The 72,089-nt window shown below is 39.2% G+C and overlaps 3 protein-coding genes across 5 annotated transcripts in view; all 3 read left to right on the forward strand.

Moving 5' to 3' along the window:
- Window positions 1-4,900: 4,900 nt before the first annotated feature.
- Window positions 4,901-31,590, forward strand: eloa (elongin A). Its single transcript, XM_039739469.1, has 12 exons — window positions 4,901-5,005; window positions 11,428-11,484; window positions 11,621-11,733; window positions 15,548-16,359; window positions 16,439-16,692; window positions 17,150-17,267; window positions 17,352-17,507; window positions 17,632-17,729; window positions 27,252-27,432; window positions 27,529-27,658; window positions 29,789-29,970; window positions 30,066-31,590. Exons 1-12 carry the CDS (start codon window positions 4,934-4,936, stop codon window positions 30,125-30,127), a joined length of 2,235 nt encoding a protein of 744 aa, XP_039595403.1. The 5' UTR covers window positions 4,901-4,933; the 3' UTR covers window positions 30,128-31,590.
- Window positions 31,591-34,959: 3,369 nt separating this feature from the next.
- On the forward strand, window positions 34,960-38,783 carry pithd1 (PITH (C-terminal proteasome-interacting domain of thioredoxin-like) domain containing 1). The gene is made up of 6 exons (XM_039740285.1): window positions 34,960-35,258; window positions 35,616-35,659; window positions 35,831-35,908; window positions 37,774-37,878; window positions 37,989-38,097; window positions 38,583-38,783. Exons 1-6 carry the CDS (start codon window positions 35,067-35,069, stop codon window positions 38,682-38,684), a joined length of 630 nt encoding a protein of 209 aa, XP_039596219.1. The 5' UTR covers window positions 34,960-35,066; the 3' UTR covers window positions 38,685-38,783.
- A 9,979-nt stretch (window positions 38,784-48,762) lies between these two features.
- Window positions 48,763-72,089, forward strand: part of lypla2 (lysophospholipase 2) — a 28,828-nt gene continuing 5,501 nt past the window's right edge. Inside the window, exons 1-8 of one of the 3 annotated variants that reach the window (XM_039739256.1) lie at window positions 48,763-48,878; window positions 52,496-52,595; window positions 64,230-64,261; window positions 64,374-64,439; window positions 69,089-69,136; window positions 70,151-70,221; window positions 70,439-70,512; window positions 70,921-71,022. In XM_039739256.1, the coding sequence (XP_039595190.1) occupies window positions 52,518-52,595; window positions 64,230-64,261; window positions 64,374-64,439; window positions 69,089-69,136; window positions 70,151-70,221; window positions 70,439-70,512; window positions 70,921-71,022 (471 nt within the window). In that variant the 5' untranslated portion in view covers window positions 48,763-48,878; window positions 52,496-52,517. Of the gene's footprint in view, window positions 48,879-49,184; window positions 49,347-49,722; window positions 49,869-52,495; window positions 52,596-64,229; window positions 64,262-64,373; window positions 64,440-69,088; window positions 69,137-70,150; window positions 70,222-70,438; window positions 70,513-70,920; window positions 71,023-72,089 lie in introns of those variants that run through there. The other 2 variants (XM_039739257.1, XM_039739258.1) reach the window with 2 other exon arrangements.

Genomic DNA, 72,089 nt, shown 5'->3' on the forward strand with positions numbered 1-72,089 from the left:
CTTAACAACAGAGTGACGCTCTGTCTAATTAACTTACCATATATTCATTTGACTCCTGGAATGGAAAACTCTCTTCTTGCATGTGTGTGCGTTGTCAGTGGCAGTGACAGGTGTGGCTGGGGGCTGGGTGGGCATTTCAGGGGCAGATATAGAAAAACTGTGTTTAGAAACTGTACTATGTCATAATGCATGTTACCCAAGGCAGGTGGCGTGGCAGGCAGATGCATTGCCATATACACTCTTAATCTAGAATTGATTGGGGAGAAGCACCCAGTCCTTAGAAGGGCACTGCTGCCTCTGAATGAGATGATTTCAGAATTAAAGAAGCAAATGTACAGACACTTCCATATTAGAATAGCAAAGCAGTAAGTTCCTGGCCTAACTTCGAAGCCATTTCTTTTCTATCTATCTAATATATAGTGCCTTTCATATATCTATCTGTCTACCGAACTATTATATAGTGTTTTTTCATGTATATCTATCTATCTATCTGGATTAACCATTATGCAAAATAAGCTTATACTTAGGACATCAAGGGAAGGGAAGCACCACAGAACTTTTCCATTGTCGGATTACCCATGGACCATGTGGTGCAAAACTGCAATATAAACATTATTTTTTATCTTATTGTAAGTTTTGTTTCATTTTGAACAATGAAATTTTATGTTACAGTTTATTGTTTTTTTGTTATTTTGAATTAGATATATATGGGGGCACCAAAATCTTTTAAGTACTTACAGTAGGGCCTCTAAAGGTCTTAATCCGACCCTCTATCTATCTATCTACTTATCTTTCTATGTATAATATAGTGCCTTTCCTATATATCGATTATATAGTGCTTTTGGAAAATAGTAAGCACACTAGTAAGCACACCCTATGGAAATTCTTGAATTGTTCAACATATTTGGACAGGTAAACAGTAGACCTTCATGAAAACAGTGCTTACAGACAGACCGACAGACAGATATATATTGTTACTCATATGCGTCAGAGGGTCACCTTCCAAGTTCTTCATAGGTAGATGATACCACCCCAAACCGAGAGGGGGCGCTGTCATCGCTAACTACCTTGTCTTCCTTTATTCTGCAGCAAGGAAAGACCGCCCAGTGAGGCGAAGCGACCAAGTGGAGAGTAAGCGACTAAGGAGAGGAGCTCCACCACCTGACAGACAAGAGCCTTATAAGAAGCCTTAATTACCTGATCATTTCGGGGCAGCCTTATTTTCTTTATACAAGTGTCCATTCTCGATAAAATCCCACACTCTTTGACCGATCTGGACCAAATTTTGCATAGTTGATTTCTAGGGCCATATGGACAAGATATGTTACTTGGGAATCCAAAATTTTGACTCTGAGGGGTCCCAATAGATTTTTTTTTCCTGTGTGCTACAGTTTACACACCAGTGTCACCTGCTGGCTCAGAGCAAGTGAAACATCCAAACAGACTGAAGCCAGACTTGCAGAGAAAATTACCACAGGTTATCATTACATACCTGGGCAATACTTTGTTCTGCTTCTTTTTTGTGAGTTTTGTGATCTTTTGGATGGGGTCATTGGGTGTATCTTCACTGAGAGTGGAAATGCAGCATAACACAAAGGAGAGTTAAAGGCTGGTTGCTTAACTAGTGCTTTAATGGCTTTTCTTCATAATTACTAAGAACTGTCCACCTTGAACTAAGAGGACAAATCTGACATGATGGCATTTATGGCAGCAACCCAGCAAGGAGTTACCGCAGTTCTGGAACCAAAAAAGAACATATTCTCAACTCATAAGAGCAGATACATTGATAGAAAGGCCGTGTGGATGATGGGTGGAACGGTAAGCAATGACAACAGGGTCACCATTTAAAAAACACACAAATCTTTGCTTTCTTACCTTAATCTTACCTTAATCCATCTGCATTTTTGTTCATTTAGATCAGGGGCCCCCAACTTTGGTCCTGGAGGGCCCAAGTGGCTTCAGGTTTTCATTTGAAGACTCAGACCCTTTAATTGTTTCTTTCTCCTTAATCAGCTGCAAAACAATAATGAGATACACAATGAGCCAAAACATGACTATAAATTGTGTCCATCATACAGTATCTGAAAATAAAGAAAGGTGAAGGTCTCAGGACTGCTGATCTGCTCAGGTTCCCAAAACATTTTAACAGTGCTCTTCGAAAAGAGAAAATTAACAATTTTGAAAACGTATTCTATTGCACAATAAGAGGCGCAACAAGCCATGGAATGAAAGAACGGGTTTCATTAACAATAAGAATCAGAGCCTAATTAAGCAACTGGTTAGAGTGAAATTAGTTGGAGGTTGAGGCCCTGACTTAGTTGGTCTTCTGTTGATTCACTCATTTTACATTTCATTTCTGTTTGGGTGCCATTTAAGTAAAGGTATTAACCAAATGAAAGGAACAATGCAGAAATTCAGGGGAACGAATCTTAAAAAAGCAATTCAATTAAAATTAAAACAAGTCACTAATTAGGAAAAGGGTTGGAATGAAAACCTGCATCCACTGGGGCCCAACAGGATCGGAGTTGGGGATCCCTGATTTAGATTATAAGAATGAATACACCATGTCAATGTGATATGTCATTTGTTCAAGTATATCACCTTCATCTGTAGGCACTGTTAGCATGAAGATTTGCCTGTTCAGATATGTTGAAAAAGTTTACAGTTTCCATGGGGCATACTTACCTTTACTTTTTCACTTGATTCTATCTATCTATCTATCTATCTATCTATCTATCTATCTATCTATCTATCTATCTATCTATCTATCTATCTATCTATCTATCTATCTATCTATCATCTGTGTATAAACACACAGTGGATTCATATAGTATACAGACCCCTTCATATGCTACACACTTTATAGTAGATTTCCTTTCAAATAGAAAATTTGCATTTTTTCCCATCAACCTACACTCAAGAACACATAATGACAAAGTGAAAACATGTTTTCAGAAAGATTAGCAAATTTGTTAGAACTCAAAAACTGAAAATTCTCCTTCATTGAAATATTAAGGATCCTCAATTCAATATTTTTTAGGAGCCCCTGTGGCAACAATTACAGCTTCAGTTTGTCTCAGGCAAGTCTCTATAAGCATTCCATACCTGGATTTGGGAAGTTTATCACGTTCTTCTTGGCAGATCCTCGCATGCTCCATTAGATTGAATGGGAAGCATCTGTAAACTGCCATCTTTAGGTCTCACCACAGATGTTCTGGGCTTTGGCTGGACCACTCCATCTTGGCTGTATGCTTTGAGTAATTATTGTGTTGAAAGGTGGACCATCACCATCACTGAGGTGGTGTATACTCTGGAGAAGATTTTACTCAAGGATATCCATTTCTGTTTTTGGCAGGTATTCATCATTCCCTCAATTCTGAGCAGTCTTCCTGTCTCAGCCGCTGAGAAGAACCCTATAGCAAAATGCTGTCATCACTATGCTTCACCACAGGGATGGTATTAGGCAGATGATGAGCAGTGCTTGATCTCCACAAGTATTTAGAATTCTACCCAAAGAGTTTCATTTTTGTCTCATCAGCCCAGAGAATCTTTTCCCACATTCTCTTGAAGTACTCTTACTCATGATAAGATTCTGTCTAACCACTCTTATCATAAACACCCGATTTAATGGAGTGCTGCTGAGATGGTTGTCTTCCAACTGGTTCTCCCATATCAGCAAAAGACTTTTGAAACTCTGTCATTGTCCATTGAGTTCTTGGTGAACTCCCTGACCAAAGCCCTTCTTGCCCGGTTACACAGTTTGACCGGATAGCAAACTCTAGGAAGAGTCCTGGTGGTTCTAAACTTCTTCCTTGAGGTCCTGGGAGCACACAAATCTTTAGAAATGGTTTTATCCCCTTTGCCCTGATCTATGCCTTGACACAATTTGATTGTAGCCGTCCACCTTGGACTTCATGGTTTGGTTTTTGTCTTGACATGCAGTGTGAATTGTGGGACCTTACATATGCAGGTATACATCTGTCTTTCTAGATGATATCCAGTCAGTTCAGTGTGCCACAGGTAGACTCCAATCCATTTCTCTACACATCTCAAGGAGAATGAAAGCAAACAGGAGGCACCTAAGCACAATTTACAGTGCCACAGCCAAGGGTGTCAATGCTTCCAGGAATGAGAGATTTCAGGTTTTGATTTCTGAAGAATTTGCAAAGCTTTCTGAAAATGTATTTTTATTTTGCCATTATGGTTATTGAGTGTAGTCTGATGGGCAGAAATTGCACATTTATCCATTAAAATTTAAATTGACAACACAATAAAGTAAAGCAGAAAGTGAAGGGGTCTGAATACTTTCTGAATCCACTGTATGTTTACACACACACACACACAAATAAATATAATAATTGATATGTGCATATGTGTGCATGTTGACATCTGAAAACATACACCTTTTGTCGAAAGTTTTTTTATTCCTTGGAAGAACAGGATAACAAAAAATTTGATCAAAATATTTTTAAATAATATTTTATTAAGAGTTCAGTAATACATACAAAGGAGAATAAACAGAATGTTTCAAACTAAAAGATGATTACATATTAAATATGCGCTTTGCGTACTGGGAAAAGCGCTATACAAATGTAACGAATTATTAATCCCTGGGATATTTACAAATCAGAGATTGTCAAATGGACTCAATTTACAAATATCAATTGTTCTTAATGCTTTTCTGTTTTTAACCTAAGGGATCCGAATGAAACTGGAATTACTATTTTAAAAACTCAGAAATAAGTAATATTATTGGGTCATTTACCATTATGAATATGATCTCAAATGCGTTCTAAATATAACGGCACCCGCCAGGTCAAATCGGAGTCAAAGTTTAAGTTCAACGTCATATCCTCTTTAAGCGGAAAAGGACTACACTTCCGGTAGGGGCAAGCGACAGGTGAAGCGACTTCCGACTGTGCCAGCAGCAAAGATGGCGGAGGAGCTGCTGGAGGTGGTGGAAAAGCTGCAGTCTCGACTTTCCGAAAATCAGGAACCACGAAAGGTAAATACTGTTTTAAATGACACCAGCGGACAATTTATAAGGGCCAGTAGAAAAAACTGCCGTTTTGTTCTTGCAGATCCTCCGTTCAAATATTGCATGCGTGTTAGCCACGTCTTAAGTATTAAGCAGCTGCTGTGATTTTAGTAAACACGTATAAAGATCGCAGGTCTGAGAAAAACACACTGAGACAATGGGTTTGCAGAAAGTGATACGATTGGCACATTCGTCTGCCTTTTCTGAATTGTTGGCGCAGGCTGTTGACGCCTTGGTAAGGCTGGCTAGCCCCAAGTTTCTCTACTTGGAAGTTGCCTACGGGCGATCTGCCAATCCACGCACAGAACGAATCACATTCTTTACCATTTGAGCTACTGTTGACCTCTTTGGGTTAGTACAGTAATCGGAGTGCGTACCCTGAATTCGCCTCTCTGACTTGAGTCGCATAAGCGTGTGTCAGTCTGATTGTCGAATATCCCTTAAAGGGGCAGTAGGTTTACACTAGATAACTGGCAGAAAGTTTTTTAATAGTCCCAAAATGCATCTGTTGTTCTGAACTGATTATGTGTGTCCCCTTTTTACTCCCTTTAGCATGTATCCATTTATAGGTCAATGTCGCGTTACCTACACGTAGCTCATTCATCACATAACATTAAGGGGAGAAAAATCATAAGCTGGTAAAATAATAAAACTAAATAAATGGACAACCCCTAACAGTAGTGCGTAAAAAAAAAATATATATATATATAGGCATATTTAAATGGAATGTGCAAGACATAATCATATTTATTAAAGAGCAAGGCTGTGAATTGTAGTTAAAATATTTAGATAATAAAGATGGCATTAGATAGGCTGAAGATCAGTGCATAACGTCTTTTGATTTATATTTAACAGCTTTTACAACATAAATTAACATTTTGTTTGCCTTTGTAATTGCTTCTGCACATTGCTTAGATGAGGAAAATGTTTGTCAACATAAACTATAAAGTCCTTTTCAGAGGTTGCTTCCTTTAAAGCAGTGTCTCCCATCTTGAATATCTAATTGACCAGATTGAAGAAATGTGTTGGAAGTCTTGGAGAAGTTCATCAATAAAAAATGGAAATGGAGAGATGTAAAAATTAAATTGACAAATTGATTAATATGGTGGCAAAAAGCATGAAAGAGATATGAGCGTCAATGCTTAATTTTATTGCTAGCATCCTGCCTTCACAGACTTGTCTGCTGCCTTTGCTTAGTCTAGAAAGAAGGGAATTTGTCCAGAGAATCAAGGCAAAAGTGACATAGCAGTGCTAGAAAAAGTCCAGAGAAGAATGACTAGGCTGATTCCAAGCTACAGTGGATGAGTTATGAGGAAAAATTAAAACGGCTGAACCTTTTCAGTTTAAGCAAAAAAAGATTAAGAGGAGACTTGATTGAAGTGTTTAAAATTATGCAGGGAATTAGTCCAATGGATCAAGACTGTGAAGAACACTGGGACACAGTTGGAAACTTGTTAATGGTAAACTTCACACAAACATTACAATGTTTTTCTTTACACAAAGAACCACAGACACTTGCAATAAGTGACCAGGTAGTGTGGTAGACAGTAGGACATTAGGGACTTGCAAAACTAGACTTGATGTTATTTTAGAAAAATTAAGTGGATAGGACTGTTGAGCTTTGTTGGACTGATTGACCTGCCCTTTCTAGATTGTTCTAATATGCTCAGTCGTTTATCTTCAGAAATTTGAAGCAGTCAACAGTGTAATATTAAGAAGCATTTTCAGAAATGTATGGGGAACTAGTATAGTGGAGCTATACATGCATGCCTGTGTTTTCTGTGTAAATGGAGGCACAGTGTACCATGGCAGCAAGGTAGGAGCCAATTGCTTCAGAACTGGGCAAACACTTGGAAAATGCAGTTTAACACAGAAGTGTGAAGTGCTACATGTGGGCAAAAAGAACATCAAATATAAATACAAGATGGGAGACGCTGTTCTAAAGGAAGCAGCCTTTTGAAAAGGATTAGGGCTTGGGTGGGGGTTGAATTTTGGTGTGTAAATTGTGACTAGATTGTATGGAATGTTATCTGCTTTTAATTAAATAAAAATACATTGAAAAAGGAAAAGGGTTAGGGGTTATGTTTTGTACATTTTTTCCATCATCTAAGTCAGGGGTGCCCACACTTTTTTGGCTTGCGAGCTACTTTTAAAATGACCAGGTCCAAATGATCTACCTGCATTAATAAATATATACATAAAATATATGTTGTCGTGCCTTGCATAACTGAATAACCTTTATGGCACAGTAACAATTCAATACATTTATGGTCACTACAGTATTTGGATTTAATAATCTTCATGTGGGAAAAGGCTGATTCGCATAAATAAGTAGAGCCGAATAATGGAGTCAAGGAGGTAGCTCTTGGAAGGACACCTTATGCGTAATGATCAAGTGACTCGCCCGGAACGATGCTTTGGTTTGTCTGCCTTTGCTTTTGAATTCAGCCGAGTGAAAAATGACGGCTGTCCCATTAACTGCGATTTTAGTTCCCTCTCCTTTCTCTTTCTCAGATAGCTTTTCAGAAGTCAGTTTCGTAGTTTTTATAAACAGTTCAAAAGTACTTTTCCACATTTTCCTTCTTTGGAATAGCAATGATAGATTGACAAATCATACAAACGCACTTCGATTGTGAGAGAAAAAATCCTCTTCCAATTCCACATCCATACCCTTCCGAAACAATTTTTTTTTTTTTTTAAACCCTTCTTTAGTTGATATAAATTGGAAGGCTAACTAGATCACAGCCGGAGTTTTGCAGTAGCTAGCGCGTTTGATCCTGCGTGCGGGATGACCAGTGTATTAGAAGAAAAGAGATCTCAGACTGGCCGTCCTGTATGTCAATCAAGTGGCAAACACCATAGGAAGGATATATGATAGACTAACATTTAAAAAATTTTTTTTGAAAGCAACGAAATCTACTTGTGCTACTTTTGCGATCGACGTCTTGGGCACCCCTGATCTAAGTACTGCACAGGAGATGTTAAAAAGGAAATTAAAATGTTAGGTTATATAGTGAAAACTGTTTAATATAAACCAGGGGACATTATGCGCAGACTGTATAATGCACTAGTGATACCACATCTGGAGTGTTGTGTGCCGTTCTGGTCACCACACTACAAGAAAGACACAGCAGCACTTGAAGATGTTCAGAAGAGAGCAACCAAGTACATCTCAGGACTTAATGACATGTCCTACTATAACAGGCTCAGAGAGTTAAACCTGTTTAGTGTCAAGCAGAGGAGACTGCATGGGGACCTAATCCAGGACTTCAGAATTCCCAGTTGAATTAATTCAACTTAACAGTGAATCTCATACTCAAGACTTGAGAACACCAGTGGAATTTAGAGAAAGTGCATTTAGAACAGAAATCAGGAAGCACTTCTTTATACAAAGAGTTGTGGGAAAGTGCAACAAACCTTTAAACCAAGGAGTTAAAACAGAAACCCTGACAACCTTTTAAGAAGTATCGAGATGAAAGATCAGGACTGCTTAGCTATTAGTTAAGCAAACAAGCTTGATGGACTCAATGGTCTTCTGTTGTTTGTCAAGTTTCTTTTGTTCTAAAGTTGAATGGAATGCCAGTCTGTCACAGGGCACACTTATGTATATACACACACACACACACACACACACACAAACCGGCACTGAAAAAGTACAAGTTCAAAGTTGCCAGTCATTCTGATATGAATGGCTTTGAGATGTTGGAGAAAAACCAAACCAAATCTAAAAAGCCTTCACTGACTTAGAATGCCTATCAGAATTACACATGCAATACGAGTGATCATGGATTCTAATGCAGTCTTGCCACTGTGCTGCTCCAAATGTTAGTTTTGAAAATATTTTTTATTTTTAAATATAAAATGAATTGTGTTTTATATTAAACAAGTGGCACTTTAGTGACATTACGTGCTGTGAGGCACATATCACTCAAGCTGGTGACCCTCGGAAATGTGCCTTCAGATTGGCTTCTCCCAGATCTCTTCCTATCAGAGTTTTTTCCAGTTTCCAATTACCTTTGGATTGTGTAGGGCACCATTATACCCACTGACACTTTGATTTTTTTTATTGCAAATTCTCTAAATGAAAGGCCTACACCTCTGAGGGCAATAATGCTGTCTCATTTCATTTATTAATTGCAGTTTCTTGCCTTTATTGCTGGAATTTACAACTTTCTACAGTGTAATATTTTCCAAGTAGTACTTCAGAGGATGTAGTAACACAGTCGGTTCCAACTGTGCTTTAAGACAGACAGAGGATTTTTAAGTATTCAACCGAAGTTGGGACATCTGTGCAAGTCATTTGCTTCAACTTGCAAGGCTTCATTTACTTTATTTGCTGCAGACCATCTGTAGGTTATAAGCTATTAGTTGTTCCCTGAATAAGGCCCATTTGTATTATTCTGAAATGTCCTTTTTTCAGTTTTTGTTAACTGAAGCTTTAAATTTCAACCTCTGTCAGGTAAATGCGTACCTTTTCACCATTTTAGGTCATTCATTGCATCTCATCTTATTAAATTTGAAGAAAAACTGGATAAACGGAGGTGATCTAAAACTTCTGTCTGGTAGTTTAGGTGGGAATAAATGTGATTTTGAGCTTAGTGCTACAAAATGGGAATGTTGGCATCATGGTGTGGTATCTAGTTGAGGTTGTAATCCATTTTGTGCAAGTTATTTGATAGCTATAAGTTGTCCCTTAATGAATGAGTATGAGGTAGCACAGTGGTTAGCACTGCTCTTTCACAGCTTGTGGACCCTGGGTTTCGTCTCGTCGCTGGTACTGCCTATGTGAAGTTTGCATATTCTCCTTGTGTCTGTTTGAAGGATTCCTCCAGTTCTCTGGCTTTTTCCACACATCTTAAAAATGTGCATTTTAAGTTACATGGCAATATAAATTGGAGAAGCTCCTCATCTGGTGTTGGTTACTACCTTGTACATATTACTGCTCAAACCCTGCCCTGAACTGAATTTAGCAGGGTCAATAATGCATTGATGTGCGGGTGGATGAATGAATGTGCCCAGCAGTGGACTGGATGGACATCCACAGCTGGTTCCTGACTTGTGCTCAGTGCTGTCAAGATAGATTGAAAACCGTTAAATCAATCCAAATGGATTGACGTGAATAGTAACAACATTTTAAAGAGGAGGCAAACATATTTTGTGCATTGATGACTTGTAGATTGATTTGTTCTTCATGGATACATGCTTAGTTTTGTTGATTTACTGTACGATGGGTTATAAAATGCAGTCTCTTCCACAGTAGCAGGTGGACCAACACCTCCAGTTCTCCCAGTAACTCAGGGTTTATAAGAAGAATACATCAGACTCGACAGCCCCTTAGAACGGCTGTAGCTATGTGTAGGGCCATAAGCCTACAATTCAACAAACTGGGATTCAGCTGTACCCTCAGTGTTCACTGCAAGTGTACTGTATCTATGTTTGGTGGGGTGATATTAAAGAATGATGTGGAGTTAATATTATATTATAAAATGAGACCCTGCAGTCAGGTTTGATATTGTGCCAGGACAACTTAGGTAGCACGGTTAGCGTATCACTGTGGGTAAATGGCTAATCAGAAATAGTATTTATTAAATATTATAATATCCATCAATATTATCATGCTATTCACAGGGTACATCAGAAAAAAAAAAAATATGCCGGTCCTTCTCCACAGCACTGTTAGGAATTAGTAAAACTGTACATTATTTGTTCAATCAGTGAATGTACCATTTTAAAGTTTGCGGCTGCCATGTGGACAAGTTCAACTTAGTTTGACTTTATCAGTTTCTGCTGTTAGTGCAGTAATTGATTCACTTAAGAAAACTGCACCAGTACTGTATTATTTTTTTTTCGGTTAGACCCATGAGCATTTTTTTTTTTTACTGAACGAGATAAATCAAAGAATATCTGATGGCATTTGCACAGCTTTGATCAGTTCATCAGTCATCACATTTTTTCTTGTATTCTCAGTTTTCAGACTTTTTAGATGAAGAACATCCTAAAACTGATATGTGTATTTACAATCAAAGGGAACTGGAATGTACTTAATAAAAAAAGAAGCTTATGTTGTTTTTGTTTTTTATGGTATTAGAAAAAGAAAAAAATGTGATCTTATCTGGTGCACTTCCTTGCACAGTGCACTCAGTAAAGGTATGATGGCACTTGAATCTTTACACTTTTGTTTTATTTTACAAATTATGTGTTTATGTAGTTTTTCATTTCATGAACATTAATGAAAAATGATATACTCAAGGCAACATTAACATTTTGTTTTACTTAAGGCTTTGTGAAATTAATGAGATTTGAAGATTAGGAAATTAAGAGGTATGTAACCACGTTTACTAACCTGTGTTGCATTTCATCATCCCTAACGTCTGCTTCGGTCTCCACAGCTTCTGAAGACTTTGAAGAGGCTGAACGAGTTGCCAGTCACTGTGGACATTTTGGTGGTGAGTTGCTAGAGTTCATATAGTGCCAAGCACCTAGGTGGATAAAATGGTTAAGTACCATTCTAGTAATCATGAACGCGGCCTGTTTATTCTTTTGGATCTTTTTATCTGCCTAACAACAGGCTGTCTTTTGCAGGAAACTGGAGTCGGCAAAACTGTGAACAGCCTGCGCAAGCATGGTGTGGTTGGAGAGCAAGCAAGGAACCTTGTAGCTAAATGGAAGAAGTTAGTCCCACAGGAAGGAGTCAGGTGAGATTTAATGTCCTCGGGGAGTTGCTGGAGTGTCCACAAATTATAAGACCATTTTGCAATAATGAAAATTAAAAACTCTTGTTCAGACATTTTGAGACTTTAATTATTATCCTGCAGACTTGCAGAGTGTATGAATGTGCTTCTGTTTTAATTAAACAAACATCCACTCCTTATTGAATTAACCTCAGTTGAAGACTGAGGGGGCTTGAGCCCACAGTGGCATTCTTCGGTACAAGGTAGGAATTAGCAGTGGATGGAATGCCAGTCCATAACAGGGCACACTCACTCGCACTGTACCAGTTTAACTCTGCCAGTTCAGCTAACACACGTCTTTCTGATGTAAAAGGAAAACCCACACAGACTTTGTAGAAAATGCCAAACCAGTACAGGCAGTGACCTACTTCATGTTATTGGCTGAATGAAGACTGGATGACTGATTATCTGCATAATTTACTAATACTTTACAAGGATAAGAGGAAGCATTTGTTATATATACATTTTTAAGAAGTGTCTTGCTCTAAATATTGTCCTAGTTACTTAGAAAGATTTAAACTTTCACGCTTACCCTAGAAGGACAGTGCCTGCTGTTTTTTTCTTTTTTTTGTTTTGTTCCAGGATATTTTAATTAGGTATTGATTTCAACTTGCTGGCAGACCATCTTAACTGAACATATCAATTCCTTCTTTCTCAATTAGATTTTTTTAAAACTGGGAGAGTCAGTTATAAATTGTTTTACTTTCCTGAGATAAATAGTAATGATTTGGTATACTTCCATGAACTGATTTGTCTTTCCTGGCATCGTTTATTAAATTCTGTTTTATTTATATAAATTATTAAAGCAAACACCCTATAAAAGGCACACCAGTGCAATTATAAAAGGAATTAGCAGATCCTGCATAGTGTTGTTTGATTATTCTTGGCTTTTATAAATTACTTGGAAGCAAATTATGGAATGATCTGTTAACAAAACTGTTAAACTATTAAAACGATTATTCAGTTTTCTTCAGTTTATAGCACTCCTTACAAAAACAGGATTTGTGCACTTACAGTAATTTACAAATACAAAAGAGCAATAAAAAATGTATATAAATAGCAACATTTGCATGCCTGAGTTCACATCCATTTAAATGAACAATAAGGGGCTTTACAGCCTGAAGGAGACAGTTCAGTCTATCGAACTTGGTGGGTTTGTTAATAGCTAAGTTGCCCAAGTATCTCATCCAGATGTTATTTCAGAAACAGATACATAAACTTCAGCTGTATTGTTATATAAACCATGCTGACAGATGATCTGTTCAGTTGGCCAGAGTATAATGAGTCATGCATGCTAAAGGCTGTGATAGTATATTAAACCTTCTGATTTCTGTGCCAGTTTACTGTAGTCACAGCAATAGGCCAACAGCTCTCTGTGCATTCGGTTTGTTACATATGTAAGTCATGTAATAGAGCCAGCTTGACAAAAGCAGATGCAAGAAAGTTTTTTTTTGCTTTTCTTCTTCTTCTTCTTTAATTAAAAATAACTGGTCACTGTTAGGTTTATATTGAATGGAAAAAATCAGTAACAACACAGTTGGGCAAGCAGTGCTCTACATTAAGGGTCTGCAGAATCAATCCTTTAAGGCTATAGTGTGTCCAGGTTTTTGTTTCAGCCTGATTGCTTAATTAGAAATCAGTCCTTGCCTATAACAGATCTTATTTAATTTTACAGCTTGTTAGTGTTTTTATTCTACCATGTCAGGTCATTCTTATATTGTAGATGTTTTTCTATCTAAGCATATCATCCAAATGCTTTGTAGCCTGAAGTGAATAAGTTATTCTTAGTCTTTTGCATTCTTCTTTTCAGTTTCCTTTCAAATATTTTATTAAACCAAATAATTCAGAATGAATACACACAGGTTTAACTGGGAACAAGTTAGATGGGGAGCTGCTATATATTTTGTCATTTGCATCATATTAATAATAAAGAGCAATTAAAAACAGTGAATGCAACTTTCAACCTTTAACATGAAAAACACTGAAAGTACAAAGTCAGAAGTGTAGAAGGTATAATAATGATACAGATAACAATTAATAATAATATGAACAGCACACTGCACATGTATGAATGATGCGAGCATCACTTTCAGATTCCTAGAATCCCTTTCAATTTCACTGATCGTTTCAATTTCACACGCCTTTACCATTGCCAGAGTAATGCTTGGTACTAATGCTGTTGGCACTTTTACATCCCAGGTAAACCTCTGGTCTTATGCAAGACATGTCTGTACTGGTGCCCGAGTGACACTCAGGACTTACTCTTTTAGCACTGTTTTTATAGCCCGAGTGACATTCGGGTCTAATGCTAAGGAGGTTAAGACTAAAATAAGCATGTAAGGGTTGGGAATCTGAAGGGAGACAACTAAAATGGAAGCATAAAATGTCACTCGAGCAATAAATGCTTCAACAGCAATAATAAACTTCTCATTAAGAAACTGGGTTGTGAGCAAAAAACAGCAGCCCTCTAAGATCAACTGTGCAGACCGTTACTCTACATGATAGACCTTGAAATGGAGCTGGGTGTTTGGCTCTCAGATTCACATCATGGAGTTCTTAGAGGATGCTGGTTTTCATTTGAACTGGTTTATTAATTTGATTCCAAGCTTTCATTTGACCCTGGCGCTTAAGTTTATGGCTTATACAGGTCTGTAAATTCCTCATGCAATTTAGGATTTTCAGTAACTCTGTATAAGGTGATAAAAATCTGTAAAATGCAACAGCGAAGAAACCTTTTCAGAATTAAAATAGGATAGTTAGTGGTACATTTTTTGTAATTTCTTCTTTTATTTTGCAGTTGCTAAAATCCTCAATATACTGAAAGAATTGTTGAAGTAAAGGTCAGATGCATTCTCCGGCTGCTATTTTTTACCATATGGGCCATGTTAAACCTAGTATCTACTCAGCAAAGCCTTGTTCTCTGAGTGATGTTTGTGTTGGTAGAGCAAACATGATCAATGCCATAACTCAAACACAACTGCAGAAAGTATTTGGGGAACTCCAAACCCATGGTCTTTGTCTTCAAAAAGATAGTGGATATGCAGAAACTTTATATTTCAACATATGCTAACAGCTGAATTTGTTTCATGTATGTGGCACTTTATAGTACCTTATATAGAGGAGAAATTTAAAAAATTTAAAATTACACAAATATTTTATAGACAACCTGTGCTCAAAAAGGGAAGCAGTCTTGGGTATTCCCAATAGGGATGCATATTTCACTTCTGTATGAAAATTCAGATTGAGGTTTATTGCTATCATGTTTTTAATGCACTGAATGCTATTTTTTTTTTACTTTATTTGTCTATTTGCATTCATTTAAATTACTTGCTTGTTAAAAGTATTATATTTCATGTTGTTTTTACAAAGCTGACATGGCTATAAACAACAAGGTATCCAACATTGTAGAAATGCCAGTTTTAATAAAAAACATAAAGAAAGAAAACTAAGATGAAGAATACAAATCCATTTCAGCTTTCAAATTCATACATCTTTGACGCTATTGTTACAAAATAAAACAAATTAGCAGAACTTTCTGACCATACAAACTCGAGAGCAAGTGAGAGGGATTTAATTAATCAGCATGTTCAGTTAGCAACAGTTACTTTTTTCTAAATAGAAGGGGTGAAGATAACTAGTGAACACAAAGATATGTTAGAAGTTCCACTTCTTGATAAAGCTAGGCAATAACAAACAGTAAACACAGTAATGCATTCTGTATTGACAATTAGCTTTGTCTACTCCAATAACTTTTGTCTCATTTTTTTTTCCCCCCTAGAGAGGCACGAGATATTCAGTCTCAAAACAAGGGAGCACCCAGCCAAAAGCATGCACGGAATCCATCTCCTGTGGAGGATTCACATGTGGAAGGCAGTGAAGAGGTATATCATTCCCCTCAGCATCATTCTCAAAGAGCCTCCAATGTACACAGCCATAAGAGACTGCAAACTAGCAGAGGAGGCTACCAGTCTGAGGGCTATGAAAGTCCACAAGAGGAGGAATCACCATCCAGGTTGAAAGAGTCTTATAGTCCTCCCGAGTCCCCCTCATCTCCCCCTAATCTTGCACACTATAGGCAGAGTTACCAGGAGCAAAGTTTTGAGTCAGCACATAAGACGAACTTTGAAGGACAGGTACCTGAGCGTACCAAAATCTCCCATAAAGAGTCACACAGAGACAGAGAAAAAGGGGAAAGTCATAAAGGCTTACACAAAGATAAGCATCACATTAGCCAAAAGGTGAAGCCGTCTTCCTCCACTCATACTATGGAGAAAGAGAGGTCATTGCATTCTCACAGCAGTGATAAGGTACAAAGGCAGATGGACTTTGATGAATGCTCTGAATCCCCTGTTAAAAAACGGAGTAAGGAGCGAGATGGACAGAGTAGCACCAGCAAGCGAGACAAAGATCGGATTGTATCAGGACAATCTGTCCAAGACCAGGATCAATCCAGAAAGCGCAAGCACCAGGACTTTGAACCTCATAAAACAGTAATGGCAGGATCTGTAAGCTCAAAACATAAACATGATCAAGATGGGAAGAAGGCAAGCAAAAGCTCATCTTCTAAGCAAGGTGACAAGAGCAACCAAGGTATGAGTAACAATTTTGTAATAGCAGAACTATGTGTATTTGTTACTATCATTTTAACTAACTTGTTCACTCCCAATAGGGGGACCACAAGAGAAACACAAAAGTTTGTCTCAGTCGGAGGAGGCTAGAGATACAAAGGAGGAGTTTGAGAAGCCCACTATGTCATTTGAATCATACCTCAGTTATGACCAGCCACAGCTAAAGAAAAAGAAAAAGTCAAGCCGTCCACCCCCTCCTGCACCCTCTCCAGCACCTGCCCCCACCAAACATCATACTGCCAAGAAGGACCAGAAGACTAGTGAACCACTGAAAAAAACAGAGAAGCCAAAAAAGGTGAACGTTCAGTTTTTTAAAGTTCAATGGTTTTTCTCTAAGTAACAGTACATAGAGTGTATACAACAAATAAATAAAAGGGTTTATACAGGAAAAATAAGTTATAATTGTGTACAAGATCTGTTTTAAAAACATACAATCTGCAACATAAATACAACATATCACATAGAAGTCAGTGTACAATTGTATATGGCAATGTGTAGCATGCATTGCAAAATTAGAACCTTTGACAGTTTCAGTTTCAATGGCAAACTGTCAGTAGAAATGCTTTCAGTTATTTACAATTCATTTGGGATTAATAATTGGTCTTGGAGCCTGGCATTTCGTGCTTTGATCCCACAGGACTATCTGCCAGACTATGCATGTGATAACAGTTTGTGAAGAAGCTTTGTTTTTCCTTTTAGAAGTCCACACAGACCTCTTGTATATCTCTAATCACTTCTTATGATTCATAAAGGTACGGACAATTGATGTGGTGCCTACCCTACCTGACATACCCTTGCCCGCCATCCAGCCCAACTATCGCCCTTTGCCAAGCCTGGATGCGACTCCTTTGTCTCCACATAAACGAAAAGGCACGTACCTGCCAAGTTGCTGTCTTTATTTTTGAGCCTTGACCACTGCTTTTTCATCTTATTTGGTCTGTCTCGTGCCCACAGTGCCCTTGGCGACAGCTGATGATGATGACCAGGGTTTCACCGGTCGTCGCTTCAACTCAAAAATGGCAGTGTACTCTGGATCGAAGACAGCATGCCTGAGCAAAATGATGAGCCTTTATGAGCAATGTATTCGTGTTCTTCAGAATAACATTGACTGTGAGTCGATGTTGCTTTCCCCTTTGTTTTTATTTTGCTTTTGGCTTTAGAGGAGGCAGGTGTGCATTCAGTTGAGCAGATCATGGCAGAGTTTAATTACAACTTTTATGTGTCTAATTTTCAGCAATTGAGGAAGTGGGAGGAGTGCCTTATGAGATTCTGGAGCCTGTCCTAGAGCGCTGCACCCCTGAGCAGCTGTACAGAATAGAACAGTACAATCAGGTGAGCTTATGAATTTGTAAGACTGTAAATGGTAACTTTTGTAGAACAAATTATTCTCTATATTTACACTTTGCTCAAAATCATTACAACATAATTTTCATTAAAATCTTGAAGTAACTGGATTTTTTTTCTCTCCTTAATTCTGTTTATTTCTGTGTAGCTATCTTCACTCAAAGTAGGATTAGAATGCAAGTACAGGTTTACAAATTTAAATAAATAACATGAAAGTACTTAACCATGTTTAAGAATTGAATAATTTTACCAATTAGGCTTTTTCTGTGTTAGTAAGAAAGCAAATATGTTTGCTGTAAGAATCCAACAAAGCTGTTAAGTAGGCATTAAATTCATGGTAATGTTAGATGATATAATCAGAAGAATAAGATGGGTAGCTTTTTCTGGTAGTGAAGAGATGACCACCGGCCTGCTTGGCTAAATCACGATCTCACCCTTTACAAGACACTTGCACAGACTGTGCTTGTGTTGTACAAATACACTCGCTGAGCACATTTTTAAGAACAATGTGCTAATACTGGGCAGGGCCTCCTTTTGCTCTCAAAATAGCCTCCTTTTTTCTTGGCATGGATTCTGCAAGATGTGGGACACAGTTCTTTGAGACTGTGACCCATGTTGACATGACTGAAACAGAGTTTCTGAAGATTTGTCAACTGCACTATCATGCAGTAAATTTCCCGTTCTACCACATTCCAAAGATTGTTTGATTGGATTCAGATCCAGTGAGTGGGAAGGCCATTGAAGGGCACATAACTTATTATCATTTCATGAAACCAGCTTGAAACATCACTTACCTTTTGAAATGGTGCATTATCATGCTGAAAGTAGCTATTAGTAGATGAGTAGATTGTGGCCATGAACAACAACAGCATTTATTTATATAGCACATTTTCATACAAATAATGTAGCTCAAAGTGCTTTACATGATGAAGAAAGAGAAAAAAGACAAAGTAAGAATTAAAATAAGGCAAAACACATTAACATAAAATAAAAGTATGGTCCGATGGCCAAGGAGGACAGAAAAAAACAAAAAAAAAACAAACTCCATAGACGGCTGGAGAAAAAAGAAAATCTGCAGGGGTTCCAGACCATGAGACCACCCAGCCCCCAATGGGCATTCTAACTAACATAAATGATCCATCCTCAATGTTTTTAGGGTTCTCATGGAAGGACTTGCTGATGATGGTCATGTGGACTTCTGGCCTTTAATCCATCAGTGTAGGAAAATCATGGTGCCTTGATTAGGTGGTGGTGGCGCAGATTGCCACCACAGAAAACCGGAAAGAGAACACAAGAGAGAGTACGGATTAGTATGGATTTTGGAGCCACCATGAATAGTTATGATAATGAATTTAATATACAGAGTATCAGGATTAAATGAAGGTGAAGTTTTCAGAAAGCCATGTTTAAAGTAATGTGTTTTTAGCAGTTTTTTTAAAGTGCTCCACTGTATTAGCCCGGCAAATTCCTATTGGCAGGCTATTCCAGATTTTAGGTGCATAACAGAAGAAGGCCGCCTCACCACTTCTTTTAAGTTTAGCTCTTGGAATTCTAAGCAGACACTCATTTAAAGATCTAAGGTTACGATTTGGAATGTAAGGTGTCACACATTCCAAAATTTAAGATGGAGCGAGATTATTTAAGGCTTTGTAAACCATAAGCAGTATTTTAAAGTCAATTCTGAATGACACAGGTAACCAGTGTAGTGACATCAAAACTGGGGTGATGTGCTCGGACTTTCTTTTCCTAGTTAGGACTCCAGCAGCTGCATTCTGCACTTGTTGCAAACGATTTATTTCTTTTTTGGGTAGTCCTGAGAAGAGTGTGTTACAGTAGTCTAGTCGACTGAAAACAAAAGTGTGAACTAATTTTTTTTAGTATCTTAATGATATAAGAGGTCTAACTTTTGCTATATTTCTTAAGTGAAAAAATGCTGTCCTAGTGATCTGATTAATATGCGATTTAAAATTCAGGTCACAGTCAACAGTTATCCCTAAATTCTTTACCTCCGTCTTGATTTTTAATCCTAATGTATCCAGTTTATTTCTAATAACCTCATTATATCCATTATTGCCAATTACTAAAATTTCAGTTTTCTCTTTATTTAGCTTGAGAAAATTACTATTCATCCATTTAGAAACACAAGTAAGACATTGTGTTAGTGAAACAACAGAGTCTGAGTCATCAGGTGCTATTGATAAGTACAGCTGCGTGTCATCAGCATAGCTGTGGTAGCTCACGTTATGCCCCAAGATAATCTGATCTAATGGAAGCATGTAGATTGAAAAGAGCAGTGGACCCAGGATAGAGCCTTGTGGAACACCACATAGAATATCATGTGTCTTTGAGTTATAATTACCACAACTAACAAAGTATTTTCTCCCTGCCAGGTAGGATTCAAACCAATTTAAGACACTGCCAGAGAGGCCCACCCATTGACTAAGGCAATTTCTAAGAATATTGTGATCAATGGTATCAAATGCGGCACTCGGATCTAAGAGGATGAGAACAGATAAATGGCCTCTGTCTGCATTTACCCGCAAGTCAGTTACTACTTTAACAAGTGCAGTTTCAGTGCTGTGATTTGTTCTAAAACCTAACTGAAACAAATCAAGAATAGCATGTTTATTGAGGTGGTCATTTAACTGCATAATGACTGCCTTCTCTAGAATTTTACCTAAGAAAGGCAGGTTAGAAATGGGTCTAAAATTTTCAAAAGCAGAGGGGTCAAGATTATTTTTCTTGAGTAGGGGTTTAACTACAGCACTCTTAAGACAGTCTGGGAAGACCCCCATATCTAATGATGAGTTTACTATGTCAAGAATACTATCAAGTAGGACGCCCGGTACTTCTTTGAAAAAACTTGTTGGTATTGGGTCGAGGACGCAGGTGGAGGGTCTCAGTTGAGAAATTATTTTATATAAATCGGGTAAATCTGTCCTGGTGAAAGGGTTTAATTTGTCTATAACGGAGTACTGGGGCTTAAGAGGATTCACAGTGTTGGGGAGATATGCTATATTATTTCTAATATCATTAATTTTTGATTGAATAATACAGCAATAGCCTCACAGGTTTCACTGGAAGTATTTTGGAGGCATTCCTTTGAGTTACCTGGGTTTAACAGACGATCAATTGTAGAAAATAAGATTCTGGGATTACTAGCATTGTTAGAAGAGATGTACATGGTTGACATTAATACTCAAATAGGCTGTGGCATTTAGCCAATGATTTGTTGGTATTATAGGGCCCAAAGTGTTCCAACAAAACATTCTGCACACCATTACAGCACTACCACCAACCTGGACAGTCATGACAAAGCAGGTTGGGTGAATGGAGTCATGCTATCTGTGTGCCCCAAAAGAAACTGAGACTCATTAGACGAGAATATGTTTTTTTCCAGTTCAGTCTACATCTCAAATATATGCATTAGGCTAATTCTTCATTCAGAAGTATGAATGCTTTTGTGTGGAAAGTGTACCGTAGAATAGGCTAACCGCCTATCCAGGGTTGGTTCTTGCCTTGCGTCCTATGATAGGCCTTCACTCCTGTGATGGATTCCAGCTATCAATGACTGTAGCATGTGAGAAAGTGGGTTCAGCAAATGTGCTGATGTATGGGTACATGTTAGGAGTGACTATGAATTTATAAGTCATTATTAGGTTAGTTAGTTACACTGGGTTAGCAAATAATGGCCACTTGTATGAATGTGCACTACAGTGAAGTCGTTTTTTATTCATATCATTTGAATATGCATTTTGGTACTTTCTTTGACTGTTTTTAGACTTTTGCAGTGTTTATAAGATGTGCCGCTTAGGTTAACTGACCACTCTAAACTGCACAAGAACAACAAGTGTTTGTGTCAGTGGGCAATGTGATTGGCTAGTGCCCTGTATGCTGTTTGGATGAACTCAAGCCTGAAATGGATTAGGCAGGTTTAAGAATGTTTTTTCATGTTTCTTCTGTTTTTTGTACTATGTAATTAATGAAATGGTGGAAGAAGAAGAACTTTTCAGTGGTTAATGCTGCTTCCTCAGATCTTCTAAAAACAGCATATAAATTCTGACCTGCTGACTTAGTATGGTTTGCACATTTTGTCCCTTTCTTTTGTGTTCTTCACCAACTCAAGTACATACATCTTATGTTGAGTGGTCTGGCATCATATCACATTCATGGTTGATTGGTTTTTTTTAATCTGTGGCTGTCAAGGTAGATTAAGGCCATGTCACACTGCATGACAAATCCAACAATTTCCATACAATGCAGCTACAAGGAATAAGGATCTTACCAACAGAAGAGAGGCTTGCATGTCTGATTCACATGTTTAGGTACCATAGCAGAATGAAAAAAGGACAGAGATTGTGGCAGAACTTGCTGTGCCTGTAAAGGCCTCACACGGGCACTGGTTTTACCAGCACATTATTGGCTCTCAGAAAAAAAGGGTGAGCTTGAGGTATTTTGGAAATAAGAAACTGAAAGTCATCATGCAGTCATCTAATTTGACTTGACCTGTGATATATAGTTGTCTCTAATGATGAGATCAGTAACTGCAGTCATTAACACTAGAATTACCAGAGCCTACGAAAAAACTCGTAATTCCGTCCCACCTTAAACTGCTTCTTAAATCCCTTCACACCTCTCCGCCAGCGCCCTTTGTCTTCTAAATGTGCTGATAAAGAGAAGCTCGGAGCAGCCGGCTATTCCATCCCCCCACCAATTTAGAACGTGCACGAACTTCTCTCAGCTCATGCCTTGATTGAGTATCTGGGAGTGAAGTGGAGTTTTAGAGTGGAAATAATAGATCGTTGTTTGGAACACACGCATTTCATGTCTGTTCCGTTTCTACAGTAATCTGTGTCAACACATTGTTAAAACAGAAACGTTTTTATATTCTAGTAGTAGATGACAAAATGTAGGCATAAACTATATAATGTATGAAGCCTGAAGTCCAAATAGCAAAGAAACATTTTCACAAGAATAACACAATTGCGCTTTTATTCAAAATATAACTGCAGAAACAAAAGCCGCTAAACATGTGACATTGACACCACTTTATTATAACTGCCTCCGTGGTTCAATAGACTCAGCCCCCGCTTCGGAATCAAAAGGTCACGAGTTCGATCCTGCGCCCCTCCGTTTTGAGAAGTAAACTGCTTACTGTTTTAAAATAAAAGCATACATTTCATTTCAGTATGTAACAGCCGGTGCAATTTATGATCCTTGTAAAGGCTAGCTTTTTTTTAAATTCACTTTTCATTCTCTCAGTCGCGTTCAGAATCAATCCATACAACCCCATCTGACACAGCTGTTTTCACTAAAGACGAGCTATAGCTCTGCAGTGTACCACGATGCATACTAACGCCAAACACCCTCAACCTAAAGTCCCGGTTCTGACACACAAACGCTGGCGAAGCTGCTTCTTCGTATCTCACCGTCACTTGCTTTTCTTTTTATTCAGTTTTATTGAGTGTTCCTGCCAGTCCCGCATGTTGCTGTATGCTGTTTCTTTTGTACTCCAGGACATGCAGAGGAAAGAATGGTAAAGACCAGTAACTTCGGGCGCTATATGCAATCATCAGACACTCCCCATCTGCCCGTGTCGCTCAAACACAGGAACATATATTGGTGTAAAAGTATAACAAAAGTGCACTTTTTCCATCGCCTTTTCCTGTAAGAAGCAATGTACACACTTCTCTCTATGCTGTGGTTTCTATTACACACCTGAAAGAAAGAGACAATACATGTGAAAATATCCAGCATACAGCAACATGCGGGACTGGCAGGAACACTCAATAAAACTGAATAAAAAGAAAATCAAGTGACGGTGAGATAAGAAGAAGAAGGCAGCTTCGCCAGCGCCTGTGTGTCAGAACCGGGTGGGGCGTTAGTATGCATCGTGGTACAACGCAGAGCTATAGCGCGTCTGTATTCTGTTTCTTTTGTACTCCAGGGCACGCAGAGGAGAGAATAGTAAAGAGCAGTAAGTTCGGCGCTATATGCAATCATCAGACACTCCCATCTGCCCGTTGTTTTGTTATACTTTTCAATACTTTTATACTGCTCAAACGGGCATGCTCAAAAAATACACGTGTAATGCCACGAAAAGTGCACGCAGACACTTCATTTCGCAAACAAAACAAGTGCACTTTTATTCAAAACTACCTGTATAACCAAGAAAAAGAAAGCAAGTTACAGTAGGCGATTGATACGACATCTTGCATGGTGCAATGCTAAGAAGTGCAGATTTTCATTCCGTGCTATATAAAATCATCACATTCAAATATTAACAGTTCCCACACACCCAAGGACCGTCCTTCCTACATTTACGACCGTGTACTTGTTGCCGTGTACACACCTCTCTGTGCTATGGTTTCTATTACACTGAATGAGCACCTGACACTGTACTTTCTTCCCTGGGGAAGGTCCCGATCAGAGAATTTCCAGTTCCTGCATAAATTCACACCCGATCTGACGCTGTTCGCTTTCAAATAATATTGCATTAGTGCGATTATATTTTCACATATATTGTCTCTTTCTTTCAGGTGTGTAATAGAAACCACAGCATAGAGAGAAGTGTGTACATTGCTTCTTACAGGAAAAGGCGATGGAAAAAGTGCACTTTTGTTATACTTTTACACCAATATATGTTCCTGTGTTTGAACGACACGGGCAGATGGGGAGTGTCTGATGATTGCATATAGCGCCGAAGTTACTGGTCTTTACCATTCTTTCCTCTGCATGTCCTGGAGTACAAAAGAAACAGCATACAGCAACATGCGGGACTGGCAGGAACACTCAATAAAACTGAATAAAAAGAAAAGCAAGTGACGGTGAGATACGAAGAAGCAGCTTCGCCAGCGCTTGTGTGTCAGAACCGGGACTTTAGGTTGAGGGTGTTTGGCGTTAGTATGCATCGTGGTACACTGCAGAGCTATAGCGTCTTTAGTGAAAACAGCCGTGTCAGATGGGGTTGTATGGATTGATTCTGAACGCGACTGAGAGAATGAAAAGTGAATTAAAAAAAAAGCTAACCTTTACAAGGATCATAAATTGCACCGGCTGTTACAGACTGAAATCAAATGTATGCTTTTATTTTAAAACAGTAAGACTAAGAGCAGTTTACTTCTCAAAACGGAGGGGCGCAGGACCGAACTCGTGACCTTTGATTCCAAGCGGGGCTGAATCTATTGAACCACGGAGGCAGTTATAATAAAGTGGTGTCAATGTCACATGTTTAGGCGGCTTTTTGTTTCTGCAGTTATATTTTTGAATAAAAGCGCAATTGTGTTATTCTTGTGAAAATGTTTCTTTGCTATTTGGACTTCAGGCTTCATACATTATATAGTTTATGCCTACATTTTGTCATCTACTACTAGAATATAAAAAAACGTTTCTGTTTTAACAATGTGTTGACACAGATTACTGTAGAAACGGAACAGACATGAAATGCGTGTGTTCCAAACAACGATCTATTATTTCCACTCTAAAACTCCACTTCACTCCCAGATACTCAATCAAGGCATGAGCTGAGAGAAGTTCGTGCACGTTCTAAATTGGTGGGGGGATGGAATAGCCGGCTGCTCCGAGCTTTTCTTTATCAGCACATTTAGAAAACAAAGGGCGCTGGCGGAGAGGTGTGAAGAGATTTAAGAAGCAGTTTAAGGTGGGACGGAATTACGAGTTTTTTCGTAGGCTCTGGTAATTCTAGTGTTAAGTTTGACTACTCCTGTGAGAAGAAGTCGTAAAATATGACATTGGCTTTAGACTTGCATTGATACTGACACCATATTAGATTAAACATATCAAATAGATAAAAGATCCATAAATTGAGTTCCTATGTGATATTAGAGAATGATGTTTATTTGTTAGCTTTTTACTTTTTCCTAATATTAAATATATTGACTAAAATTAATATATTTACTTTGATTTATACAAGTATATGGCTGTTAAAAACAATGCCTATCAAACAGAGTTGTGTACATTATAGGAAATGTATTTCGTTATTACAAACTAAGAACTGACAATTACAATGAATATATAACTGCTTATTGTAATTACTAATTTTACCTAACAGATTAGTCTCTATGACAGATGAATATTCCTGTCACAAAACCGATTTGCATACTTTTGATATCCAGTAAAATTTTCATTGCGCATATTAAAAATGCTCAATCTTTGACATGTTAGGTGTTACCACCTAAACCACTTTCATGAAACCTTTGGTCTGGGGGGAAAAAAAATTATTAGATATTTTGTACATTCACAATATAATCATTTTTTTAGATAGATAGATACTTTATTAATCCCAAGGGGAAATTCACATAATCCAGCAGCAGTATACTGATACAAAGAAACAATATTAAATTAAATAGTAATAAAAATGAAAAAAATTAAAATAAAATTAATGTTAGCATTTACTCCCCCGGGTGGAATTGAAGAGTCGCATAGTATTTCTGCTTTCTGACATTTGTCCTGGCAATGAATATTTTTTTAAATTTATGAGGTACTTTTCACTGTTTTCTACATTTTGTATAAGTGATTAACAAAGTTTTCAAGCCTGTGTTTTGTCAGCTATTACTAAAACTATATATAAACTATATATATATATATATATATAAATATAAAATATTAGTGACCGATAGGGGGCACTGTCATCCCCTTGAACCCTCAGTTCAGATGCTAGACACCAGGTAAAAGTCCAATACTTAATTTTATTAAGACTATATAGTGCACAAAGCACCCTCCACTCCACAATACTCATAAACACAATCAAATCCACAATAATCCTCTCTCCCAGACGCGTTGCCACCCTTCCTCCCAGCTCAGCTCAACTCTGGGATCTCCCACAATCCTTTATATAGTCCGTGACCCGGAAGTGCTTCTGAGCCCTCAGTCCATGTTACTTCCTAGCACTTCTGGGTCAGATCAAAGTTCTTCTTTTCATCCTGGAAGTACGTCGTTTCTTCTATTGCTGTAATTAAGATGTACTTCCGGGTTAGAGGTGACACAGAGGTCTCCGAGCCTCTCTGCAGCGTCCCCTGGTGGTCTCGACGTTATCCAGCAAAGCTGTACAGGAAAACTCCAATGTCCATGATGCCCTGCTGGAATTTGGGGCATCTGCATGTTGCAGGGATGGCTCTCTCGGGCGGCCTGGGGGTATTGGCCGGGATGAATGTCCGGCCACAGTCCACAATTTATATATATTATTCATCCTCACACAGGACCACTTTACAATCCCCTATTAGCTGAACATCCACATTTTTGACATGTCGTGGTAATAATAATTTTGTATTTATATAGCACCTTTCCCATTCTTAGGGCACTTGGAAAATTCATGAACACACAAGGTTGAACACTTAAATACTATAAAGAGAGTGACTTGGCTGAGGAATGAGAACTAGGATGCTGTGCTGGCCACAATGTCATCCTGTTGTCAAATACTGACCATCGCTGATTTCTGTAGGGGGTGTTAGATATTTTAATAAAAGGATGTTCCTTGTTTCCTTGTTGCAGTGGTTTGTGGAAGAGTCTGATGAACTCTGGATGCGTCACTGCCGACGCGATTTCCGCCACGAGAGCCCACAAGAGTACGAGACATGGCGTGAGCTGTATTTGCGCCTTCATGATGAACGTGAAGAGCGGCTTAGAATGCTCACGCAAAACATTACGTCTGCTCATGCTAACAGGCCCAGGGGTATGTTGAGATGCTTTTCTCAGGAACATTTATTCCTTTCAGAAAATTCTTTCATACATTTTTACATTCTGTGAATTTTGCTTTTCTTTACCCTAGGTCGGCAAGTGAAAATGGCATTTGTAAACACTGTGGTAAAGCCTCCACGGGATGTTCGGAGGCGGCAAGAAAAATTTGGGACAGCTGGTGGCAGTACAAGTACCAGCATAAATGAAGCAGCACCTATTAAGTAAGCAGAGATTTGCTTAGTGTGTAACAGTAGTTCTCAAATGTTCTTCTTAAGGTTGCTAATGTTTTTTCATTTCACCTCATTTCATTTTCTGAAACTGCTTTTCCTGGTTGAGGGTATTGGTGGCAGCAAGCCAAGCAGTACACACCAGACTTTACTGTCCCCATCTTTAAATTCCAGTACCTCCTGAGGAATTCCCAGGTATTCCCAAGCCAACTGAGAGGTCTTATCCCTCCCACATGTCATGGGTCTACCACAGGATGTTCACCCAGAGAGACGTGCCTAAAAGATCTCTAGGTGGAGCCACCATGTTGCATCCTTACAACATACCCAAACCATCTCACCTGGCCCCTTTCAATCCAGAGGAGCAGTGAATCTACTCTGAAAGTCTCCTGAATCACTGAGCTTTACAGTTTACCACACAGTGTCAGCCCAGTCACCCTCCTTTCTGCAGGTTGTACTCGCAATCTCATTCTTTCGGTCATTACCCACAGCTGAAGACAATAGGTGAGGGAAACCAAGAGTTTTGTCTTTAGACTTGGCTCCTGCCTCACCACTACAGACCAGTAAAGTACTTGCAGAAAAGCTGTCACCGCTCCAATCCCCTTGTCGATCTTACATTCCCTTTTTCAATCATTTGTGAACAAGTATCTGTACGATACTGAAACTCCTCCACTAAGAGCAGTTGTCCCCTCAAACCCCCTCACCCCCAACATGGAGAGAGCAATCCACCCTTTCCTGTGAATCATGACCTCTGACATAGAGATGCTGATTCTCATTTCTGCTGCTTCACACTCTACACACATTCATATGAGGCAAAAAGGACTAACTACATCACCTATGGAAACCAATGATACTACCCCTACCTTTGATATCTTGTCCATGAAAACTATAAACAGAAGTGGTGACGAGACACAACCCTGACAGAGTCCCATTACCCACAGTTTACAAATTCAATTTTTAATGCTAAGTATCTGAACGCAGCTATCCAATGTCCCATTGAAGGTGAGTGAAGTACCCTTAGAATGGCAGACTGCTGTGGTGGTCCCTATATTTAAAGAGGCTGACCAGAGGGGTGTATTCCAAATACAGAGGGATCACACTCCTCTGCCTCCCAGTTAAGGCATACAGTATGCAAGGGTCCTGGAGGGATGACTTTGTATGATGGTTAAGCCAAAGATATGGACATTGTGGATTCTGTCTTGGCCATGTAACAATAGACAATCTCTTCTCCCTGGAACAGTTGCCGGACCATGAGTGGGAGTAATGCTACCCAATCTACATGTGTTTTATAGCTTTGAAAAAAAGCTTACTGTTTGACCGTGTCCCTTGGCGTGTTTTATTTATTTTTTTTTAACTTTATTAATCCCGAAGGAAATTAGTTGGTTTTCGCATACCCCTTGGCGTCAGAGCGCAGGGTCAGCCATTGTACAGCACCCCTGGAGCAATTGAAGGTTAAGGGTCTTGCTCAAGGACCCAGCAGAGTAGGATCTCTTATGGCAGTGACTGGGATTCGAACCAGCAACCTTCAGGATACCAGCGCAGATCCTTAGCCGCAGAGCCACCACTCCTTTAGGAGGTGCTGCTGGGATATTGGGTAACAGGTCTGCTCTTGCATACTGTTCATTCCTTATATGAAAGCTGTGAGAGCTGTCTATTTATACCTGGATTATTGTTTTTTTTTTTTTTTTATTTTACTATTCTTTTTCTTAATTTAGTAGTCAACTTTACTCAAGATCAAGATACATTATAATTGTTTATATAAACTTTTTTAAAAATCGACACAGGCTGCTCAAGTAAGTTGTTCCTTATTCAGAATAAAGAGGCAGGGATTTGTCTGAGAAGTACACAATGTCACACTACCTATTGAACAGTCAAAAATAGCATCAAATACGAACTCCTATGCCTTTTGTTATTTTGTGTTGTTTAAGCTAACCAGCTGGTATGTATTAAATGTATTATTTTTTTTAATTATCTCATTAATATGTTGAAACATTAAGAACCTAATTTATATATAAATCGTTAACACTATAATGGATTTGTTAATATGTACACCACTATGGTATACAAAACTCAACTGAAATATTTAAAGATACTTTTATGTGTGTTTCTGTCTCCTTGCTTCTGTAGAATCAGACCAGCATCAACCACTTCCTACAGCAGTCTTTCTATCGGTAGCAGCAGCACTAGTGCATCCCAAGCTGCAGAAAGCAACACATCCTATGAGGGTCCCAGTACCAGCACAGGGAGCCATGCCTCTTCCTCCTCCTCTTCTAGCATTTCACCTGCCAGCAGCAAGCCACAAGTTAAAAGTAAGTAGGCTTGCACCCATCATTTACATTTAGGCATGGGCAGACATTACCAAGTCATAACAATCCTCTAATCTCCATTTCTCTTGTCACTACAGAAATTGCACCCATGATGGCCAAGACGATTAAGGCATTTAAGAATCGTTTCTCAAGACGTTAGTGGTCTCAGGAGCTTCAAAGGAGCCATCTTGTCTGTGATGGTGTAAAACTGGACTCCAGACTCTTAAGGATTTGCACTGCTGCAAGAGGAATTCATGACCTAAACCAGTTTGACCTGTAATCGCCCATCTCTACCCATACAGCTTAAAATGACACAACAAAATTGAACATGTGGTCACTTTTGCTTGCAAACAGTTGCCATGGTACACATTCAGCACTGGTCTGCACATGTATATAAACCCTTGTGAATGCCCACTGCACATTTTAACACTATGCCCTAAGTTTTTCTTTCTCTAAATGGATTAAAAAATGTGTTTTGGGGCTCTTGAGCAAATGCAATATATGTACATATTTTGTCAGGGTGAGCTGTCTTACTGTGGGAGAGCACATATTGCAGTTCAGCCTCAATCTATCTTGTTTCTTCTACTCACTCCCTCTTTGTATTTGCTACTTCATTTCAATCATTTTTATTTATTTATATGTAGGTTTACTTTAGATAAATACTAAAGTGTATTTTATTTTATTTAGGTCCTGCACTTCTTAACTCACAACCCTCTGCAGTAGCCTAACTCCTGATAGAAAATGTAGCCATCAATAGGCTATGGTGAAGGGTGGCTTCTCTGTGTGACAGCAGGCCATTCTTGTATTTTTTTCCTGTTTTGGGTGTAGGGGAAGGTGGTTGTTTCTGTATATACTTTACAGAAAAAAGGTCATTTTAAATTATGGCTGTAATGGAAATGTTTAAGTGGTGGCAGTTGTAGGAAGGAGACTGTGACAGACACCGCAGATGAGCTTTAGGGAGTGCAGGCACTTGGCTAAATGATACTAAAGAACGCTTTGTGTCTGTGGTGGTCTGAGAAGACAGCTCTTGTCCAACTCATTCCAGTAAGTAAAGACAGTCAAGTGGTCAGTATGTTTTATTTGGGAACAAGAATTATGAAGTTAAGCTAAAAAGAAAAAAAAAATAATTAACTCGTTTAAATTACTTTTTAAAAAGAGGAAAATTATATATTGTTTTAATAAACCAATTTCAGAAAGCTAAAGATTTTATGGGATGCCAGTGCATTAGACCAGCATGAGCAACATAAGCCAGCTCAACCAGGCAGCACGGGAGCTCGGGATGGCTGATGGGACTGGGAGGTGGCTGTGGTTTCCAAGCTCAGCTGGTGGTGATTTTCAGCTGCGGTTCCTAATTGGCTTCTCTTATTTCTGTCACCCAGGCTTGCATTGCTATTGCAGTCATTTTACTTTGTAAAGTGCCTTGAGGCGCTATATGAATCAATGGATTGATTGTTATTAGCTGTTGGAGCGATCCAGGGGCAGATGCTGGAGAATAGCTGCATTTTGTATTTATTCTCAATTATAAATTTTATTCGTGAAAATTGTTTTAAGATTATTTTAAGATAAAAGGATAGTGCATTTAGCAAGTGGAATTATTTCTGTGAATAAACTCTTGGAAAAACTCTGGAGTCTGATTTTATATGTGAGAACAAACTGGTGTCAAAGAACCTGCATGTCACCTTCATTAAGTCTTAGTACGGCAAACCCTCACAGAAGCCGTTTCAGCTATCATTGTGGCAACAGTCATTACTTCTTATAGAATAATAATTAGCTTAAGTAATGATCTAACTTTAAATAATACTGGACTAAGTTGGTTCTGGTTCTGTAATTTGAATAATGTTTAAAATGAAACACATCATTGAGTGTGGTGATAGTTGTGTGTTGGTTGGACATGCAAATAAGGATTTTGCATTTGTGACAAGACAATACTGCAGCATGCCAGACATCTCTTTCACGGTAACACCCATCCATCCATCCATCTATCCAGTCTGCCTTCTCTAATAATGTTTAAGTATTGTGCTCACTTACTAACGCTTTCTGATCAATTTGCTTGTTTTTGTCCAGTGCCTCCTGACTCACCAGTATGAGAAAACCCCCGCGTACTATATGATGCACTGTGAAGAGTCTGAATGTCTAGTTATTCAAGACATCAAGCTTTGTTACCCTTTAGACCCAAAAAACACTCATTTTTAGGACAATCTTTACCAATCTTTTGTGGAGGGATATTACACCCTTATGATAGAGTAAACTGATAGGTGCTGTTTGCAAAAATGATCAGTAGGACTAGACGTTGCGTCTATCCCAGAGACTCGTCCTGTAATGAGATACGAGGAGGTCAAATTTACTCCTTTTCACAAAAGTTTGGAAAAAATGGGGATCAGTTATATAGGCACGAGAAGTATCATTTTTGTGCTATTTGGAGGTTGCTGATGACAATTATGATGATTTGATGTATTACTGTTGACACAGTGCTCAGCTCTAACACAGTTGGTCTTTGAACATTTTCCAATCCCAAAGAAATACATTTTAAGTTAACTGGTGACTCCAGATTTGTGTAGTCTGTTGAAATGTGCCATAAAACCAAAGAGTAGAAATCCTATTTCTCTCTTCACATAATAGATATAAATGTTATGAAAAAGGGTGACAAGTTTCCCCAAGCATTTTAGTACTTTTGAACATTTTAAATTGGCCTGATATGTGTCCATGTTGGATTGAAGGTATATTCTGGATTGGCCTAGTATTTGTAGGCGAAGGGAAGTGCCCTGTGTAGGACTGATGCCCTGGCCATGGCTGGTACCTACCTACCCTGTGTTCAGTGTTACTGGGTTAGGCTCTGGCTTCACCCTGACATACCACTGGAAAAGGCGAGTTCCATAAATAATATACAGTACTACATTATAATATTCAATCAATCAATCCATTCATTTGCCATTCCCACTTGGGACCAGACCATATTTTTGTGAAATCAAAATTTCTATACTGTACATAAATTATTTATAGATAGGTAAACAGTGGATTAAGGGAGAATTCAGACCCCTTTACTTTTTTTTTTTTTTTACATATTGTTTGGCTTCAGTCTTGTGCTAAAATCATTGAAATTTTAGAAATTGTTGCAAATTTATTAAAAGTAAAACATTGAACTATCACATTGAGACAAGTATTCATTGAATTGCTTTGGACACATAAAATTTGGCTCAGGCGCAGTCCATTGTATTGGTCATTGTTGTTTGGAGTCCACCTGTGGTCATTTCAGTTGATTGGACTGATTAGGAAAGGCCCCACAGGTGAGGCAAACTCAAGCCGTGAGGTTGAAGGAATTGCCTGCAGAGCTTAGAGACAGGATTGTGTCAAGGTACTGATTTGGGGATGGCTACAAAAACATTTCTGCAGCATTGGAGGATCCCAAAAGCACAGTGGCCACCATAATTCCTACAAGGAAGAAGTGTGGAACAACCATGACTCTTCCTAGAGCTGGCCGACCAGTGTTCAATCATTTGCGAAGGGCAATGATAAGAGAAGTGACCGAGAACACAAAGGTTGCTCTGGCTTAGCACTAGAGAACCTGTGAGGAGAAACTTCCAGAAGGATAACCACCACTTCAACACTCTACCGATCAGGGCTTTATGACGGATTGACCAGACAGAAGGAATACATGGAAGCCTGCTTGAAGTTTGCAAAATGGCACATAAAGGTCTCTAAGACTGTGATAAACAAGATTCTCTGGTCTAATGAAACCAAGTAGAGTCATGTCTGGGGAAAAAAAACAGGCACCATTCGTCACCTGCACAATACCGTTCAAAAAGTGACACGTGGTGGTGGCAGCATCATGCAGTGGGGTTGATTTTCAGCGGCAGGGACTAGGAGACCAGGCTGGGCTGAGGGGAAGATGAACAGAGCAAAATATGGAGATATCCTTAATAAAAACCTTCTCTGCAAATGTCCACATTTGAAACTTGAGCCCTTAAGTGCCTCCAGGACCATTGCATTTGGTGAAGATTCCTGATGTAGATGAGACACTATGGGCCTACGTCTAGTATTGACAGCATTTGACAAATTTCATATATTCACACTTGCTCGAAAAGCTGGAATTGTGTTTTTAGTCTACTATTAAACGCGTCTTTGGGAAGGAAAAACTGGGTTTAGTTTCTCTCCAAATATCAGGTTTATGGACGGAATCTTTTGCATAAACAGCTGTAAATAAGTAGGCTTATTATAAACATGTGGAGCGCATCTACAGAGACTGCTATCCAACACAATATTAGACTCATCTTCAAAAACTACCAAAGAATTAGGAAATCTGGATAATAAAGTAATGTCTCTCTGAACTAGCTAAATTGCTTTGTTTCCTTAAAATGGAGTAAACCCGTTAAAATGAACCAGTATACAAGTTGTATTCGCAATTTCTAGCACAACTTAAAATATATTGTAATGGCCAACATCAGTAAGCGGAACCTTCCCTTTAAAGCGATTTTTAAAAATACAGACACACCAACCTAATACGTTGTCCCACACATCCAGACCCGACTATGATCTCCAGAAATTAACATCCTGCATAACTGGGTAACACTGTTGTAAAAAGAAGACGAGAAAATCATGCTGTTCATTTCAAATGGGTCTCCACTAGGCAATTCACCAGATGTTTTCTCGTCACGCGCCCCACGTTATTTTCTACCAACTTCACCGGCATAAATTTCCGGATGTTTACGCTTTAGCACCTATTGATATATCGCAATATATTTCACCTTTCAAATTACGTTCTAAAGTGTTTATACAAATTTAAAAGTTGCAAAATTGCTGAAACTCGGGACTTAAGGTTGAGGCATGTACAATTGTCAATCATTTTCAGAATAACCAATCATCAGCGAGAAGCCGCGAGAGAAGTAATAAGAACAGGACTACCCCATCAATCATTTTTCGTCAACTTCTATTGGTGTTGCGTTATGACAGAAGGCGGGAATTCCTGTATAGGCAATTGAGAGGGCGGGGCTTCAAGCGACCCGATGTCACGTGCTGCGAGAGTTCTGATGCCTATTCCTGGATAGACTGCAAAGAGTCACAATTGTCAACACAGTAACGTAGTTAGAGAAGCGTGCTTAGGAATGGCGGGGCACGGCCACGGTCATGGCCATGCTTGTGAGTGCAGAGGAGAGCATGAGCCGTCTGACAGAGGCGTTGAGTATGGGCTGTACAGGAAAATAGATTTGGAAAAGCTGCAGTGTTTGAACGAGAGTCGTGACGGGGACGGCAAACTCGTCTTTAAGCCTTGGGAGGAACGCACTAATCGGGAGAAGGTACGGCTTCAGTTTTTTTTACTCGGACTCGATGTTGCCGCTATTGTTCATTTATTTTAATAGGCGATTCTCGGCCCTATTGCCTTGATCTGTAATGACGTCGATTCTAGAGGTTCTTAAATTCCATTCAAACTGACACCGCTTTCCGCTGCTTTTCGGTGCACCTTTGCTCAACAGTTCTTGTAAGCCATTTGAGCTTGGGATTCAGTCCATACCACCGATGGCCCAATTGATTTGCTAATGCAAACATTGTAACATTTCAGTTTTGATTCCGGTTTCACCAAATAGCTCAGATTGACCATAATTATTTTATACTGGTAAATGAAACCATGTTAATTTTCCTATGTTTTTTTCCAGTTTGTGGAAAGTGATGCTGACGAAGAACTTCTGTTCAACATTCCGTAAGACAGCCAGTTATTAAAGTACAGTATATGATTATCAGTCTCTGTCTTAAACATGAATTGTTAGCGTAGCAGGTTTGAGTGAAATTGTCGGACATCTTTTCACTGAACCTAAGCAACTAATATAACTCGGCTTAGTCCTCATGCACATTCATATTGGTTTGGTTACAGGTTTATCGGCAGTGTGAAGCTAAAGGGAATTATTGTGATTGGGGATGATGATGAGAGCCATCCATCTGAATTACGACTGTGAGTCTTTTTGCTATTACTGATATTGTGAATTATACTGTTAACTACATAATGTGCATCTTTTTAATGACTTGTGCATTACCAGCATTTCTCGCTTGAATTAAGTAGAGCTGGTTTGAATGGCATTAAATAAATCAAATCTGTAATTTTCTAGTGATTACACAATAGCATTTCCTAATTCATGAGGTACACTCTACCCGCTAATTTTCAGGTCATTCAGTTTATTAGTCAGAGGCCATAACCCGTTTATCTTGCAACCTCTGTTTATTCATCAATTGATAAATAGCCAATTGTGTCTGATGTTCTTTCAAGAGATCTATAAGAGTACATATAACATCATTTAATATATCTGTCTGCATTACATATCTGTTATTGGACAGTTTACTTGGCCAGCATTTAATAAGCACAGGAACATTTATTTCTAAAGAAGATATTAATACAATGGTGTAGCTCAACATGCTTCACAAGATGTCAAAGAAGTAGTTACATGCAAAAAAAAAAAAAATACAAATTAGATAATAATAATGCATGAATAGTATACAAAAATAAATAATTCACACTTGCATAAATAGATATATAATTAAGAGAAAACAGAGTCCATAAATGTAGAGTTGTTTTTTAAGTCTCGAAATTGCAGTCCGATGATAAGGTCTGTTGGTCAGGGTGGACAGAAAAAAAATGTCTGCATTACATATATTTGTTATTGGGCTTAAATGATCGTTATTGTGAGCTTCTGTTAAATTTGTGTTTCATTTAATTACTGTTATTTACACCTTACCTTTGAGTTTATTTAGAGGTCAAATTAACACAGTTTACAGTAGACATGGTTGCAAGTGATTATTCAGTCTGCAACATTTATCAATTTTGTAAACATGTTTTTTTTCCTTCTGATGGCATAGTAAGCCAGGACCATTTTGGACAGAATTAGCCATAATAATGAAACACATCCAATATTGGGAAACCATACTAGTCTGTCATGGAATCTCATCACATGCTCACACCTATCCACATAGGACCAGGTTAGGTTTACTTGTTGGCTTAAAATACGCAACTTCAAATGAGAGGAAAATCGCTGCCCAGATAAACCACACAAGTATAGATAGCATGCAGACTCCACCTGAGCATGGATTATTCTATTGCAAAGAAACTCTTTTAGTTTTATTTTGCTCCTGTATGACTGTAGGTGTTTGTTGATATTTTGCAAAATGCTTAGAACAGAGTCAAGTTAAAAAGTTAAAGTTAAAATCAAGCTACTGGGATATTGTGATTTTGAATACGAAAGGAACAAAGGAGAAAGTAAGAAAATTAAGTGGCTACGGTTTTCACCAATAATGACACTGGGAAATGACTAGATAGAAGGGTGCAGTGCATGGCAGATGGTAACGTATGGTGGACAGCGTACAGTGGAACATTTCCATCTGCACAGTTTTATTTTAAGCTGATTCCATATGTAAGCCTTCTATGTCTTAGAGGGAGTATTCTGGTAATTATAATTTTTAATTAATTACTGTACCTGTTTATGCATTTTTTTTTTGTATCTGCAATTCCCATTTTATAGAGATCTGAATAAACGTTGCATTTTTGTTTGGATTTCTTTTGGAGAATACGGCGTACTTTCCACAGGCCTCCAGATAGCATGGTTGGCCACACTAGCTTGTCCTGCTTATCTAGGTTCCTTCCAGTTGAAAAGCGTTACTTCTGTGGCTGGTGGTTGGTTTAATTGGCTCTGGCTACTTTATGCTCCCGTTTTGAACAAAACAGAAATCAGAAAAATTGACGCATTTTGATGAATTCTTTATGAAGGCCTTAATGACTATATGAAAATGTGCTTAAGACATTGTGTTTCTCCTTTTCTCACTACACAGATTCAAAAACATCCCTTGCATGTCATTTGATGATGCAGTGCGAGAGCCAGATCAGGCATTTCGGTTGAACCGTGATGTTTTGGGAGAGTTGGAGTATCCAGTGAAGTATGAGAGCTTCATAATTTGCGTTTTGTTTTAGTAATTTTGGTGCCCCCCTTTACTTTCTTCATATATAATAATATATATAGTATATATAATTTCTTTTTTTTTTGTAGGATTGCTCGCTTCTCTAATGTCAATCATCTTTCAATTCATATCTCGAAGAACTTTGGAAGCAGTACTACACGGGTATACTATATTGGACTACGCGGAGAGTTCACAGAGGTAAGAATTATATTATTTTCCATGGCTGTAGATTGGTTAGTTCAAAGAATGTTATCAACCATGGGTGACACTGTGGCACAGTGTTATTGCTGCAACCTCATAGTTAAGAGACTGGAGTTCATGTTCCAGGTGCTCCAGGCATGTTCTCCTTGTGTCCTTGTGGGTTTCTTCCAGATGCTCTGGTTTCCACCCACAGTCCAAATACTTGCAGGTTAGGTGGATTGGAATTGCTAAATTGGCCTGTGTGTGTGTGTGTGTGTGTGTGTGTGTGTGTTAACTCTGTGATGGGCTGGTGCCCTGTCCAGGGATTGTTGTTGCCTGAGATATGCTCCAACATCCCGGTTACTGTGCCCTGAATAAGCAGTTATGAAGATGGATGGTACCACTCATTTGCCTCAAATGAGATAAACTGCCTTGCCATGCTGCTTACAGTTGGATCCCAGAATTCCTATTCTGCTAACTTTGTAATGCTGTCCTTTCTACAGGCTCACAGACATGAGGTTACCATCTGTACTTATGAGGCTAATGCCAATCCTGCTGACCACAAAATAGATGTCTTCACTCCTCAAACTCAGTTTATATCCTGATACAGGACAGTAAGCATCCAAGAGCTTCTAATGGGATTTAGGCTGGTCATGGTGGACTCATTGTATGAATAATAAAAATATGTACAGTTTGATAAGTCAGTTCATTGATGTTTTGTGTTTTTGCATTATTTGACTTTATTTCCCCTATATAAATGAGAACACCCTGTAGGTAAAACTTGACTGCTTCTCCACGCCTCTCAAAAGTCTGTTCTTGAACTTCACCCTCCTAGGGTTAAATCAAGATTAAAATTCAGACCAATAGAAAATAATCTTTCTTCATGCAAGAACATTTCCCAACAATGTGTGTTGCAAATACACAATGCATTTCTGTTTTTACTCATCCAGAGAATTGCATAGGCAAACAGTCTTATGACCAGAAGGAAATTCACACATTTAATTGTATTTATATAAACAGAAAGACTTGTTACTGGTCATAAATTTTCAATTTCTATGTACCAAAACTGTGTACTTTTTAAAGAAATATGTACGTTCTTTACATTAGATTCTTTCTTTTTATTTTGCTTATCTATTTTGTTTGCTTATTTCTATCTGTTCATTATTATGAAAAATGATTTTTCCATTACAGGGTTGGAAAAATTTGGAGCATATCTCTGCTCCTTTCTGCATAAAGCAGAAACCAATTCTGGACTCCTAGGTCATTTATTTCAGGGCTCAATTGTCCATTCAGATATATTGTGTCAGTAAATTCTTTGATGTGGAAATCCACACAGACACAGGGATAACAAGCAGACAACACACACATAAGTGAATTTAACATAGAGGCCTGTAACTGTCACAGTGTATCACACCATTTTTATTTATTTCAAATTATTCATTTTTTAAAATTTGTATTTTTATGAAGAACAAACAAAAACCAGTAATACTGCATTCACATGCTATAGAACAAATTTCATGTGACTGCTGTATCAGGTGTTAGCTCACACTGGAACAGTGCTTTCCAAAGTACTCAAGTTGTGGCATAACCTTGATCTCGCTTCTCTCATTCTTCATCATCTTCTTCTTCTTCTTCTTTTGGCTGCTCCCATTAGGTGTTACCACAGCGGATCATCTTTTTCCATATATTCCTGTCCTCTGCATCCTGCTCTGTTACACACATCACCTGCATGTCCTCTCTTACGACATCCATAAACCTTCTCTTAGGCCTTTTTATGTTCCTCTTGCCTGGAAGCTTTATCATTAGTATCCTTTTCCCAGTATACCCAGCATCTCTTCTCTGCACTTGTCCAAACTAATGCAATCTGGACTCTATGATTTTGTCTCCAAACTGTTCAACTTGAGGTGACCCTGTAATGTACTCGTTCCTAATCCTGTCCATCCTCATCACACCCAATGCAAATCTTAGCGTCTTTAACTCTTGTCACCTCCAGCTCTGTCTCCTGTTTTTTTGGTCAATGCCACAGACTCCAGCTCATATAACATATGGCTTCTCTCATTCAGTAATATAAAACAAACAATAATAGGTCAGCAAGAAACCACATTTTTGTAGTGGCATTGTATATGGTGTGTTGCAGTATGTGTATAATGTTTGTTTTTAGTTTGATTTTATTTTTACAAGAAAACGGAATATAGCTTTAATTGCATTTGTTTTTACCAAATAACAGATGAATAGTGACTACAAAATGCTGACATGAAGTTCATGTGAAAGCAACAAAGTAGGAAGGTAAGATGTCACAAGATAGCTTCAAAAATTCCCTTGCTGCGTGAACAGAGTGATCATAATAATCATGGCAGGTTTTGGCAGCAATCTAATGGATGTGGTCTTGAAATCTGAAAACTAGGTCAAGGCTGAAGTCCATGTCAAGGAATATGATGAACTATTACAACATACGTATGTGTGTGTGTGTATATAGATATATAATGTATGTGTATATACAGTGGTGTGAAAAACTATTTGCCCCCTTCCTGATTTCTTATTCTTTTGCATGTTTGTCACACAAAATGTTTCTGATCATCAAACACATTTAACCATTAGTCAAATATAACACAAGTAAACACAAAATGCAGTTTTTAAATGATGGTTTTTATTATTTAGGGAGAAAAAAAAACCCAAACCTACATGGCCCTGTGTGAAAAAGTAATTGCCCCCTAAACCTAATAACTGGTTGGGCCACCCTTAGCAGCAATAACTGCAATCAAGCGTTTGTGATAACTTGCAATGAGTCTTTACAGCTCTGGAGGAATTTTGGCCCACTCATCTTTGCAGAATTGTTGTAATTCAGCTTTATTTGAGGGTTTTCTAGCATGAACCGCCTTTTTAAGGTCATGCCATAGCATCTCAGTTGGATTCAGGTCAGCACTTTGACTAGGCCACTCCAAAGTCTTCATTTTGTTTTTCTTCAGCCATTCAGAGGTGGATTTGCTGGTGTGTTTTGGGTCATTGTCCTGTTGCAGCACCCAAGATCGCTTCAGCTTGAGTTGACGAACAGATGGCGGACATTCTCCTTCAGGATTTTTTGGTAGACAGTAGAATTCATGGTTCCATCTATCACAGCAAGCCTTCCAGGTCCTGAAGCAGCAAAACAACCCCAGACCATCACACTACCACCACCATATTTTACTGTTGGTATTATGTTCTTTTTCTGAAATGCTGTGTTCCTGTTACGCCAGATGTAACGGGACATTTGCCTTCCAAAAAGTTCAACTTTTGTCTCATCAGTCCACAAGGTATTTTCCGAAAAGTCTTGCCAATCATTGAGATGTTTTTTAGCAAAATTGAGACGAGCCCAAATTGTTCTTTTTGCTTAACAGTGGTTTGCGTCTTGGAAATCTGCCATGCAGGCCGTTTTTGCCTAGTCTCTTTCTTATGGTGGAGTCGTGAACACTGACCTTAATTGAGGCAAGTGAGGCCTGCAGTTCTTTAGACGTTGTCCTGGGGTCTTTTGTGACCTCTCGGATTAGTCGTCTCTGCGCTCTTGGGGTAATTTTGGTCGGCCGGCCACTCCTGGGAAGGTTCACCACTGTTCCATGTTTTTGCCATTTGTGGATAATGGCTCTCACTGTGGTTCGCTGGAGTCCCAAAGCTTTAGAAATGGCTTTATAACCTTTACCAGACTGATAGATCTCAATTACTTCTGTTCTCATTTGTTCCTGAATTTCTTTGGATCTTGGCATGATGTCTAGCTTTTGAGGTGCTTTTGGTCTACTTCTCTGTGTCAGGCAGCTCCTATTTAAGTGATTTCTTGATTGAAACAGGTGTGGCAGTAATCAGGCCTGGGGGTGGCTACGGAAATTGAACTCAGCTGTGATACACCACAGTTAGGTGATTTTTGAACAAGGGGGCAATTACTTTTTCACACAGGGCCATGTAGGTTTGGATTTTTTCTCCCTAAATAATAAAAACCATCATTTAAAAACTGCATTTTGTGTTTACTTGTGTTATATTTGACTAATGGTTAAATGTGTTTGACGATCAGAAACATTTTGTGTGACAAACATGCAAAAGAATAAGAAATCAGGAAGGGGGCAAATAGTTTTTCACACCACTGTATACAGTTAGGTCCATAAATATTTGGACAGAGACAACTTTTTTCTAATTTTGGTTCTGTACATCACCACAATGAATTTTAAATGAAACAACTGAGATGCAGTTGAAGTGCAGACTTTCAGCTTTAATTCATTGGTTTGAACAAAATGATTGCATAAAAATGTGAGGCAACTAAAGCATTTTTTTAACACAATCCCTTCATTTCAGGGGCTCAAAAGTAATTGGCCAATTGACTCAAAGGCTATTTCATGTTGAGGTGTGTTCAAGTCCGTCGTTATGTCTTATCAATTAAGCAGATAAAAGGCCTGCAGTTGATTTGAGGTGTGGTGCTTGCATGTAGAAGATTTTGCTGTGAACAGACAACATGCGGTCAAAGGAGCTCTCCATGCAGGTGAAAGAAGCCATCCTCAAGCTGTGAAAACAGAAAAAACCCATCCGAGAAATTGCTACAATATTACGAGTGGCAAAATCTACAGTTTGGTACATCCTGAGAAAGAAAGCAAGCACTGGTGAACTCAGCAACGCAAAAAGACCTGGACATCCACGGAAGATAACAGTGGTGGATGATCGCAGAATCATTTCCATGGTGAAGAGAAACCTCTTCACAACAGCCAACCAAGTGAACAACCCTCTCCATGGGGTAGGCGTATTGATATCCAAGTCTACCATAAAGAGAAGACTGCATGAAAGTAAATACAGAGGGTGCACTGCAAGGTACAAGCCACTCATAAGCCTCAAGAATAGAAAGGCTAGATTGGACTTTGCTAAAGAACATCTAAAAAAGCCAGCACAGCTCTGGAAAAACATTCTTTGGACAGATGAAGCCAAAATCAACCTCTACCAGAATGATGAAGGCAAGAAAAAAGTATGGAGAAGGCGTGGAACAGCTCATTATCCAACGCATACCACATCATCTGTAAAACACGGTGGAGTCAGGCAGTGTGATGGCTTGGGCGTGCATGGCTGCCAGTGGCACTGGGACACTCGTGTTTATTGATGATGTGACACAGGACAGAAGCAGCCAAATGAATTCTGAGGTGTTCAGAGACATACTGTCTGCTCAAATCCAGCTAAATGACGTCAAATTGATTGGGTGGCGTTTCATGATACAGATGGACAATGACCCAAAACATACAGCCAAAGCAACCCAGGAGTTTATTAAAGCAAAGAAGTGGAACATTCTTGAATGGCCAAGTCAGTCACCTGAACTTAACCCAATTGAGCCTGCATTTCACTTGTTGAAGACTAAACTTTGGACAGAAAGGCCCACAAAGAAACAGCAACTGAAAGTAAAGCCGCTGCAGTAAAGGCCTGGCAGAGCATTAAAAAGGAGGAAACCCAGCATCTGGTGATGTCCAGGAGTTCAAGACTTCAGACTGTCATTGCCAGCAAAGGGTTTTCAACCATGTATTAAATATGAACATTTTATTTCCAGTTATTTAATTTGTCCAATTACTTTTGAAAGTACCTGAAATGAAGGGATTTGTGTTAAAAATGCTTTAGTTGCCTCACAGTTTTATGCAATTGTTTTGTTCAGCCCACTGAATTAAAGATGAAAGTCTGCACTTCAACTCCATCTGAGTTGTTTCATTTAAAATTCATTATGGTAATGTGCAGAACCAAAATTAGAAAAAAAGTTGTCTCTGTCCAAATATTGACCTAACTCTGTGTGTGTACGCGTGTGTATATATATATATATATATATATAAAACCAAATTAGAATGCAGAAAGAAGACAAGTTAATAAGATCTTTACCTAAAAGTAGAAATTGTTAATTTTCTAAAGATATAGTATAAGATGTGGAGTTTTAGCCATGATTTTTTCCCCTTTGGATTAGGATTAAAAATTTATTGCAGTAGCCAATATAATTTAAAAAAAAATGGCAAGATTATTTATTTGGTACAATTGTTTTCTGAACAAAATAAATATTTTTAGGTTGTTAATACATTTCTTGTCAAAATATTGTTGCTATCTGATGTTTTGGTCCAACTGTTTGTGGATCATGCCATCCTAATGGTTTATGCCATCTTTTATTAAATAGATACTGTATAGTCATATTTTCTTCACAACTGTGCAAAACTCAGACATTTTTGTTCAAACCCCCCCAAAAAAATTATTCTGTGCTACTTAAGGTACGCAAGGGTGAATTTAGCTAGTTTTCATTCCCATATTCTTAATGCTTCTTACTAACAGTCTCACAGTTTGGTAATTCAAATATGGATGCTGTGGGATACAAATCAGAAAGGTACTGCTTAAGCTGTATAATGAGTTTCTAGGGGCACAATTGGATTAAGGTGGTCTTGGTTACCAGATCACTAGAAAAACAACATTTAAAGAAGAGCTGTACTCTTTAGTGCAGGTTTGCCAGGTGTAAGTTATTCAGTGAGTGTTGAACCAAGAAAAACAGAGAACATAGAAGAAGTGTTGTAATTTATCAAAGAAATGAGATAAGTAACAATTTATTACATTAAAATATTTTTTCATCAGGAGCATGGAGACTGTACAAAGATAAATTTCAAACAAATGTTAATAATTCTCTTCTCAAAATGAATTGTGGATGTGTGAAACAGGGACTTAGTTTATATAAAAAAAAAGTGTCTGGTTAATTGGATGTTGGAAATGTTAGGTTAAAAGGAATGTATGAGTTACTTTGCCCTATTTTCATTTAAAGTTCTGTTGGTGCTTGTCTCTGTCTTAATGCCCTTCATATTATTCCACTGGCATTCTTTCCCAACTTCCTACCTTCTGTTATGTTCAAACTTGACCCACCTTTCTGACTCACGTCCTGTCTTAAGTTCATGCCACTATGATTTTTACTGTTCAAGATCCTTTCTTTTGCCTCTCTTACAGTCTTACTGTCTAATTGTGTTTGTTGCTCTAAAATTTACATTGTTAGAAATCTTTCATGTCATTCAACTGACAGTCTTAGTTTCTGATAGGCCGGGATTGGATGAATGACAATCTGTCTCCCTTACATGCTCTCTATATCCATTATTTAATTCACCTGTACTTTAATTCTGATGACTTTTGTAGCCTGGACACTCCAACAAACATTCCTACTGTTTAGTATCTCTGACTCCCTCAGGACATACTGTGCCTGGTAACTTATCCCTGCCTGCTACCGTTGGTTTTACTTTTATGTCCGGTTTTCTTCATGTCCTTAACCAATGTATGGCACACCGCCACATGTGACCTGCCTTTCTTAAAATCCTTCATATCATTCATGTATGTGTGGATACTGTGTGTGTTTATATTGCTGAATGGCTTAACAATCAGCTTGACGCCATCCCTCACCGCCGGTGTCCACCAACGGGTTCGGGGATTGCCGCCACGACAGGCACCGACCACCTTGCGGCCACAGCTCCGGTCAGCCGCCTCAACAATAGAGGCACGGAACATGTCCCCCACCTCCCTCGGGACGTGGTTGAAGTTCTGCCGGAGGTGGGAGTTGAAGCTACTTCTGATAGGGGACTCTGCCAGCCGTTCCCAGCAGACCCTGACAACACGTTTAGGCCTACCAGGTCTGACTGGCATCTTCCTCCACCATCGAAGCCAACTCACCACCAGGTGGTGATCAGTTGACAGCTCCGCCCCTCTCTTCACCCGAGTGTCCAAGACATATGGCCGCAAGTCCGACGACTTAGTATGTAAGTATGCCCACACCTGCTCGGCGCCTCTCACTGGGGACAACTCCAGAGTGGTAGAGAGTCCAGCCCCTCTCAAGGAGATTGGTTCCAGAGTCCAAACTGTGCGTCGAGGTGAGTCCGACTATATCTAGCCGGAACCTCTCGACCTCGCGCACTAGCTCAGGCTCCTTCCCCTTCAAAAAGGTGACATTCCATGTCCCAAGAGCCAGTTTCTGTAGCCGAAGATCAGACCACCAAGGTCCCCGCCTCCGGCCACCACCCAACTCACACTGCACCCAACCTCCTTGGCCCCTCCCATAGGTGGTGAACCCATGGGGAGGAGGACCCACGTTATCTCTTATGGGTGCAGGCCCGGCCACCAGGCGCTCGCCATCGAGCCCCACCTCCAGGCCTGGCTCCAGAGGGGGGCCCCGGTGACCCGCGTCCGGGTAAGGGAAAACGTTGTCCAAGGTTTTTATCCTTCATCAGAGGTTTGTTGAACCGCTCTTTGTCTCATCCCTCACCTAGGACCAGTTTGCCTTGGGTGGCCCTACCAGGGGCATAAAGCCCCGGACAACATAGCTCCTAGGATCATTGGGACATGCAAACCCCTCCACCACGATAAGCTGACGGTTCAATATCCCAATATCCTTTATTTCAAACTATGTAATGGTCATTTAGATACTTGTCCTGTCACCATTCTGACTTACTTTGTCATACTCATATGCAGCTCCTTCAGCCTTGGTCCCTCTCATAAATTCTTGCACTGTCTAGTATCCTTTTCTGATACCTGCTATAAATTCATTGCTCAGAGGTACAAGCCCATACTTTTCATGTCAATCCTAACACTTCTTGCATTGTGTTTTATGTTTTTTACTTCTTGACCTTGCTGTTTTCTCTTAACTTTAATACTTTATCTTATCCTATTCTGATATGTATTCTCTTGCACCCATTGACATCTTTCCTTGGGTAACATCCTTCATCCTACACACTTTCACTCTCAATTTGAAACCCTATCCTGTTACTCCACTTGCTTTCTCGAAATATTTTATATTGCTTCTCTGCCAGTCACCATGCCCAACATCACCTTTGGGCCATTTTCCTTACACATTGATTGCCTAAAACCCTTATGCTGATCTTGTCATTCACTCCCTTGCACCTTATGCAACATTCACTGCCTCCTTTCCACTTCTTGCATATCACACACTTTGATTGTCACATTTCCCTATGATATTCATGAGATTCACATCCTTTTCAATTTACCCAACACTCACTTCCACTTTGACATTTCAGCTTATCACTCACTCACTGTCTAATACCCTTCTACTGTTCTTGACATCCACTCCCTTGCACCTTACAGGACATTTGTCTCTTTCCTACTTCTGGTACATCACACACTTTGACTGTCTAATACTCTTTGCTGTTCTTGACACTCACTGTCTCATTCCTACTTCTAGTTCTTAATCCCTCTGTCTAATACCCTTAATATTTGTTTTTGATATTCACTGTCATGTGCCTTATATGACACTGTGCCTTTTCTTTACTTTTGGCACATCACACGCTTTGAATGTTTATTAGCATACGTTGTTCTTGACATTCATTGTCTAAGACTTTTTTGTTGTTTTTGACATTCACTCTCTTGTGCCTTACATAGCACTTACTGTTTTTTTTTTTACTTCTGGTACATTACCCTCTTTGATTGTCCAATACCCTAAATGCTGTTCTACATATTCACTCCATTGCACTTTACACAACACTCGCTGCCTCTTTCCCATTTGCCTTATTGCACACTTTGATTCTCTAAAACCCTTGTATCGTTTCTTGATATTCACTTCCTTGCGCCTGGCACAACACTCATTTCAAAGTCAAAGTGAACTTTATTGTCATCTCAACCATATACAAGTATATAGATAGGTGAAATTGTGAAGCTCAGGGTCTACAGTGTAACAACATGAAGTGCAAATAATAAATTAAAAATAGAATTAAAATTAAAACACAAGACAAAAGACATTGTGCAAAGACATGACAAAGAAGTAGCAGCAATATTGACATGTAGTTAGCAATATGAACACTGATGCAATGTATGGTATTTGCAATCTAGATACATAAATATGGTCAATAGATATGTAATATAATAAATAAATAATAGATAATACAGAAATCATCAGTGTATCACAATAGTTGTTTAAGACGTGTAAACAGTGACAGGTCAGAATGTTTCTCAGCAGAAGGATATCAGGAGTGTCAAAATACTTAAAGGTCAGTATAAGATTTTCAGTTCTTTTCTACATGCACACTCATCTTTACAGAGGTGGTTGAGGCAGTGTGGAAGATCCCAGGGGGCAGCATGGTGTTAAGGAGTCCGACACCTTGGGGGTAAAAACTATCCTGCAGCCTGGCAGATCTGGGTCTGATGCTGCAGTATCTTCTCTTGGATGGCAGAAGTGTGAAAGGTCCATGTGAGGGGTGTAAGGGGTCCTGCACAATGCTGCATTTATGGCTCATCTTGACCCTAAGCCTTCCTAGATTGTCCATACCCTTATGCTGTTTTCTTGTCCACTTTTGGCTCCTATCACACTTTGATTGTCTAATACCGTTATGCTGCTCTTCACATTCCCTCCCCTGCACCTTACACGACACTTCTATGACATTCGCTGCCTCTTGCGGCTTATGGTTCCCCTGAGCCTCACTTCGATCGTCAAATACCCTTGTGCCGTTCTTGACATTAACTCCCATGAGATTTACAAGACACTCCCTGCCACTTTGATATTCCGGCATATCACACACTTTGATTGTCTAATACTATTATCCCGTTTTTGGCACGACCTGCCTCTTTGCCACTCCTGGCACATCATACATTTTGATGTTGTAATGGCCCTATGCTGTTCTTCACATTCTCTCTGATGCGCCTTACACGACACTTGGATGACACTCACGGCCACTTTCCCACTTCTGACACATCACTCGCCTCAGCCTCCCGCTCCCACTTGTATCCTCTTTCTCACTCCATTGACTCGCCCTGTGGCCCCGCCCCACTAGTTCCGGCGTGCTATAGGCGCAAAGGTAAGTCAGGCTCCGCGGCTTTCGTTGTTTTCTTTGAGATAAACAAAGTCAAAGTTAATCGGTTATTCCGATGTTGGAGGGGTTCCGCTGGGAACCGCAGCGGTTCACTAGTGGGCAGGGTAAAAGCTTTGTCCAGAAGTCTTCGAAAGCTCACTCGTCAGGAGGCGCCGCGGACAGCGCTCAGCTGCTCCCTTCCCTTTGGCTCGTTTCATAACTCGAGGCCGTGGTGCTCACTGAGGCCCTGTCACACAACCACAATGAAGCCGGACAAGAGAAGTAAGAGAGGAACAGGAGTGGTCAGCTCCCTGGTTCCGGGTCATCGCACTGTTGGTATCAGTGTTAAATGAAACCCGAGAGTGGACATTGAAGTGACCTTCCGGTGAACAAGAAAAAGCGAATGAAGTCGGGCTAACGGCGGCTGACAATTAAGACTGGAAAAAATACTCTTGGAGATTTGAGTCTGAAGTGGTAGGGCTGCTTTGAGTTTAATGCGGAAGCAATGATGCGCTAAAGGCGGTGGAAATGGAGTCATCCAGGATTGTAAAGTGTGACATGAAACACCTCGGGTTATTTAAAAGATGGAGACTGAGATGTGAAAGCTCCCGAGTGGAGATTAAAAAAACGGGGCATCAAAGTTCAATGAGACAGTCGTCATCTCTCGTAAATAACTGACGTAGGGAGGCTTTTGAATGAGGCTAAGCGGAGGAGGTCAGTGGCAGTGCTTGTTCTTTAACGTATTGAGATATGGCGAATTTGGGAGAAAGACTAGAAAGGGAATGAAATCTGAGGGACTGATGCCCTTTTTTTTATTTATTTTTATTTTTTTAAAAAGGATGAAGACTGTAGCCAGACTGTCAGGGCCTGGAGACTGAGGCTGACCACCTACTAGTAGGGTGGGGGCTCAGCTACAGAGACAAGGCCACTGAGGCAGCCAGATTCAATCCAGGGAGATGATTACTCAAGAAGAGATTGTCTCAGGAAAAATATTAAGTATGGATTTTAGATGATTTGACCCTTTATGAGTGCAGTGAGTGCTGTGTCCAAATATTTGGTGTTAAGTTCGCTTTCTGTGCATGTTGGGCTCTGTCAAGGCTGTGGATGTGAGTGTGTCCAGTTGAGGAGCTTAGGGGTAGGGGGGTTGTTCTCTTTGCCCTACCTGGCTGTGGCCTTCAGCACAGTATTTGCTGGTGGGTGGGATGAGGTTATAGTACTCTCTTGGCAAGGAGCAGATTTCACTTTCCATGTTTTTTGGGGGCAACTGCCTTTAGTGAAGCACGGTGGCGCAGTGGTAGCACTGCTGCCTCGCATTTAGGAGACCCGGGTTCACTTCCCAAGTCCTCCCTGCGTGGAGTTTGCATGTTCTCCCCGTGTCTGTGTGGGTTTCCTCCCACAGTCCAAAGACATGCAGGTTAGGTGGATTGGTGATTCTAAATTGGCCCTAGTGTGTGCTTGGTGTGTTTGTGTGTGTCCTGCGGTGGATTGGCACCCTGCCCGGGTTTGGTTCCTGCCTTGTGCCTTGTGTTGGCTGGGATTGGCTCCAGCAGATCCCTGTGACCCTGTGTTTGCATTCAGCGGGTTAGAAAATGGATGGATGCCTTTAGTGAAAGAGTTCAAGCGTCTCAGGATCTTACTCACAAGTAACAGATAGTGTAAGATCAACAAGTGGAATGGAATGGTGCCAGCAGTTCTGCAAGCGTTGACTGTGGTGTTGAAGCGGGAGCAGAGTCTAAAGACAATTTTTTTGGTTTACCAGTTGATCAACATCCCTGTTCTTATCTGTGACCATGAGCTGTAAATAATGACCAAAAGAGTGAGACCTTGTGTGCAAGCGGCAGTAATGAGGCTTCTTCACGGGGTGACTGGGCTGACATTCACTGATAGGATGAGAAGCTCAGCAATTTGGGAGAGCCTCAGTATACATTTGCTGGGGGCCAGTTGAGGTGTTTTGGGCATGTCCTAAGGATGTCCGTTGGGGTACTTCCCATTAGGACGGAGACCCGTAGTCTGACGCAAGACACACTGGAGGGATTATATGTCTTAAGATGGCTTAGAAATGCCTGGGAGTTCCTTGGGAAGAGCTGGACTCTTTAGCAGGGGACAGGGAAGTCTGGGTTGACCTGCTTGGCCTGCGGCTGATGCGACCGTCACTAGGAAAAGTGGTTAAGAAGATGAAATGAGATGAGATGTGACTCTGTACCAGAGTGGGTACAGTGTTTTACACTTTGGAGATGCTCCACAAGAAATGGAAACTAAGGTACCTTAATGACACTTTCTGATACAGTGGGGTATATCCATCCATCCATTTTCCAACCCGCTGAAGCCGAACACAGGGTCACGGGGGTCTGCTGGAGCCAATCCCAGCCAACACAGGGCACAATCCCGGTGCCAACCCACCGCAGGATACACACAAACACACCCACACACCAAGGCCAATTTAGAATCGCCAATCCACCTAGCCTGCATGTCTTTGGACTGTGGGAGGAACATGCCAACTCCACGCAGGGAGGACCCAGGAAGCGAACCCGGGTCTCCTAACTGCGAGGCAGCAGCGCTACCACTGTGCCACCGTGCCGCCCCAGTGGGGTATATGCGAAATGGAAATTGAGGCAAATAAGCCTTCAAAGGGTTAAAGACCAGGATTGTTTTGCACTACGGCTATAGATTGTGGCAGTCAATCAAATGGAGGAAATGGAGATTGAAGATGGAAGTAGAGAACATTTTGGTTGTGTTTAATTTGGTGTCTGTGGCTGTCATGCATTAATGCTTGAAGAAGTTTAAGCGTTAAAGTTTTTGATGGGATAGGGCTGGAGACCGATGCTTCAGGGATCCTGAGGGAGATTCTTTCTGCAGTTTTCAGCCTGTCTTGGGTATGGCATTTGAGACAATGAAGCTGTTGGAGCAAGAGGAGAATTTAATTTTTTATATTATGGCTTCTAATGCTTCAGGGATCACTGAGGAGTTATAGTTTAAATACTTGTGAAAATTGTATTGTGTGGTGCTTGAATCGGCTACATTGCTGTCTTCAGTATTCTGCTTCTGAGTATTCTTGAAAACTGAGGTAGCCAGGCCCTTGGCAATCGGGTTGGAATTCTGTTTTGATGTGGAGGATGACACCGAGGTTATTTATTTATTTTTTATTTTTTTGGGTGTGGTTTATAGTGCAACTGAGGCAGAACAGGCCTGGGGCTGGGAGGAAGGTTGAAACAATGAGTCTGCCAGGAGAAGAAGCAAGGTATGTGTGTGTGTAGGTCATGGGAGTAATAAATCCTGAGCCAATGAACCTCTTGGGCTGAGAATGATCAAATCTGCATAGGTTTTGGAAGGTAAAGCCTTAAATAGCATTCTGTAAGGATTTACTGACATTAATATTGCTTACCTTTTATGATAAAATCTTTTTGAATAAAGAGGCTGAGGCAGCTATAACTTCACAGAGACCCTTTGTTGATGCGTTTTGAAACACTTTTTAGGTTTTAGCATGTAGCAGCTAGACGGCAATGGTGGCATTTTGAAGGATGCCATTTCTTAGAGCTGTTTCTTGAACAATTTAAACAAAATAAATTCCCAGTGTAACAGAGGATGTCCCTAATGCTTCCTTTATTTGTTTGATTCATTTGCAGGCAACTGCTGCCCTTCTAGTGTATGTGTGGTAACAACATGTCTGTGCCGCTTCTTACTGAGGCTGTTACAGTCTCTGGGAGTGAACGGGAAACAGCCGTGGTAAGCCGCTTTTTCTCCTGCTACTTCATAAAGTGCACTATGAAATCTAATCTTCCACACTTAAGCCTAGTTATTGAGTTAGGCCTTCATGCATGTGCTTTAGCACTTATCAGTATCTATTCTCAAGTTATTTCATACATGCTAATTGATGAAGTAAATGGACAATCGAGTGTTGCCATCAGCACTCCAGATTCTTTGGATCAGAGCCTGTGTGAATTTTGCGTATTCTCCACTGTCTGTGGAGTTTTGTTTGTTTTTGTTTTTTTTCGTTTCTGTGGTTATTCACATTTCACTTCCTCATTCACGTCTGGTCAACAGGTTAGTCTAGGGATTCCCAACTTTTTGGCCAAGGCTCCCCATAACGTATCATCTGGTCAGAGCCCCCCATGAATATAAACCTATTGCTGCAAAGTGGGGTATGATCTTGTTTTCTTACAGTATTTACTGCTAACATTAAGGGCACAGTATGTTTTTGGATAATAGCACACCTGTTTATCAAAGTAAATACTTCACTACAGTTGATATAGTATCTCTAGGTCAGGGGTTCTCAACATATTTTCTTGGCATACCACCCTTCAGAAATTGAATGTTTTGAAATGCTGCAATTTGCTTGGACTTACATGTTTAAGCACAGAGGTTTTCTTAGGCACAGGCAACTAAAGGCGATGTTTCTTCAACAACCCAGTCCCTAATATAGCATTTTTGGATTTTAACAAGAGATTACTGATAGGATTTTTTGTTTTTGTCGGTGTGTATTTAAATTTTTAATGCCTACAATTGAAGATATCAGGTAACCAATAGAAGCTGACAGTAGAGACCCTTATGATGCTGACATTGTAACCATGGTTTCTGAATTTACACAGGGTCAGATCTCTTAGCAACTGAAATGAGCCAACACAAGCGTTTTGAATCTGATGAAAGTTAAAGCTGTAAGCTACTGAAGAGTGGGGCACAGCAAGTGAGTGTGGCAAGATGTAAAACTAGCAGGCTTCTAAATGCCGAATAAGCCGTAGGGGTGCAATGTCACAGTTCCATAATGTATACTGACACAAACAAGCTTGTATTCTACCTGAGATAGGGCTAGCTAGCTAGCTCTTGAGTAGTGCATTGAATTAAGGACACAAGAAGTGGCAGGTAGATTTCTCAGGTGATATAGGGAAAGACATTTTGTTAAGTGTTCAAGGAACATTGCCATTAAAAAGCATCTCTAAAGTTTACTGCCGTTTATCCCAAATTAAAAGAGAGGTTGCACGCTTCAGAGTAGGCTTAGCTAAAATCCATTTAAAAGCCTCAGCATTCAAAAATTTGTGCAGAGGCTACTAATAGGCAGCCCAATATTTGGGAGAAGATCTTTATATCACAAGGGAGAACAGGAGAAAGTGTTGTTGCCATAACCATGCTAAAAACTAAATATGTGAAGCAATATTGGTGGCACAAAAGGTTGTGCTGATCCGTCAAACAGGTGATTCCTCAATTTATCCATTTTCTAACTAGCTTATGCAGTTTAGGGCTATGGGGAGATAGTGCCTATCCTCAGTAAGGTGCCTGTCCATGACAGAGCACACTCACTCATATGTATCTAGACTTGCACTGGGATGATTTAGAATCTCTAGCTTAACGTGCATGTTTTGGTATGTGGGAGGAAAACCCACACAGACAATGACAGGATGTGCAAAAACCTGTCTGTACTCCCTTGCCTTCACTTGTATAGTACTCTCTGTAAAACCTAAACAGCACCACTCTATAAGACTTTTGTCAGATCTGCCAGTGAGATAAAACAGACCATTTTTGAGGTGTGTAAAGTCTTCCTTAATGGTAAAAGCTGAGTCATACAGAATATCACACCCAAATTTCCCACTTCCCTTAATGTTGAAAGCTTAGCGAGAGAGAGAGAGAAATTCTTCCAGTTTCCATAATAATGAAGGTGATCATCTGTCCCACCCTTCTAAAAGAAACATCACATTCTAAAAACAATGCTGTCTGAATGAATAAATTGATCAATCTATTTTATAATTTCCTTTATGTAGCACCTTTCATTGCAAGGAATATCATGAATACAGCACCAGAAAAAATATCTTGCGTGAAAAAACCTTATGATAAGGGAACAAGTCAAATCACACATTAAATGTCAAGGATATCAAAGTACTTTGACACAAGAGTGGACAGTGAGCCTCCAGAGCTGATTCCCAAGAGGCCCACTGTTGCTACAGATCTTTGTTCCAGTTTCACAATCAGTGTGTCATTTTACATCTAGCTAATCTCATTGTTTAATTAGCTGGTCTTATTTCTCTCATTCTGCATTAAGAAAAGCACTGTGGTATGGGATTTACATTTATACAACACTTAAAAAAATTGTATTTCTGCTTTAGCGCTTCCACACTTTTCTATTTTTCCTATTTAAGTTTGCTCCCTTAATTAATTCCTAATAATGGTAATTAAGAACAGGTTGAAGGTAGGACTATGCTGTTTTCTGAATGACTGTAACTTTGTCTGTCATGCTCATTAGTAAATAACGGCCTAAATAACTAGAATAGCTGGAAACAAATCGAAGATAATATTGGAGGTGATGGCGAAAAATCTTAGCAATCATGATAAAACACCTCCAAATGATTCCATGTATTTAACACACAATAAAATACTTGCAACTCTACATTTAAAAAAAAAAAAATTCAGAAAGCCCAGTTTGTAACTTCTGAAATGGCACCAAAACAATGAAAGTGGAGAAATATAGCTTGCTTAATTAAGACAGGAGTCTAATTAAAAACTGAAATTTTCTGGAACAAAAACCTTCATCCACACTAATTAATCAACTTTACTTTATAAAACAATTTCAAAAAAGTGCAATATTTTCTCCTTGAGACAAATAAAGTAACAGCTGTCTATATCTGTGTGTCTATCTATCCATCTAAAATACGTCTGAGCAGGCGCCATCTTAGCCACTTCAATGAGCATATAATAAAATTCTAATAAATGATAAACCAAAGGTGGAAATGATAAAACAGTAGAGAAATATACAGTACATTAATGTTTCTACGCATTGCAGCATAAAATAATACCTCGATAGAACTGTGTATTGTATAGCATATTTCAACAAGTTAGAAAACATACACATGGTGTAACATTTGGGTGCATTTAATGACTAGTTCGAGAACCATCTCAGTCTATTTCAGGGTTGCAGGGACCAAAGACTGTCCCACCAGGATTGGTGAAGAAGCAGAAAACAAGACTGCAATGTGTCACGGGGATCTCTCGATCTCTCTCTCTCATATACACCCACCCAATTTCACACACAGTTACAGTTGTTCAGATGGCAATTACCACAACTTTAAATTAAAAAAAAAATCTGTAATTAATTGTTTCTTGGCTTGACTATGTCTGACCATTGTAATTTTCATGAAATAGGACTTGCAGAGGTGTTCAGCTATGACAAGTGTTAGAGAATAACAGAAGTGAAGGGCAAACTTTATTACCTCGACTTGTCATTATGGATGAATGTGGCATTAGTATGGTAAATTACAGGGTGCCCACTAATTTGTTTAATGTCTACTTTATCATCTTCAGAGAGGTGTCGATGCACAGGAAAAAAAACATTTCACATACAAACACATGTGATTCCCCACAGTGCTTAAAGTGGAAAGAAATAAATGTCAGAACTCTCTGTTTTTGTCTAATTCTTGATCATATTTAAAGTATTGTTCAGATTTAACACAGGTTCTTAATCAAGCTTTTCTCATTAGTGGTTTGACCGCGTTATTATATGTATTCTACATCAAGGGGACGAGAAGGGAGCAGTATGAGGGTTCCTCCTTGGCGTTTCACATGCAGTTGTAAATATATTGCTAGGATGTTTGTTTCAGAAGAATAGTGTTTTATTAGACAGGCATCTTGTTAAAACCAGGACATTTTGATATTCTTCAGTTATTTATTAGAGCACATAGCCTGAAATTAAGACATGGCTACAGCAGATAGATGGTCATTTCCGAAGGATTGGAGCGGATTGCATGTCTGCCTGGGGGTGGGTTTCCAACTAGGATCCCGAGCTGTTTCGTTGTGTGGTGGTGTTGGTGTGATTAGGAAGATCATTTAACTTACTTGTTACGACTTACAGCATTGGGAGGTGTGAAATACTGATGTACTGGTTGTCTTCTGTTTGCGTTCAAGCCGCTGGGAAGACTTCATAAAGCAGAAGTAGCTGGCCAGCAGTGGTTTCTAAACATTCTCGGCTGGACTTGCTGACAGAGGATTTCAATCCCACATGCACGAGCAGGCAGTGACACTGAGTTCCTACCCGCACACGCAGTCTGCTGGTTGTTTCATTAACTTGAGGATCTGTATAGTATTGGTAGCAGCTATTGGAGGTTGAGAAGAGGACATATGTAAAATATGCAAGTTGATGTTACTGCTGTTACGGTAAAATTGAAACAGTAAAGTAATTTGTTGTTGAAGTCCCACAGAATGTTCCTTCATTTTAAGATAGACAAGTTTGCAAATTCAGCAGGGCTTTTCAAAGGAAACTTTAACATTTTTAAACTGTGTACAGCAGGCATGTCAAACTCACTACCATTGGTGGGCCGCTTCGACTGGCATACGTGCGTCAGCAGACCGCACTGTAACAAATACTATTATATAAAGTTACTGTAACTTTCTTTCCAATACTGAAAACTTTAAAAAATGTAACACTTAAAGTTGAAAGAAAAGCAGTTTATTTCCATACAATCTCCGTACAACAGAGTCTTAGCCTCTTAAATTATATTATTATATTCATTATATTATATTCATTGCTTATATAGGAGTCTTACAGTCTGAGATTTATTTCTTTTGTCCCGACACTTGACATCTCTTGTTAGTAACCAGTTTGTCAATATCAGGCTTGAAATCTTGTGCAGCTGCAAGTTTTACGAGGGATGAAAGGTGCTCGACAGTAAGTCTTGAGCGATGTGGGGTTTTGGTAGCTTTCATTAACGAAAACAATTGGTCACAAAGGTAAGTGCTTCCAAACATAGACAGTACTCTTGATGCCAACTTATGGATCTGCACATGCGAGGGTGGCAGGTAAGCATACAAGCCTGGCACACCAACTTCGTTGTATTTTGCCTTCAGAATAGAATCTGACTGCAGTTCAGTCAATTACATTTGAATATTCTCCGGCGCATTCTCAACGTTGTAAGAGAACAGCACAAAGTCCTGTTTGTGTGAACTGAAATCGCGAAAACGCTCACTGAATTCATTGCTCATTAATTCAAGTTGGAAAACAAATCCTCCAAAAATCAAATTTTACTTTACTAAGTTTACTTCAAAGTTAATATTGTAAAATAAGCCGATATGCAAAAAGCCTCCCTGACCTACACTAATTATACAAACTCACAAAAATCTGTTAATAAACAACTCCCCAACTTCTCGCGTCCACTTCAGATCTTCAGCTGTAGTCTGCACTAACTGTTCATTACAATACTAGCACAAAATTGCATAAAACTAGAGCAAAAAAAAACGTGAAAATATGCGAGCTATTACTACTTGTGATGGTCAGTTCTGCCCAGTGGCCAGTCTCAGCAGCCCAGTGGTCCGCAACCTTTTTAAAACCAAGGACCGCTTTACTAGAAGCAAATTTTTCCAGGGACTGGTGAGTTGTTGGAGTTTATGGGGTGATTATAGGAGGGTTCGTAGGGCAGTTTTATACACAATTTACATTACATTTCGATTATTATTAAGTTATAATATAGTAATAGAAATTATACAGCTTACCATAATGCAGAATCAGTGAAAGCCCTGAGCTTGTTTTCCTGCAACCAGACAATCCCATCTGGGGAGGATGGAAGACAGTGACACGCGAAGTGTGTTGCTTATGTTCAGTCTACTCCGTAATCTCATTTTGGTTGCTGTCACTGCAGAAAACATGCATCACAAAGATAGGGTGTTGGAAATGGAAGCAGCTTCAATAGCTTCTTTCGTGTTAGTTTAATCTTCTCCTGTCCACAAGTAATGCTGACGAGAATTTTTCTCAGCATTTCCTTGTGATAATACACGTTCAGGGTGCGAATGATGCCCAAATCCAATGGCTGAAGCACTGTTGTGCAATTGGGTGGGAGGAATTCGACGTGAACATTATCTAAGTGCGGAAGCATGTTGTGGTCAGCACTGTTATCCTTTTCTTCTTCATATTGTGAGGTTTCTGAACTCTTTTGGGATCTGGGATCAACCCCACCGAACTGGAAGGACATGCTGAAGTGCGTCCAGAAGCGCTATTGCCACGTGTGAGATTGTCAGTCCGGGTCCCAAGAGAGTTTAAAAACCACATATATTCTTGAATGAGTGCCGCATTAATATGAATGTTTCTTGAACAAGCATCACTGCAACCACATAAAAACGGCTTGTTCGGCGTCTTCAATTGTAGTAGTTCGCATAGGTTTAAAACCTGAGATTTTTCTTCTTTTTTGCATATAACAAGTATGCTATTTCTATAGAAGGGTGATAATCAGTTAAATTCTAATGGATGTTTTTCAAATGTTGACGAGCAATAAGGAAAAGGTATCACTTAAAACCACACAAAACAAAAACAGCAAAAAAACAGTACAAGGAATGTTCGAAGAAAGAACTTTTTTTTTTTTTTTAACAGTGTTTCTGTTTGGGGACCGTTGTGCAGATGTCCACAACTGAGCTGTGACCGCAGAACTAACTGTTCTGTGGATGATTCATTCAAGCATTTCACGGTCACTTCGTTGTAATGAAAGTATCTGCTGCTGAATGTTCTTCATAGTAACGAGATTTCTGTGGACTCGTGTCATATGAGGAAACCGTCAGAAACATAAAAATACTTTGTTGTAATACTCTCTCACCGCGGTCTCTCCTCTCTCTCTGCGCCGCTGCAAAGCCCCGCCCACCTAGCGTCCTGAAAAGTGTCCTCAGTGAAGGGGGCAGCCTTTTTGCTGTAGCCCTTCACTGAGTGAGTCTCCATTGCTAACAGTTCTCTCGTGGACCGCAGCTTAGCACTTCAGTTGTGACTTCGCGGCTGCAACTATACTAGCAGATGGCGTTTCCGGTACCATAATGCAATGGGGAAACATGCTTTTGTCAGAAGGCAGAAGTAAGAAAAGTCAATAAGTAACACTGAAGATGCAGAATGATTCAATCACAAACGATAGTAATCATTTTGTACAAGTTTAGTGCGAACTAGGATCTGTCATGCGGGCCGCACAGATTTCTGTTGCGGGCCGCATGCGGCCCAGGGGCCGAGTGTTTGACAGGTCTGGTGTACAGCATAATATGTTTTAAGATATTTCAAAGAAAATTTAATTGTTTCAACAAATTTGCCTGAAGAATAAGTTTGCCACATTTCAGCAAAATTTGGTGCCATGATGTTTCATGCGAACAGACAGACTGACTTGGCTATCGCAGTAAGTGCTTAATGCATTATTTGCAATAATTGACCTTAAAATGATTGCCATTTCAAAGTGCTTTTTTAAAGTCTATGGGGTCTTTGCTCACCATCCCGCTCCTATCACCTATGTCCATATATTCGATCTCTTTTTGCTTTTACTTTTTCAGCAATATCGCATTGAATTTTGATTCCATGTTTGGAATTACATCGTGACAACGCAACGTATAACTGCCTGTGAGTGAATATCGTTTCTTTCTCTCTACAAGAAATGTGTCTGACAATAGCATTCACGCAACTGAGATATGATTGAACCGTGTGCGTGGTTATGTGGGCAGGACTTTTCCAAATCTCTCTTTGCATAAGCTCTTGTCTCGCGGGGCTTCCAGTCCCAGGCGTGGTTACATCTCTTGGCACAAAGACTCATCTTGTGGGACGATAAAAGTGTCTGTCTGAGACAATCACGTCTCATCTCATTATTTTATAAAAGAGAGATTTTAGTCCTAGAGAGCTGAATTGAAATTTGATTATGCACAAAAGAGCTGAATCTTGTTCACGTAACAGCCATTAGGAGTCTACTACAAATGATGATCATTTTTATACTTGAGTAGAAACTGAAAATCCGTATTTTACTGATTATACCGCAGTGTCATTATCCTCCGTCCCTAATGTAGAGAGGTGCTATGCGCCAGAAAATCCCTTGTTACATTTTGCTGCCTTTCCTTCTTTTATTTTATGTTAGTGTTTGTTGTTATACAGTTTTCTTGCTGTACATTTTTAAATCTTATAATGCAATATTAAACAATTTGTATGATACCTTGAGACAGTACTTATATGAAGTGTATTTTATAGAATAAATGTTTTGACGTTCATTGGCTTCATGTAAAAAAAATGCTGTCCGGATAGCATGTTATACTTTGTTCTTTGGCATGTTTTGGCAAGAGTATACTTTTAAGGTTCTCCAGTGCCCTCCACAATTTTTGGGACAAAGACACATTTTTCTTTGATTTACCCCCTCTGCTCCATAGTTTAAAATTTGAATAAAGTGCAGATTGCGTACTTTAAAGGTATTTGCTTACATTTCAGTCACACCATGTAGAAATTACAACACTTTTTATACATGGGTCCCCCATTTCACAAAACTATAATCATAAATACAGGAACCCCGCAAGGATGTGTTTTGAGTCCCATGCGGTACATGGTCTTTGCCCCTGACTGTGTCACTTCCCAGCATAACACCAGTATTATTAGTTTGCGTATGATATCACCATCATTGGACTGATTTCTGGAGTTGACAAGTTAGCGTACAGGAGGGAGGTGGTTGGCGTTGTGAAATGGTGTCAGGACAGTAATCTCTTTCTTAACACCAGCAAAATGAAAGAGATGATTATTGACACACAGAGGAAAGGAGGTCATTTAAATTTCTTGGCATTAACATCTCTGAGGATCTCATTTGGACCTACTGTGTCACAGACCTGGCAGGGAAAGCCTGGCAGCATATGTATTTTCTGAAAAGGCTGAAGAAGTTTAGAATGCCAAGCACTATCCTCACCAACTTCTACAGATTTACAGTTGAGAGGTATCCTCACCTACTCTATCACAGTCTGGTTTGGGAAGAGTACATCACAGAGCCATAAGGCTCTACAGCGGGTGGTAAAATCAGTGCAAAATAGCTTTGGAACAGCACTCCCTGAATTAGAGGACATACATAACACCAGAGTTCTCAGAAGGGCCCATAACATTAGGGACACAACCCACCCACAACATGAACTGCTTATACTGCTGCCATCAGTGAAACCCTATAAGAGCGCTGCAGCTAATGCTAATCAATGCTAAAAGATATTTTTTCCCCTTAATATAGAACCCTCCCACTTACCCCCAATGTATTGCAGGCTAGTTTGTGTCTGGAGGATGGAAGGCCATCTTAGGACCGTATACCAGTGATAGCGAACCTTTTAAAGACCGAGTGCCCAAACTGTAACTCAAAACCCACTTATTTATTGCAAAGTGCTAACACAGCAATCTAAATACTGAGGTTTCAGTTTAGAAAAAACAACTCCTACATTAACATCTTTTGTCTTAAAAGAAAATCACAATAACAAAGCTTACAATGATACAAACAACTTTTTATTGAAGGGTAAAAGTTTGCATTCTTTTGAACAATTAATGTGATTTCTGCTGTTGTATGCATGCTGATAATGTGTCTAACCTTGGCTCACACTTTGTAAGTTTGAGAGCAACACATGCAGCACTCAGGTCATCAGTCTGTTTGTGGTGTCAGATTTGATATAATTCAAAGCTGAAAACAGCTGCTCACAAGCATAAGATCATCCAAACAAAGTAAGGAAAGCAGTCCCAAGTGCTTTCATTGACTTTATTTGGCAGAGAATTCCACACTTTAAGGATTTCATTATTTTCAGAACTAACTGTGCTGTCCTTTTGTCATCCCTTCTATCTTCTCAAGTGTTTCATGCAGGTCTTCCCCCTTAACCTCCGCTCCTGTTTTCTCTCTATGTTTTTTTTCCCCTTTCCATCCGCATCATGCTTCTATTATATATTACAAGGACGTGGATCAGGTGTGGTGATTAGCAGCTCCCGGCAACAATTACAGATGGAGATGACTCAACAACAACATTTATTTATATAACACATTTTCATACAAACAGTAGCTCAAAGTGCTTTACATAATAAAGAAAAGAAAAATAAAAGACACAATAAGAAAACAAAATAAATCAACAGTAATTAACATCGAATAAGAGTAAGGCTCAATGGCCAGGGGGGGACAGAAAAAACAAAAAAACTCCAGACGGCTGGAGAAAAAATAAAATCTGTAGGGATTCCAGACCATGAGACCGCCCAGTCCCCTCTGGGCATTCTACCTAACATAAATGAAACAGTCCTCTTTGGATTTAGGGTTCTCACGGAAGGGCTTGATGAAGATGGTCACGTAGACTTCTGCCTTTTAATCCATCCATCATTGTTGGAGCATCATGAAGCTTTTGAGTAGGTGGAGGTGGGCGCAGGCCACCACCACAAAGAAACCGGAAAAAGAAACAGAAAAGAGAGTTTGGGGTCAGTACGGATTTTAGAGCCACCATGAATAGTTATGATGAATTGAACATACAGAGTATCAGGATTAAGTTAAAGTGAAGTTATGAGAAGGCCATGTTAAAGTAATGTGTTTTCGACAGTGTTTTAAAGTGCTCTACTGTATCAGCCTGGCGAATTCCTATTGGCAGGCTATTCCAGATTTTAGGTGCATAACAGCAGAAGGCCGCCTCGCCACTTCTTTTAAGTTTTGTTCTTGCAATTCTAAGGAGACCCTCATTTGAGGATCTGAGGTTACGATTTGGAATATAAGGTGTCAGACATTCCGATATATAAGATGGGGCGAGATTATTTAAGGCTTTATAAACCATAAGCAGAATTTTAAAGTCAATCCTGAATGACCCAGGTAACCAGTGTAGTGACATTAAAACTGGAGAAATGTGTTCGGATTTTCCTCACCTGTGTTCTTAAGCAAGGACCACCCGCATCACGAAACTCCCGGGGACCGCTCTGCCCACACTACCGCGCCCCCTCTAAGCTGCGAGTATGGCGATTATCTATTAAAACGGGCCTTTTCAATTTTGAGCTGTGTACCTGCTATACCACATCCCCTCCAACCTAGCTCCTCTCCAACCCCACCACGGGAATCACCTTCGCCACAGACTCCACAGGCTGCAGTCCACGCCGCATGGGAGCGCTTCCTCCCTTCTCTGTCTGGGGTAAGGCTGCCGGCTCACATTTGGCTGCTGGGCAGAGGGGGCAGGTGATATGAAAAATGTCCTCAGCCGCAGAGGGAGAGGGGAGCAGTCCGGCCCTGTGTCCCTCTGGCTTTCTAGTAACAAACTGTGCTGTGGCGACGGCGCGCATGCCCACAGAAAGAGTTCTGCGTGCCATAGGTTCGCCACCACTGCCATATACCATTTAGCTTACATTGAATCCCATGTTTATTTGCACCTGCACTCTTACTTCTGTTTGTTTTTGCATTTCTTTTTCACCCGAGTATTTTTAGTTTATTGTTGTGTAGTCATGTCTGTTGTGTATTCTTGTCTATTGCTGGAAGACTCACAGGAGTACATATGACAATAAAGGTGAAGCTAAAGTTCATAGCACCATAATATTTAGGACAGACACATAATGGAGGACACTGTATGTGCCTGTCCTCTTGTATGTTTGTATCTGGAGTTCCTAATTTGTTACATTTTTATCCTTACCAGGTGATCTTCCTCCATGGGCTTGGGGACTCGGGGTGAGTGTTTTTAAATGTTTCTTTCTTACTTATGACTGTTTAATAAGAGAATATGTTCAACACTGTTAAGACACTGCTTTCTTCATTGCAAAGAGCCTCTCTTCTGTTTCAGGCACGGCTGGGCAGACGCCATGTCCGCCATCCGGCTCCCGTACGTCAAATACATCTGTCCACATGCGTGAGTTGAGCTCTTTTTGTGTTAAATTGTTTCTCTGTGATCTTTTACCATTTAACAGTATCTGCTCTGAAAATGTATGTTTCGTTTGTTTCTTAGAGGAGATGGATGTTCATAACATTCAGTGATATGAATATTTGTACATTTCTGATCTGCAATTTAGTTGAAACAAACAAGCCATTCTAGGGTAAATCAAATTTGTGGCATTTTGTGGGTTTAGATAGCTCAAGTTAAGAGCTGTTTGAACTAATTAGATTACAAATGATGTTTAGTAAATTACCACATGGTGCTGAGCTATTTATGGTGCTTAATTATGTAGTGTATTTTCATCTTGATCACCACTCAAGGATACTCTGTAAGCATTGAATAACCGTACCATCATTTAGTCTTCAATTATAATGAAAAAAGCACTTGCTGTCAATGTCTAGTCAGTCTACATAAAACAACTCTGGTGTTTAAGACTAACTTGAGAGATGTTACTTGCTTCAAGTTGTATATTTTATGTATTTTCCTCTTTCACTCCTCCAACAGCCACTGTTGTGGACAAAGCTGTAAAACAGCAGTAGAGTCATGCATAGCAGCAGCTTCTGCCTAATCTGCTGCCTCTACAAGCCACATTAGTAGCTTGTGTGAACCCCTGTCATACCGTCTCGCTGCTTGACATTGTACTAGGTAAATGGCATAATCTTAATGGCCATACAAGTAGAGCATTCTGGAAACGTATCTAGAAAAGAATTTTAAGCAACTTCACTGCTGTGTTATTTGCAGATCATAGTAGTTCAACATTTCTCTTAATGCTATATTTTACATGCAAAGTACCACAATTACCTGCTATCTGTCATGGTCTGATGCAGCCACCTATTTTAACATGAGACTTCAACATAAATCCATCGTATGGTACTTTCTAAAAATTTGTGTTTATGAAATTTTAACTATAATTATCAGTAGACCCTCAGCAGTTGACAATAGCTAATCAATCTATACAATTTTTATGTCACCTGAATTGGAATCTACTGTCTGTGAAAGCTAATTATTTCACTCTGAGCCTGTTTGGGCCTGGTTATTTAACTACTGTACATGATGTTGTGAAGTGCTGTTTAAAAAGCACATCTTCTATGTACTTTACTAACCCATCTAATTATATTCTGCTATTGTTGTTTTTCTATATGATGCACTGTTGCATTGATATTTAATAAACAAAAACATGATAAATGACTTTTTGATGAAGTCAAAAAATTCTTTTAAATGCTGCTTCTTTTAAAACTGTTAACCACCTCCACAAACACACCCAAATGCTATGCAGTGTGTACATTTTCTAATCTATTACAACTTAAAATACAACCCGAGTGCTCTTGCTTGCTTAAACTCCCACAACTAAGTCACTGGCAAAGACAGAATCAACAGACATGAAGTTTAAAGTTTTTTTGAGGCTATATCAGAATTTTCCTTCCATGCGTGTAGACTTCTCTAACATTGACTTACCTATCTAATACAACCCCAATTTCAAAAAAGTTGCCACACTGTGTAAAATGTAAAAAAAAAACAGAATATCATAAACCCATATTTTATTTAGGACAGAATATAGATAGCATCAAATGTTTGAAATGAGAAAATGTGCCTTTTTAAGAAAATAAGAAGGTCATTTTGAATTTGATGGCAGAAACATGACTGAAAAAAGTTGGGACTGGGCCATGTTTAGCACTCTGTAGCATCCCCTCTCCTTTTAACAGCAGTCCGTAAACCTCTGGGAACTATGGAAACCAGTTTCTGGACTTTTGTGACACAAATGTTGTCCCATTTTTGTCTGATACAGGATTCTAGCTGCTCAATAGTCTTGGGTGATCTTTGTCGTATTTTACATTTCGTGATGCACCAAATGTTTTCAATTGGTCAAAGGTCAGGACTGCAGGCAGGCTAGTTCAGCACCCAGACTCTTCTACTATGAAGCCATGCTGTTGTAACAGATGCAGTATGTTTTTTAGCATTGTCTTGCTGAAATATGCAAGGTCTTCCCTGAAAAAGACGTTTTCTGGATGGGAGCATATGTTGCTGTAAGACCTGTATGTACCTTTCAGTATTAATGGTGCCTTGCCAGATGTGCAAGCTGCCAATTCCATAGGCACTAATGCACACTCATATCCTCAGAGATGCAGGCGCTTACAACAAGCCGGATGGTCCCTTTCCTCTTTAGTCTGGAAGATGCAGAACTTGTGTTTTTCAAAAGGAATTTCAAATTTTGATCCTTCTGACCACAGAAAAGTTTTTCCACTTTGCCGCAGTCCATTTTAAATTAGCAGGTGGCAGCAATCCTGAATCATTCTCACATGTGGCTTCTTCTTTGCATGACATTGTTTTAACCTGCATTTGTGGATGGCACAGTGAACTATGTTCACAAACAATGATTTCTGGAAGTGTCCCTGAGCACATGCAGTGATTTCCATGACAGAATCAGGCCTGTTTTTAATGCATTGTCACATGTTGGCCCAAAGATCACGGGCATCCAATATTAATTTTTGACCTTGTCCCTCACGCACAGAGATTTCTCCAGATTCTTGGGATCTTCTGATGCTCTTATGTACTGTAGATGATGAGATATTCAAAGTCTTCACAATTTTACATTAAGGAGCATTATTCTTAAGTTGTTACACAATTTGTAGATGCAGTGCTTTTACAGATAGATGAGTCGCTGTCCATCTTTACTTCTGAGAGACTGCCTCTTTAAGATTCTCTTTTTATACCCAGTCATGTTACTTACCTGTTGCCCATTAACCTAATTAGGTGTAAAATGTTCCTCCAGTTGTTTATTTTAGAACCACTTACTTTTCGAGCGTTCTTGTTACCCCATCCCAGCTTTTTTGAGACGTGTTGCCATCAAATTCCTAATATTTTTCATGAAATGGTAAAATGTTGCGGTTTCAGCATTTGATAGTTTATTTTCTATTATGAATAAAATATTGGTTTATGAGATTTTCAAATCATTGCATTCTATTTTTTTTACATTTTACACGGCATTACACTTTTTTTGGAATTGGGGTTATATTATCTGGCTCTCTTTTGCTAATGACAAGCGTAATTTGCAGGTTCTTACACCATTTGGGTCACAAAAATGGTGTCTGATTTGTCTCCACTGGCATCAGATCATTGCGATACCCCTGTGATATCATTGTCACAAAATACAGCCATGTTGTTTTCAACACTAAGTAAAGTAAGAGCTTCACAACCATCCACTGCCCAGAAAAGTATATTGTTTATTAACCACCTACATTTTAACAGCAACATCACAATTGTAAAATGTGACATCTCTGAGGTGAACCACCACCAAGTACAGTAACAAGTAAAGAATATGCAGACTACATACACTGCATAACTTGAACGCAAGTCTCTGGGGCTGTTTAGTAGCAGTCCTAAACACTGTGCAACCAGTTTGTTGGACAGGTGTAAAATTATTTTCTACATACCTGTTCTTTTCATATTAGGACTCTGTGCACTTTTTTAAACAGGGGCATCATACTGCTTGTTACCTTTGAACAAAGTGGACAGAATATATGTAATCCATCTTTGGTGACATTTTCAAATTTAGAACAATCTGGTGGTCTTCCTCAACAGTGGGTGAATATCAAGATACTGTTCAGCTCCATTGCGATCAGTAGAATGCTTCAAGCTTGTTGCATTCTTGGTAATGATCTGCTTTCTTTCTTTCAAGTTACTGTGGCTACCTGTAAGGGAGCAAACATTACTAAACGTTTCATACCTCTTCTGTGGATTTCACTACCATCGCCTTAAATTGGGAAAGCTCTAACCACAAGTGCAGAACCATGATTAGAAAAAGAAAAAAAAAAAGTGACCTACAAGTTGCACTTGCACAAATGCATACACACACACACACACACGAGTAAACCTAGAACACTGTAGAGCCAATAGAGCTAGCCCCTTCAGCCAGAAACGCATTTCCAGGACCTGGCACAAATGCTATTTCACATGCTACAAAATGCACTGTTTTTTGTAGATAAAATATTACATTGAGTATATGACAGAAAATTTGGAAAAAAAAAATTGCTTAAGAAGACAAAGTTGAGGATTTTTGAACACTTTAATAATAAAGTGGCTTCACTTCACTGGTTCCCTGTTCCACTCAGAATTGAGTTCAAGATCGTTCTCCTCACCCATCAGTGCATCTATGGACATGCCCCCCTTTACTTACAGGAACTCCTTACCCCTCATACCTCCTCATGCACTCTCCGCTCTGTACACACTAACACTCTCCAAGTCCCTAGAATCAAGCTTCGCAGTATGGGTGAAAGGGCTTTTTCATCTATGGAGCCGAGACTGCGGATCTCCCTCCCTGACTACCCGAGAGCCCCACAGTCGACGGATGTTTTTAAACGGAATCTAAAAACTCATCTTTTTAGAAAGATATTTTGTTAAAGTATACATAGATTTTCTTGTTTTTATTATTTTTGTTTTTACTCTGTAGCACTTTGATATTTCTAAAATATGAAGTGCAATATAAATAAAATGTATTATTATTATTAAATTACTAAGGCAAATGTATTTCGTATTTTACATACCTAGTGGGGCTCTGGAGAAATGCTACTGCCATATTTGGTATATTTTTAGTTAGCGTTTTTCAAATAATTCTTCTTTTTTAACAGGCCTAGAATTCCTGTCACACTCAACATGAAATTGGTGATGCCTTCTTGGTGAGTGTTGTATTTTGCCCAGGGACTGTTCTATTGGGGAAAGTGTGGCTTTTTCTCAACACCTCTCTATAATGGGTGGAGTGGTGACTCTGAGGCTAGGGATCTGCTGATTGCCGGTTTGAATCCTGTAACCGGTAGAAGTGATTCTACTTCATTGATGTTAATCTGCATCCAGTCCTCCAATTTACAAGAAAAACGTGTGGGTTGGTGGGCGGATTGGTACTTAAGCCACTGTAAAAAAACAAAAAACTTGCACTTTTACAGTTTGGTGCTGAGGTGTCAGACGCTGCACTTGGGTCCCAATCCCGATGGTTTGTTGGGTGTTGCAATGCATGCTCCCAATCTTTCTCTCTCTCTAATAAACAGTCTTCACAAGACAGTTTGATTCAGTCACAAGTACTGGGCTTGGAATGGAAAAGCAATTGTTAGAGCTATTGAACCCAACCAGGGTATTCAGAGGAACTCCAACATGTCCAATCCAGAGAACTCTGTGGTGACTATGCTATCAGGCTCCAAAACCAGGTTGCCCATAAGATAGCAAAGAGATTTGTGCACCTAGTTTATAAAGGAAGGTGTTGTTTCTGCTCTTTGGACTCTTTGGAAGGCCACTTCCAGATACAGAACAGTGCTTGGTTATTTGTCAGACTAGCCAAGAGTTTACTTTTGGTTAAATATTTAAGGTGAATGTCATGTCAGTTCTAAATTCTCTGTGCTAGAAGGACACGGAAGTATACTTTAGATTGGACTAAACTCCTGCTTAAGAGTAATTCCTTATTGTGGCTGCTTGGATAGGCTTTTTTTTCATTGCAGCCCAGTTCTAGAACACTGATACTTCGTCAGCATTGCCCCGCAAGTGGTTTAAGTTCTTAAAACGTACTGATTAGCATACACTGAAACAGCAGCAAATAATGTGAGTTGGTAGTAAGTCTTGGCACAGATTATCAACATTACCTGTATAAATCATAGTAGAAACCAATTTACTGTTTTAATTGTTTTTTTTTTTTACATGCTTAGGTTTGACCTCATGGGACTCAGTCCAGAGTCCCCTGAAGATGAACCAGGAATTAAAAAAGCCTCAGAGAATCGTAAGTGTGACACATTTTTCAGCACCAGAATGATGTTAGTCTGTTTACTACGAAAATATCCTTTTTTAAACTAACTGATTTGCCATTTGTCAGATGGTTTATAGCACTTTTCTGTCATCTCAGAATTGGCATTGATCATCATTTAGCTTTTCTCTTCTAGAATTAAGACGCTTATTATTTTAGGAGAAACATGTACAATATATTCTCTTGTCCATAGTAAAAGCCATCATTGACCATGAGATCAAGAATGGTATACCAGCCAATCGAATAATCATTGGAGGATTTTCACAGGTGAGAGATACATCTTACCATTATTTTAGGTGTTATTTAGAATAGAAGTCTAGTAAAAAGCATCGGTTGCATGAAGTAAAGACTGAAAATGATTAAAAGAAATGTCATATATTCATTAAGTGTAAAGTCTTGCATATCAGATGTATCTGTTATCTGAAATAATAATCGGAGATGGACATAAAGACATTAGACATCAAATTGACTATGCTGAATTGGTTTAGTGCTGTACCCACACCATATGCCTTTATTGTGCAGCAATGAGGTTACATTATTTTGGTGAAGATTGCTTAAAAAGCAGTACATTGTTAATAAAGATATGAGACATGTCACACTTCACAGTGAAAAAAGTGACAGATTTCGTATAAGAGCTGGTGGTTATATTTTGAATTTTTCTTTTTCCTATTATAGGGAGGTGCCCTCTCTTTATATACTGCTCTGACTTCACAGCATAAATTGGCTGGGGTTTTGGCACTGAGCTGCTGGCTTCCTTTGCACAAGACGTTTCCACAGGTGATTCAATATAATCATGTTATATTGTGTAATGGTAGTGTTGTCTTTTTGCATTATACTTAAGTACATTTTACTGTTAAAAAAAAATGCCAGTACATAATCAACCTGAACCAAACCAAAGTAAATACTGGGAAGAAGTGCGTTTGTGAAGTCACTTGGAACTTCTTAATCAACTGAATAGGTACTGTGTAATCCAAATCAGTGCTGAGGTAAAATTACAATGTCGATGCAGTTAAACTTAGTGAGTGTGATATATACAGTGTGGAATATTATATACACAAAAAAAATATTATTGTTATTTATTTATGAATTCTAGCAAAGACTTGTTGACCATAGTTGAAGCTGCCAGATAAGATTGTTCAATAAAGAGGAACTTTTACATACAACAAAGTTTTAAATCATAGTTTGTTTCTGTCTGATTTAACCTTCAGTCACTGTCGGCACCCACAGAAAACAGTTTCTGAAAATGTAGCAACAGCAATATCTAAAAGTGGCATATTAAATCCCCGTTTTCATTTATGTATGAAATACCGCCTGCTTACATTTTTCTTTGTTTATGCATCTCTTGGAATCGAGTGTTAAAGATTCACCAGCAGAGTCTATGAATTTTCCCAAACTGTAGTGTGAACCAAAAGGCCTAACATGCTGAAAACCTAAAAGTAAGGGGAGTTACACAAAAATGCATGGACAAGTACACTGTAATATTTTACTTATCTTCTGACATTATTTTCACCTGAGAAAATAACTTTTAAACAGTCAATCAGCCTTTATTTTTATAGCACCAAAAGGCTCATTAGACTACATAAAGAATTCAATTCATATCAACATTGTATTTAACTTAAGCAATTTTTTTATTCTTATCCTTTACTGTCTAAAGGCTATTTTTGTTGAAAATTCTGAATTTTGCCCTTCATTATGTAAGACTGTGAAATGAGAAAGTTCCTTCTGAAGTCAGATGGACTTAGCAATAGTGGATAAAGTCATAACCATTTCTGAAGTTTAGCACTCATCTCCACTTTACTCAAGTAATGTTTGTAAGATCCACCGTAATGTAATTTGTTTCCTTT

The sequence above is a fragment of the Polypterus senegalus genome, chromosome 17, assembly GCF_016835505.1.
Source record: "Polypterus senegalus isolate Bchr_013 chromosome 17, ASM1683550v1, whole genome shotgun sequence".
NCBI lineage: Eukaryota > Metazoa > Chordata > Cladistia > Polypteriformes > Polypteridae > Polypterus > Polypterus senegalus.

Bases quoted from the DNA above. Each gene is read 5' to 3' on its own strand.
- eloa (XM_039739469.1), top strand. From the start codon at position 4,934: ATGGCGGAGGAGCTGCTGGAGGTGGTGGAAAAGCTGCAGTCTCGACTT. The intron at 11,734-15,547 runs GTGAGATTTAAT...TTTCCCCCCTAG, and splicing joins GTCCCACAGGAAGGAGTCAG to AGAGGCACGAGATATTCAGT. The intron at 29,971-30,065 runs GTAAGTAGGCTT...TTGTCACTACAG, and splicing joins CAGCAAGCCACAAGTTAAAA to AAATTGCACCCATGATGGCC.
- pithd1 (XM_039740285.1), top strand. From the start codon at position 35,067: ATGGCGGGGCACGGCCACGGTCATGGCCATGCTTGTGAGTGCAGAGGA. The intron at 35,259-35,615 runs GTACGGCTTCAG...GTTTTTTTCCAG, and splicing joins AACGCACTAATCGGGAGAAG to TTTGTGGAAAGTGATGCTGA. The intron at 37,879-37,988 runs GTATGAGAGCTT...TTTTTTTTGTAG, and splicing joins GAGTTGGAGTATCCAGTGAA to GATTGCTCGCTTCTCTAATG.